The sequence below is a fragment of the Sceloporus occidentalis genome, unplaced genomic scaffold, assembly GCF_023333645.1.
Source record: "Sceloporus occidentalis isolate IW3139 unplaced genomic scaffold, rSceOcc1.0.p SCAF_2, whole genome shotgun sequence".
Classification (NCBI taxonomy): Eukaryota; Metazoa; Chordata; class Lepidosauria; order Squamata; family Phrynosomatidae; genus Sceloporus; species Sceloporus occidentalis.
The window spans coordinates 124,896-194,752 of NW_028316982.1; the positions used below are offsets into that span (position 1 = coordinate 124,896).

The window sequence follows — 69,857 nt, forward strand, 5'->3', positions numbered from 1 at the left end:
CCCCAAAATGAGGAGCCAGGAAGGGTTCTGTCCGGAAGCCCCGCGGGAGGGGCTCTCATTGAAAGCAACCAGATGTGAAAATGTATCAGCGTTATGACGTGAATCCGCACCGCTCACTCCGCTCTCACTCCGGTTCTGAGCGGGAGAACCCCGTTTGACAAACGCCATCGAAGCCCGGAGGCTCGCCGCGAACGCGCCGCTCTTTGCTTTCCTAGCTCTACGGGGCCGGAAGGCGCTCTGCGGCGGTGCGTCGCTGAACGCGGCCCGGCAGAATCACTTCCGGCGGAACCTTTGCGCCGCCTTTGAGGGCGAGGAGGAGGCGGGGCCGGGGCGTTTCGGACACGGACGGACGGGGCCCGGACCGGAAGCGGCGGAGGGCGGCAGGCGGAGGAGGATGTGGCGGACGGCGTCGGTGGCGCTGGGCCCCTGGTGAGCGAAGGAGGCTCCCTGGGCAGCTGCGCGGCTGAGCCCGGCTCCCCTCGGCGCCGCCGCCTTCGCTGCTCTGGGACCTGCGGCTCCTTGGGAGACTTCGCCGCCCGGCTCCCAGGATTCCGCGCGGGCGGAGCATGCAGCCCCTGGCGGGGTCTGCCTCGGAGGAGGCTGAGAGGGGGGCCGGGGCTCTCTGCCAGGCCTTCCTTCCTTCTTCCGGCTCCCGGGACTCTCTGGGGCTGCTCCTGCGGCGGCGCAGGACACCGGCCCCGGGGACCCCGCTGCTCTCCCTGCTGCAGGCAAGGCCCTCCGGGGTCCTCCTGGCCAGGCTCCCTGGAGAGGCTCCGCCTTTTGCCGGAGGAGGCGGCCGAGGGAGGGAGCCTGGCCCAGGGGACTCGGGCCCTGGTCCCCGGAGGAGCCCTGCTCTGGCACCGGCAGCCCTTCCTCCCCTCTTTGGCGGAGGGGGTCCCACGGAGGGTGCCTCTGCCCCTTCCTCTGGCCCTACACGGCCCTTGCAGGCGGAGGAGCCTGGCCAAGGCTGGCAATGGCGGCAGACGTCCCAGAGGACTCTTGGCAGGAGCCCAAGGGCGGCGCCTGGGTCCCTCCTGGGCAGAGCCAGAGGAGCCTCTGCCTGGGCCCCTGGCCGCCATTCTTCCCCAGAGGCCTTGCCTGGCCAGCAGTCAGGGCAAGGGAGCTGGCCTCTTGGCAAAGGGATGCCTGCCAGAGAGCTGCAGGAATAGCCATCCAGCTTGAGACCGCTTTGACTGCCCTGGCTCAGTCCTAGGGCAGTCAAAGGATCCCATAGCATTGAGCCAAGGGGTTCTTTCTGCAAAGTGGATGGAGCCTCAGTCTCTTTCAGCATAAAATGGAGGGGGAGAAGGGCTCTGCTCAAATAGGTCTTCCTTCCTTCCTTCAGCCTCGTCTGCCGAAGCCTGACGAATGGGGCCCAGAGAGCAAGAGGGAAGCCACTGCTGCTGCTGCGGCAGAAGCTGCACCTCGTCTCCCAGAGCGTCCATCTTTCCCGCCATTCCGTTTCCAAAGCCCAGAGGCCTCCGCTATGGACCTCGACGCAGCCCTTCTCCACCCTCCGCCGCCGCCTTCCCTCGCACGGCCCCCACCTCCTTATAAAGAATGGGTCCCAGCCGCGCAGGAACTTTTGGCTGGCCAGAGTGGCCTCCCGGCTCCTGAGGCTCCGGTACATCGTCTTGGGGTCTGCGGTGGGCGGCGGATACACGGCCAAAAAGGTACCGAGGCAAGCCGAGGCTGCTCTCCTGTGCCCCTGTCCCGGCCTTTGGCTCTTTCTGGAATCGGGAGAAGGGTCTGGGGTGGTCCTCTGAGGAGTTAAAAGATTTGATGCTGGAGAGGGCACAGCAGTTCCATCAGCGGCTGGCAGGGTTTTCTCTTTACAAGGAACATAAGGGAGAATGATCAGAGCTGCTTAAACCAATAGGACATGTTCTAGCTAATGTACAGGCGGTGGGTGTTTTTGTGGGAGGGAAAGTCCGAGTGTGGAACCGTAGAACAGCCAGAAGGCACCCCAAGGGCCAGGCAGTCTGACCTGCTGCCACCGCTGGACATCCACCTGAGCTGGGGCCCCTGGCAGACCAAAGGCTTCCAAGGAAGGAGGGCCCTCCACTCCCCAAGGTAGTAGTCTCTTCCACCATCCAGCAGCCCGTGCCCCCGAGACCTTCTTCCTGGCGTTTAGGTGGAATTTCCTTCCTGGCCATTTGATTCCTTTGGCTTGCCCTCTGGAGCAGCAGAAGGCAAGGTGGCTCTATCTTCCAGGTAGTCAGAGGCAGCTGTTCCATTTCACCCCTCAGTTCTCCTTAGGCTAAACCCACCCACTTCCTTCAGCAGTTCCCCATAAGGTTGTGCTTTTGCCTTCAGTCTTTTGCACACACACTGCACCTTTCCTCTTCCTTCTGCAGCCTTCTGTGCCACCGTCTCCTCGCCCTGCCACTGGGAAAAGGGGTTTTCATTGCAGCGCTGGATGCCTAGAAGGCCTGTTTTCAGCGTCTGTAGGCATCTTAGTCTTTCTCCCCTTCTTGAGTTGTAGATCTTAGAGGGGAGGGAAGTGAGCTGTGGCAAGAGGAATCTCTCTGGAGCAACGCTGCCATTTCCTTGGAAGGGGAAGCTTCCTTTACCTCTTGTTCTTCGTAGTAGCGATGGCTCCCACTTGAGTCATGGGGAAGAGCAGCTTCTGCTCTTGGATTGCTCTCAGTGTGGCAGCAGAGGAGTCAGGAGGGATGAGGGGAGAGGAGAGGCTGCCGTTTTGTCCCCTCGGGGAACTGGGGCAGCCTCTGCTGCCGGTCTCCGGTCCGTATCGGTTGTACTGCGGTCTGGCCACGGTTGGTGAATTTTAGCCTTTAATGGGCTGTCAGTGCCACTTGGCCATAAGTATTCTTATATACTGAATCCTTAACGATGTCTCTCTGCTTTTGGTGATAGACGTATGACCAGTGGAAGGACATGCTGCCTGACCTTGGCGAGTACAAGTGGATTGTACCTGACTTCATCTGGGAGCTGGATGAATATGTAGACTTTGGTGGGTACTTGATTTCAATTATTTCTTCCTCTTCTCCTCCTTGAATACTCAGTTCAATTAGAACTTGGATATTAGATGCACAGATGAGTATGTCTCTCTGAAAACAGTTTTTTGTTCTGGAAAAGTTTTCAAGCATTTTTCCGGAGCAGAGAAGGTTTATTTTAGTTGCTTAATATCCCCTGGATCTTTTTCTCCTAGTCTTCCTGGTCAAAACGAGGACTTTGTGTGCCGTGGGTTTTCATGATAGAGCCCTAGCACTCATAACAGCAGCAGCAGCAGCATCTGCTGCCTTCTTAAAGAAGAAGCCACTCACTTTCCCAAGGCACTAAGGCAACCTGTGTTAGCAGAACACTTGAAAAACATGCAGCCGGAGTGGGGATCATTTGACCAGAGACAAAGAGAGAAATCGATTTTGTGTGGAATGCAGTTTGTAAAAGGCTGTAACAAGATAAGCTAAACACCTGATCATAAAAACAAAATACAGTTAAAGAACTGTAGCACCTTTGAGACAAACTGGACAAAAGAGGTCGGTAGCATGCGCTTTCGCATATGTGAGCCTACATGCATCTGAGGAAGTTGGCTCAAGTCTAGGAAAGCTCAGGCTACCAGCTTCTTTCTTTCAGTTTCTCTCAAAGGTGCTACATTTCTTTAACTGTATTTTAAGTTTTTTTATGACCACAAGATCCCTTTGCATGCTGATATTTTCCAGAGTAACATGGCATTGTCTTTGAGTTAAATAAATTATCATATTGCAAACATACATTGGATAATGGAACACACCAAGGAATTTCAAAAGGCAACCAGCCTGTGCTTTATAGACTGTAACAGCGGCATACGGAAAGTAATCTAAGGCCTGTTACAGACTGCCAAAATAAAGCTGCTTCGGGTCTCTTTGGAGGTATGCTATTTAAAGGATGCATGGGTCCTAAGAGTCCGGAGGTCGCACCAAAGCCACACTCAGTTCCTAAGCACTTGGAGTGCAGCTTTGGTGCCGCTTCCGGATTCTTAGGGTGCATGCATAATTTAAATAGCATACCTCCAAAGAGACCCGAAGCAGCTTTATTTTGGCAGTCTATAACAGGCCTTAAGTCTCCGTTTTTTATTTGTAAAAAGAGTTGCAGTGATGAACTTTACATTTTGTTAAATAATTATAAGGTATACATGCATAAATTATTCTGTTTATTCTGCTGGAGGTCTTTTAAATTCAGATTTTTTTTATTTTTTAAAAAACTGCATATTTGGAGGAGTTTCAGTTTTACAAAGACTCTCAAAATCCTCTGTTGTGCCGTCACATTTGTTTCCCCTAAAAGCTTAACCTTTCATCTTGACTCCCTCAAAACCCAGAAGTAACTGATCCTCTCTTTCCATTGCCCCCCTCTAGAAAAACTCAAAAATGCTCTTCCTGATTCAGAAGACCTTGCTAAGCTGATGCCTGACTTTGACAAGATTGGAGAGAGCATCAGTTCGCTGACAGGGCTTTTCACACCAGGTAGGGAAACGTTTCACAACAGAAAACCTGAGCAATGAAAGCTGGAGAGGAAGAACTTCCTAATTCCTCACCCCTCTGAGCTTTCTTGGTTTGGTCCTGCAGCCCTTGCCACTTTGCCCATCTTTGTCAAGGGGGAAGTGACGACATTAACATCTGAGCATATTCCAGCCCAGGAGCAAAGGGAGGGTCTCTTGGTTTGCTGGGGGCTTTCCAGCGACTGCCTCTGCTCCCCACATTCCAGAATCCTGTCAGGAGTCCTGATCGGATTGAGCCAGTGCAGCTTTTCCAGGGCCTTGTCTTCTTTGGGCCCTTGAAGGCTGCCTCTAGCATAGCAGGCTGCCTCTCCCTGACCTCTGTCCGTGCTTTTTGGCTTTGCCTTTCCCAAGTCCTCCCTTCAGAGGAAAGCTGCTCTGTGCAACGGAGGACTGGTGGCTGGGGAGTCCTGTGTGGATGGTATGCACAAGGAAACGGACAGCAAGTAGATGAGACCCTCCTATGCACTTTTGTGGGTTTTTAAAAAAACAGAACCAGACAGATCCTGGAATGTTGATTTCTGCTTCATTGTGAATTATTATTTTTGACTGCCCTGTGGTCCACTCTCTGTCTGTTGGCATCCCAAGTGTGCTTAAGTGTGCCATTACACCTGCCTGGCTCTTGCAGAGTGCAAGACCATAGCGTCTCTCATTTGCTTTGCCATTTGTTTGTATTTATAATTTTTATTTCCCCTTTTTTTGCTGGTTTTCTACAGGTTACAATTTGGTTAGTGAAGTCATAGGAGCTTCTGATCTACTTCTGTTGTTGGGTGTGTAAAAAGCACTTTTTCTCTACTGTCCCTTAACAGTCCCCAAGCCCTTTAAAAACAAGATAAAACTGGCAAGAGTCATTGAATATGTAATAATTCTTTAATTTTTTGGGACAGTCTTGGGTCACATGTTGGCAGAGAGGCAGAATATACAAATCAATGAATAGTTTATATGATTTGGGACTCTGGTGGATTTGGTCTTGGAAGACCCTCGTTTGCTTTTTCTTTCCATTACAAAACAGAAAGGCGCAAGGGAAAATGGAAGGTCAATGTCCTCCCCCCCCCTTTTTTTTTTTTTTTTGTTTTTACAAAAAGCATCATTTTGCTGAAAAGCTCCTGACTCTGTTCAGAGCGACTGGAGGCAGCCCCTGTCCCTCCTGCCGTCTCCAGGCATATGGCACCCATCTTCTGCACCTGGCCGCCTTCCTCCTTCGCGATGGGCCTTCCTCTGGTTTGGCAATCAGTGCTTGTTCCATCAGCCAGACAGCTCCTTGAGGCAGCTGAAGATGGCTGTGGGGCTCTATGTCTGCATGATCACAGCAAACGTGCAAGACTTCTGGTCAATCCGGTTGCATTTCTGTTCAGAAAAGGGAGATTATTTTGCACAAATTCAGTATCCCAGAGAGGAAACTCATTTTAAAGAGAGCATCATGAGAAAATGGGACACCTTGTTGCTTGGTTCACGCAGTTTGTCTCTTTTCTGTGCAAAATGGGGACCACACTGTCTGAGTCCTTCTGCCTTCCTTTGCAGGATCTTCTGGGGATACAGCTTTCAGGGCGACAGACCAAGGAAGCGATCATGAAAAACAGTACAAGAAGGTAAGCTTTCAAGGAGAAACCCTGAAGAATGCAGGAGGTGAAAGGCAGAGTCCAGCAGGCTGAAGTGCAGGATCTGGGGAGCCAGGAAGGGGCCAGCCCTGCAGGCCCCAGGGCACCCCAACAGTCTCTGGACAACTGGGGAGATGCTCATGGCCAGTTTTTGGGGGTGGTGCTCATGGGGGGGGGGGTTCAGGAGGGAGAGGTGTTCCAAAACCTTTGCCAGCAGAAAGTTGACTTTAACCCACACGGGAGGAGCATAGGCTGAAGTTTGGGGGCATTTCTTCTCCATCCCAGAAAAGTCTTCCTGACAAAACTCAGGCGTGTGTGACGTTGGGACACAATTTCAGTTTCAGAAGCTCAGTGTCAATATCAGAGTGACTCTCCCAGAGTCATAAAAATATTGCTTAGTTTCCTGAGGTTTAAGTTTGCCTCACAGTCACAAATAGTGCACTCAGTGTAGTCCAGTTTCAAACATGCCTCATTCTTAAGTGAGGTTACTGTGTTTTAAAACACACAGCAGCAAAGTTAAGAAGATAACATGCCCAATTAAAGGGGATTTCTGTGGCTTCCCACCTGCTGCAGCCATGTTGCTAGATGTCCCCTGTCTGTGGGATGGACCTTCCAGAAGATGCCAAGGCTCACTCTTTGGAAAACCTCCAGAAGGAGGGAGGGCAAGCGGACTCCAGTCAGTAACAACGGGGGGCTGGTTGTCCATCCTGGGGGTCTGAGTGGCTTTAAGGGGCTCTCCAAGGCCCCACATTCTTCAGCCCTCCAAATGGCTCCAGGAGTGAGAAGCCCTTGAGCAGCAGAGGGCTTGTTTTTTCCTATTTTCCAGATGGACTTACAAATTGGGAGATAGCTACACAATGATGGGTGCAGCTGCACCATTTGAGAGAAGGGTTGACTGGGGCAGGAGGGAAAGGCGGCCCTGTATCCTTGCTGGTAGACTTCAGAAGGAGTTGGTTTTGAGTAAGGCCATGCTTAAAAGCCAGGGATTTGCCATATGGCCTTGTGCCCAGAAAGATACAGTTCAGCAGAATTAAAGCACAGAAACTGAACTGAATACTGCCGTCTCCTTTGGCTGATAATTGGTTTGGCTTGGGGTCGGTGTGTGGATGACTGGGGCCCTTACAATACAGTCCTAAGGGTGACCTCCTGTCACGGCTTAGCCTTCTGGTTCAGTAAGCTGGGCATTGGATTTCCATGCCTCATACAGCTGTGACGCCCAGTGTGGGGCACCATAGATTGCATTTGTGGTTTTTAACGCATACTTGCACACCTCCTCTGTGTGTAAGCTCCAGGGTTTGTTTGTTATTTTTACGTACAAAGTGGAAACTGGGCTTGCATCTCATCTAGATACTCTGGAGCCAAACTATGCTGTGCTGTTTCCATTCTGCAAGAGAGCTCTCAGGCCATTGAACAGCCTGTGAAATTTCTATAACTCGTTTCTGAATTATCCTTTTTCTTCTTGTTTTCTTAAATCAGGCCCAAATGGTTTACTCAGTTCTTGTTTTTGGGATCTCCTTGGGCCTTTCACCTTTGTTCTGCGGGCAGAGTAGGAGCCTCATGGGGCCAGATTGTGCTGTGCTGGCAGCACTTCCTCAGCCATCGGAATAGGCCATTGCGGCCCATGTGCCAAACAGGTGCCTCCGGCCCCTGAGTCATAGGAAAGCATAGCGGCTGAGCCTGTTCCCTCGAGGGAGCCGCTGGTAAGGGTTTAAGGCAAAGCAGGGTAGGCTCTTCTGCTTAAGACCCACTATAATCAGTCTGGGTGGGGGGGGGGGAAGGACCTCGCACCTCTCAGCAACCACAGAGGTGAAAAGCTCTACTAAAAGCAAAAACCATGGGGATGGGGATGTTTAGCCTGGAGAAGAGATGGTTAAGGAGTGATATGATTGTCCTGTTCGAAGGGATGTCATATTGAGGAGGGAGCAAGCTTGTTTTCTACTGCTCCAGAGACTAGAACATGGGACAATGGATGCAAGGTACAGGAAAAGAGATTCCAGCTCAACGTTAGGAGAAACTTCCTGTCAGTGAGAGCTTTTCAACAGTTGAACACACTGCCTCAATGCAGAATGATGGAGTCTCCTTCTTTGGAGGTCTTTAAACAAAGGCTGGATGGCCATCTGTCAATGGGGATGCTTTGATTGAGAGTTCCTGCGTGGCAGAAGTGGGTTGGACTGGATGGCCCTTGTGGTCTCTTCCAACTCTATGGTTCTCTGGTTCTATGATTGGGCTTCTGAAGCAGAGTGGTGGTCGTGAATGGCAGGAGAGTATGAGCTGTTTGAGGTGCCCTTTGATTTGACATGAGTAACTGGGACATAGTGTTTAGGCTGCTGTACTCTTTGCCCCTCGCATGAGAGAGGAAGTGGGCAAACTTAGTGGGACTGTTGGTTCCCCCTCAGTTTCTAAGCAGTGAGAGAACAGGGAGGTTTCCCTGTTGCTTTCGTATCCGTCCGGCTGTTTCTGGAAGGGTCAGGAAAACCTTGCAGCCCTCCAGCTGTGCTGCTTTGCCCCAGCTTTCCCTCAGGGCAGCTGGTGCTCATGCGCCTGGCAATGTTGAGAGGCCTCTGGAGTCACTGAGCCTGGACTAGAAGCTTCCAGAGAAGAGGGAAGGCAATGGTAATAAGCCTTTCCCTGCTGTATCCCATCATTTGCTTCTGTAAGTCACTGCTACGCTCAGTAAGGTCATACATGTCTTTCATGTAAGTGGCTTAATCTCCCTTGATGGTCTGAGAATCTGGCTGGTGAACACTAAGTGGGCCAGGCCCCAGATGAAGACTGAAAGGTCGGTGGCTGTGTCAAACCGGCTGCAGTTTCTGACTGGTCTGAAAGAATAAGAGGAATCCTCATCTGGCTCTCTCTTGACATGTTCTCCCCATATTCTTCCCTAAATGAGTGCTACTCATCTGAAGGGCAAAGCGGGAGATATAAATAAAACATTATTATTATTATTATTATTATTAGAGAGGTCGCCTTAAGTTATTAGCTGCCCTCTTGTTTGGAGAGATACCCGAGGTTCCCTCCACCCAGAAGCATTACTGGAAGAATCCCTTCCTTGAGAAGGCCAGACTTAACTGAAATCACTTGTGGCCCTTTGATTCAACATATATGTGCCATTCCCATTGGAGACGTGAGGCACATGTGGGGCGCCCTGTTTTCGTCAGTCAGCCCCATCCCTTTGTGCTTCCTGACCCACTTGGCCCTTGCTTTTGCCTTTTCTACGTCGTATTTATTTATTTTACCCATTAAAACATTTAGACCCATCCTGTATCCAAAGATCCCATAGGAAAACATTCCAAGATCCTCTTACAATGCAAGATATCAGCAGTGGATTTCTAATGAAGTTTTTTGCAAATGACTTTTTAAAAACAATTATAATGCCAGAGCAGACGCCACTGAAACAAAACAGCAGCGCATGAAGACTGTTGATGACAGATTTGAGCCTCCAGCTCACTTGTTTATCAAGCGGCCACTTCCTTTCTTTTTAAAAACATACTTGTACATTTGAATTTCACGTGTTCCTTGTTCTGTTCATTTTTGGGTCATGTTCTTCAGCCTGCCAGTTCTAAAGTTTTCTACACATACTATTGTTTAAGAGCATTCAGATAAATTAAAATTGTTTGCATTTAGGCAGATTGGGCCGGCTGTATAGATGCTTTTTCTACATCTGACAAATGATTGAATTGGTATGAAAATGTACATTTCTTCATCTAAGGCAGTGATGGTGAACCTTTTTGAGGCCGAGTGCCCAAACTACAACCCAAAACCCACTTATTTATTGCAAAGTGCCATGTCCCTCTGGCTTTCTAGTAACAAACTCTGTGCTGGGGCGATGGCACATGTGCCCACAGAGAGGGCTCTGAGTGCCACTTCTGGCATGCGTGCCATAGGTTTGCCATCATTGATCTAAGGGATAGTTGCAGTGTTGCCATGTCAGAGAGGAGACTCTTGGCTTTCTCTGTCAAACAGATATTTTTGGTTTATGGGGATGTTGTGTGTTTTGAAACCAAGTGATACCTGTCTGGAAAGAAAGGTATGAAGCCAGTTGTGTTTTTTTTCTTTATGTGTCCCATTTCTGGAGGCAGAATCTGAGAGCTGCAGAGGGAACATTAGTCCCTTTAACGAACTTCTTCCTTGACAAAGCCATTGTAACATCTCTCCATTTTTAATTCCAAAGAAGCAGAAGCTTTGCCTGCTGAGGGTTCTGTTCCTCTCTTTTGTTTTTATCTGCTGGACCCCCCCCCCCCCCCGTTTGCCCCCTTTCGCCCACCTTGCCCTGCGTGTGTCCATCCGTGTGTCCAGTCCTTTGGTTTAACATTATTGCTCCCCTCACCTCCATTTTCTTTTTCCTCCTCCTCCTCCTCCTCCTTCCCTTTGTAAACTGGCGGCAGGGTCTCCTGGGCGAACTCATTCTCTTGCAGCAGCAAATCCAGCAGCATGAAGAGGAGACGCGGAGTGCCGCCGCCGACCAGTTTGGCCCAGGCTCCTCCCAACAGAAGCGAAAGGTGATGGCTTTTGGAAAAGCAAACCCCAAATGGACCGGGCCCCGGGGACTGTGTGATCTTCCTCCTCCCCTCCCCATCTGATCAACCCTTGTGATTTATTACCCATCGGGGAATCCTTAACTTTGGTTGGGGGTCTTAGCAGTGATCTTGCAGTTGACCTCTTTTTTTCAAAAAAACCACAAGACTATAATTGATTGTGATTCTTTATAGCCCTCTTTTCCAGCACAGTGGTTTCTGTGATTTTAATTGTGAGGTCAAAAATGAGGCTTTTGGAAGTGTTACACTTGACTTTGCTTTCAGCAGATCTGCAGAGTCACTCGAGTGTTTGCTTGCTCAGGGCTTGCAAAGGTCTGCCTTTGAAGACCCAGGAGAGAGGGAGGCCCACAGAGTTTGGGGGGGGGGAGAGGCTGTCCCTGGGTCAGTCCCTGGGTCGGTGGGCTTCTTTGCAGATCCCTGGATAGTAAGCGTTGCTGCTTGGGACTGAGGCAGACCCTCCATCTGATCAAGCAGGGCTCTTCTTGCATCCTTATAGATTTGAATTTTGAGAGAATAGAAGATTTGGAGCATCATTTTAATGGAAACTGACTAGCTTTCCAGTTTGTCTGGCCTGTGCAGAACGTTGAGCAGGTATGCGCCTGTTCTTGGCACAGTGACTTCTGCCCCAAGCAGCGCCATGGCTCCACAAAACCACCACCACCCCACAGACTGGACAGATGACCTCTCAGCTTAAGGCAGCTCATGCATTGCTTTCTTCATTATATTGGCAGTTCCCAGCCAGCCCCATCAACAAGTTTGGGGCATCATTGCACCCACAACAAAGGAAGATAGGGGCAACTCCCCTCAGGCTTCTCATCATGGGCACATAATTTCCATTGCATATCTGTAAATGAATTGTGCATCTTTACTTTTTACCTCTATGAAACCATACCTTTCTACCTTCCTTAGTGCAGTATCTAAAAGCCTTGCTCTCTTCAGGGTTATTTGGTCTTATCCTAAGAATAGCGCAGGAGGTGCCCAGTTTACACAGCCATGGGTGCCACCGGAAGACTCAGTGGCAAAGGGCTTGCTGTCTTGTCTGCCCAAGGCGATTTTATGCTATCTGGCTGCCCTTCCCTGTCTTTTGGAGCTCAGTGGTGTTCTCTCCTCAGCCAGTTAGATAAGACTTGTTTTAATCTGTCTGTTCAGGCTCACCCTTCATCCAGTTGGAAACAAGATTTTACTGAGCTGAAGAAGAGTCTTTCTGGACCAGACCAAAGCAGGCCTCTCTGGTCCAGCCAATGGCCAGCCAGTTGCCCCAATGGGAAGCCCAGGCAAGGGGCACAAGTGTAAGTGTACTCTCTTCCTCATGTTTCCTGGCACTGGCTGCCATGAGACTGGATGTGACATACCTATCCTGAGTAGCCATTTTTGAGCCCTCTAAAGATAATGGCAACCAACGCTATGCTATGAGTTCCACAGCTTAAGTAGGCACCTTCCCTAAATCTCCCGTCTCATTCCACACCACTGGGTTACTTTTGCTTTGAGCATTAAGAGAAAGGATGAGGGGAACCTTCTCCCAGTCTGCATTCTCCACACCAGGCATTGCTTTGCCTATTACTGCCCTGTTGCCCCTTACTCACCTTTTTGCTAAGTTGGACCACCTGTTCTCCCACAGGAGCAGCTCCATTCCTTTGGTTATTGTGGCTGCCTCTGCAATATCCTTCTTTCAGTCACTGTGGCCAGAAAATTGCACAGTATCCCAGATACAGATTTGGGTAAGGGGAGTGTGAGGTTGGCACTTTGAGCTTTGATTTCTGTTTTAACTATGTCCTATATGGAATTTCTCTCTCATTCCTATCTATCTATCTATCTATCTATCTATCTATCTATCTATCCATCCATCCATCCATCCATCCATCCATCTATGAGAGAGAGAGAGAGATTGAGTTGACACTTTAACTGAGGAGTCCACTGCCACCCCACCATCATCCAAAAACCTCTTTCACGCTGAGTGACTGCCAACCTTTCCATGTTATGATTTACCCTCCCTTATATATCACTTCATGCTTGTTTTCTTTTCATTTGCTGGTTCAGTGTCCATCCTCCCCTGTTTGGAAAGGCCCCTTTGCACTTCTTCACAATGTATATTTCTTCTCACCACTCTATAATTTAGCATCATCATCATCATCATCGCCACCAAACTAAGCTTCCATCCTACTCACCCCTAACTCCTGTTTGTTTATGAACCCATTGAAACCTGAAGATCTTAGGGTGCTAGCAGGTTCACATGGGAGATGTGGCCTCTCAAATAGCTTGGACCTAATCTGTGTAGGGCTTTATACTTCATGACCAGTGCTTTGAATTGTGCTCAGAAACGAACCAGTAGCAGTGATGCTGTTTCAACAAGGGAGTTATATTCTCCTTGTAATGCTGGCTCCAGCCAGCATTCTGGTAGCAACCTGATGATGTTTCTGGACCGTTTCCAAAGGCAGCCCCATGTAGAGTGTGTTTCAGTCGTCCAAATGGAATGTAAACAAGGACTTTTCAGTAGATCTTTCCCCTTTCTCAGCTTTGCATTTTCGTTCTTAGTAACACTTTCTGCCAGTTTACCAGGAGTACATGTTAAATGGCCTGGCCTGTAGTTTCCCAGCTTTTCCCTGGGTCTCACTCTTAAAAATAGACTGACACTAGCCACTCTATCTGCAATACTCCAACACAAAAGCTGAGTATCAGGGATAGAGAACTGTTGAGCCTCATTAGGGTCAGAAGGAGTGGTCCCAAGGGCCACCTGGCGCAAGCCCTGGAGCCTCCCTGGCAGTTGGCCACCCAGCCTCTCCGTGGGGCAAGCCCAGCTTCTGACAGGCCGCAGATTTTAATTAGAGGACCAGCAATTAAACACTTTCTCTCTCATCAAGAACAATTTCCTTAATTCTCTCTTTCTGGAAACATCTGTTCAGGCACAGGCATCTGCCTAACATCTTCATTGTTGAAGGCAGCTGGAAATACTTCATTCAGCATCTCCCTATAGCAGTCCCTATATCCTCCTTTGGAATGCCTTTAATTCCATTGTCATTCAGTGGGCCCACTGCCACCCCAACCCCATTTTGTTGTTGTTGTAGTTGTTGCTGTTGGTTTTGATACTCTTTGCAGGCTGATGTGCACTTGTTCCATGGGACACAGCAGGGTCTAAGAGCTCACCCTGAGAGGAGAGGCAGGCAGGCAAGCAGTGTGCTTTACTAGTTTATCATAGAATCCTAGAGTTGGAAGAGACCCCAAGAAGGGCCCTGATCCAGTCCAACCCCCTTCTTCTGCCATGCAGGAACTCTCAGTCCCCATTGACAGATGGCCATCCAGCCTCTGTTGAAAGACCTCCAAAGAAGGAGACCCCACCACAGTCTCCAAGGGAGCCTCTTCCACCGTTGAACCGCTCTTACTGTCAGGAAGTTCTTCCTAATGTTTAACGTTTCTTTTCCATTATTTCATTCGTCTTCCACCTCTCTCCCAGAGTGGAACCCAAGGCGGCTGCCAAAAAGAATGATTTAAAAAACCTTAACCATAAAAATGTAAAATCAATTAAAAATTCCTGCATTAAAGAGTGTAAAATCACTTAAAAAGACATGCAAATGCTTTTTTACAAAGAAACCCCCGCACATCCCAGCAAGAAGCCTCCCTGCCAGTGCCACCGCATGAAAAGCCTGTTTAAGCAGGAAGGGCTTTGCCTGCCGACGGAAGGAGAGCAAGAGAGGGTCCAGAGCCTGGGAGCAGCCGCCGAGAAGGAAGGCTTCCTCTCTCTTTCGCTCGCTCTCTCTCTGAGCCGAGAGAAAGCCTTCCCCTGAGAGCTCTGGCAGGTCCCTGTCAGGAGATATAGGGTCTTTCCTACAGTCTGGGCCTAAGCCACGTAGGGTAGGAGCATTACTTTATACTTCATAGGTTATGAGCAGAACCTTCATTTGTGCCGGGACAGTAGTTTCTGTTGAAATGCCTTCCAAAATCCTCCCTCAGTTGAAAAATAACTAGAAATCACTGCACTAATATGGGAGTATTGCAAGCTCTTGCTTGCAGCTTCTGCCTTTGTTCCCCAAAGAGTACCTAGTCATGGGTAACTGAACTACTTGTAACTCATTGCTGCCAAGCTGTGGCCTCCACCTCCTCAGGACAAGAGAGATGTCCATTCTGTTTCCTTGTCTGGGATGGAGAGGAGTTGGGAACTGGCAAATGGGGGGTCATGGGGAGCCTCTTACTCCAGAAAGATGGTTCTCGCGTAGCGGAGCATCAGTGGGCTTGGCTACCTTTTCCAGAGTAGATTTTTCTTTAATATCTCAGGTGCCACAAGTCTCACTTTTTCTCTTGGTGCTCTGTTTTTGTCTTGGAGCGTGACAAAACCTGCTGATCCCAAAAGGACTGGGGATTGCATAAGTGTTCAGAGTAACTTCTGGAATTATGGGTCCCTGTTTAAAGCAGCTTTTCAGTTTAAAAATATTTTGCTCATGAGGTGACCTTGGCAAGTAATATTCTGGAGGTGCAACTTAATTCATGCCGGTTGAGTCTTCTTTATCCGGAATGCTTGGGACCAGAAATGTTTTGGATATTTTGGGAATACCTGTATTTGCATATATGTACATAATGAGATACTTGGAGCTGGGACCCGAGTCTAAATACAACATCCATTTATGTATTGTATACACCTTCTATATAAAGAAGGTAATTTTATACAATATCTTTTGATCATCTTGCACATGAAACAAAGTTTGTGTACATCAAACCGTCAGAAAGCAAAGATGTTACTGTCTCAGCCACCCATGAAAAAACCTTTTGGTTTGGGGAATAGCTTGGATTTTGGAATCCTGGAAAGGGGAGACTCAACCTCTATGGACTGTGACTTTTTAGTATTAAAAAGAATAGGCTGTAGTTTTTTAAAAAGCAAGAAGAGCACGGAAACTCTCTCGGTAAAGACATTCTCTGTCCCTAGTTTGCTTTTGGTCTCAAGCCGTCAGTTTGACTGGATGCTCCTTGGGAAACGGATGCCTTCTGTTAGTTGGTTGTATTCTGAACAGAAAACAAAGCCTGCTTGTTTATGCCCTTGTCTTTTGCTGCCTTAGGTTTCCGACAAAGAAAAGGTTGACCAGCTACAAGAAGAACTGCTGCGCACTCAGGTAGGAATCTCACCTGATGCCAGATGGGCTGGGAAAAGACAAAGCACAAAGGCTCATGTGAACTCCTCATCCTCCACAGCAGGGGTAGGCAACCCTTTTGAGCGGGGGGCCGGCTTGCTGTCCCTCAGACAACTGGGGGGCCAAAGCCAAAAAACAAATAATTGAATAATTTTTTAAAAAAATTAAATAAATAAATAAATAAACCGGGACAAATGTAGGACAAAATTTTCAAATGGAGGGCACTTTTTAAATAAAAAATGGAGGACAAGTGAAAAAAATGCTGATTTTTTAAAAAATGTTAAGATAAATGCATGTTTTTGAGGCTTCTATAGACAATTGCCCCACCATGCCCCTCGTGCGAGACGCCAAAGGCCCGGCAGCAATCGGCGGCGGGTCCGGGCTGGGGCCGGGCCCAAGGCCTCGCCGGGCCGCAGGTTGCCTACCCCTGCTCCACAGTTTTAAATAGCAATATGGGTTACAACAGCCCCCTACAATAGTCTCAGGCGTCCCAAGGGGCATGGGCCATGCTTGGCTGAAGGCTCTTTGCCTCCGAAAATGCAGTGAGGACACTTTGAAAATGTATGAAGAACCAGACTGGGCCAGAAGAAGTCAGGAACGACTCAAAGTGGCAATTCTATAATAAATACATTTTTCCCTACTGAAGGAAATATGTCAGAGGGTCTTAACCTGTGCTTGTATTTCATTACGCTGATCACTCCTCCTTCCATTCCTCCCTGGACTCCCTCTAATGCCTCTCTCTTTGTGTCAAAAGGTTGTATGTTTCTTGCATCAGGGACACACACAAATTTGTAATTTTTATCCAGTTTGGAAGATGTCATAATTTGAAAATGGAAACAATTAACAACAGCCAAAATGATTTGGCTTATACAACAACATATTTGATTACTGATGGTCCTTCTATTATTATTATTATTATTATTATTATTATCGTATTTATACCCCGCCCTTCAGCCCCAAAGGCTATCAGAGCGGCTTACAATTATTATTATTATAGTTGTATTATAGTATTATATATAAAATATATTCTATCAAAAAGCTGGTTTGGTTTCTTACCTTTCCAAACAAATAAAGTGGGCTATTTCTCTGAAGATGCCAGCCACAGATGCTGGCGAAATGTCAGGAGTAAGCCTTTCTGGAACACGACCACAGAGCCAGAACACCCCCCCCCCCAAAAAAAAAAAACAGCTATAGAGTGGGCTCTGCTGGGAGACCATGATTCTAAGCAAGTGAGGAGCCATGGCTGTCTTTTAGTAGCAGAGAGCTTTCCCTCCCCTTCTTCCTCTCCATCCTCAACCTCCCCAGGCCCCCTTCCTGCCCTCTGGCTTTTAACGTTTACGCTTTTGCAGTTGAAGTACCAGCGGATGCTCGAGCGTTTAGAGAAGGAGAATAAAGAGCTGAGGAAGATCGTTTTGCAGAAAGACGACAAGGGCATTCACCAGAGAAAGCTGAAGGTACAGCCAGCAAACTTTGTGCGTTCCTTGCTTGCCTCCCTCCCGATCATCCCTGCTGCCCTTGAATACCTTTGCTCCCTGCTTTTCACAGCAACTCTGATGGATAAAAATATTCCCTGTGGGATTCGTATTCCCTTTCATTCCAGGGCGATGTTATAGCTTGATATAGTAGTAATGCCTCCTGGGCATTTTACCTTGGAAGTGACAATTGGCTCTTACAGACAGGATCCCTTATTCACAAAAGGGCCAGCTTCCGTTGGTGGCCTCTGAGATTAAAGCACAATGGTCAGCAGGGAAACAGTGGCCTGCTTTTACAACTAGGTTGAAATTAGCCTTTCTCAGACTGGCTTTGGCTTGGTTCACTTGAGTTAGCTTTTCCCCTTCCTTCCTCAGAAGTCCCTGATCGACATGTATTCAGAAGTCCTGGACACTTTGTCGGATTACGACGCCAGCTATAACACCCACGATCACTTGCCTCGGGTAAGCAAGCAAAGAGTATCCAGCAGCTTTGGCATTGCCTGCAGGCTGGCATAGCGTCAGGTTTTTCATTTCAGCCATGAAGAAGAGGAAACGATGCTCAGGGAATTCTGTTGAAAATACCCACTTAATTTTTAGAACATGGGCAGCAATATTTGATCTAGGCCAGGGGCATGACAGAAACTTGGGCCTGTTACAGACAGCCAAAATAAAGCTGCTTCGAGTCACAGTGGAGGTATGGTGTTTCAATGATGCATGAGTCCTAAGAGTCCAGAAGTCGCACCAAAGCCACGCTCCAATCATTGAAACATCATACCTCCACTGTGACTCGAAGCAGCTTTATTTTGGCTGTCTGTAACAGGCCATAGAGACATGAGGAGGAGAACCGAGCTGGATCACACGAAGCAGTTCTGCTCCCCATTAGTCTGTCCCCACAGTTAGTCTTAAAGGTGCTACTGATTTTCTAGACTAACACAGCTATGTCTTTAAATTCTGCTGTTATTAACTCTATTTATACCCCACCTATTCCCAAAACTGGGACTCAGGAGGCTTACAAATTAAACCAAATATAGTATAGGTAAAACATACAGAAGATCTGCACTGAAGTGAGACTAAATTATTAAATATGTTAGTAAAAATGTTAAAAAGCAATTGGAAAAACAGTGCAGTTAAAATATGTGCAGCAGGCTTTTTAAAGTCCTTTGGTTCTCTGAAGCCTGTCAGGGTAAAGGAAGGCTTTGCTTGCCAAAAGACTTCAAGGGCGGGGGTTCCAGTACGAAGGCCTCTCCTGGGTCGCTGCTTCTCAGGACAGAGAATTTCAGAGCTTTAATTACGTTTTCTGTAGAGACATGCTTTTGTTTGTTGTCCTGAGCCTCCTAACTCCATTGTGTGCCATGGATTGCTTTAAACAGCTCGGCTTTCATATTTTTCTCTAACTACAATTGGAGCTCTGAAAAGCTTTGTTTCCCTTCAGAATATCACTGAAGAATCCATTTGTCCTGATAAGATTTATGGGGTGATTGGGGAAAAGCTGTAGTTCTCTGAAAACAGAAAGTCGTGTTTTAGTATGTGTTTAAAAGACAGTGACTGTATATTTTTGCTTAAGGTTGTGGTGGTTGGAGACCAGAGTGCTGGCAAAACCAGCGTCCTCGAAATGATCGCTCAAGCCCGGATCTTTCCGCGCGGCTCTGGAGAAATGATGACCCGTTCCCCTGTGAAGGTATGGAGGTTGCAGGACAGCGGAAACTGGAAGTATTAGACGATTACCATTTGGAAGGCAACCCTTGGTTTTTCCTTCTACGGTTCCCACAAAAGCTGCTCAGAGGTCCTTGCTCTTTTCTCCTTTGGTCATTAGGTCACCCTGAGCGAAGGCCCGCACCACGTGGCTATGTTCAAGGACAGTTCCCGGGAGTTTGACCTGACCAAGGAGGAAGACGTGAGTCAGAAGCGGTCATTTACTGTCTGGCTTTGTGGGAACACGTCCATGACTTGGAAAGTGCCCTGTCCACACAGGGGCAGTGTGAGAAAACACCCCTCTGTGGTAAAAGGGCCCTGAGGTCTGGAGCATGGGTCCGAGTTTAAGCTTGACCATGGAGACGACTGGCTAGCCTGGGCGCCTGAGAAAAGGGCTGCCTGCCCACACATAACTCATGGGAATGGCTCTGAGCCTTTGGGGGACCCAGGGGGGTCAACAGGGTGAGGGGGGGTAAAAGACGCACGGTTACCTGGCAGCAAAGAGCCCTCCACACCAAGCGCACCTCCTGCGCAGCCTCCATTTGTGTCTCCTGTGTCTCTCTCTGGAGGACCCTCGGAGGGCGTTCGCCTTTGAGCTCAGAGGATTATAGTCTTGCATGGCAACTGCCTGGCAGCAAGTTTACCTCGTTGGTAAAATTTCTTCAAAACTGAGGCAGAAATCACGTGGCCCTCCAGATGTTGTTGGACTGCAACTCCCATGTGTACCTTAGCCTAACTGGTGGGTGAGGCATGCTGGGAGTTGGAGTCCAACAACATTAGGGCTTTGTGGGCCTTTATGAGCACTTCAAATTGGGTTTGCAACTCAAATGAGCAGCCACCGGAGATAAAATAAAACTGGGGTTACGTGTTCCAGTCACTGGGTCCCCAGCAGCAAGCAGGCTGCCATGTTTTAAACTAGTAGCTTTTCCCAAATATCTGTGTTTCTTTAAAGATTGCACAGTGTGGGCGGTGGCAGCAAAGCATGTCAGTTCCATTAAAGTGAGCATTTCTTGCTTGTTTCAAAAGTTGTTTTTTGGACAGAGGTGATTTGGAGGTTCCTGTGGACTAAAAGTGGCCTTCAGGAATATCCCAAAATGGCCACGTGTTTCCCATCCTTGCTGCCGGAGCCTTGTTTATGGGGTTGGAGGGAGAAGATATGCTCTGTGCGTCTGGAAGTTGTTTCTGTTCTGTTGTTCTGGTTTTCTTGGGACATAGAACAGACATGTCCCTTGAAGAGTTCCTTTCCATTTTCCATAAAATGAATCCAGCCAGTGTCTGATGTGAGCATCCTGAGTCTAATTCCAAATTTTTGGCTGTTTTCTCTCTCTGTTGGCAGCTGGCAGCCTTGAGGAATGAAATTGAGATCCGGATGAGGAAGAGTGTGAGTGAAGGCTGCACAGTCAGCTCAGAGGTAAGGGCTGGGGCCACAAATGCCCTCCGTTTCCTCAGGGGCCTCGTCCTGCCCTCCTTCCCAAAATCACTTGCATGGAGGAGAGCAAGGTAGCCCTGAGCCCTGTCCCGCTGCTGCTCTTCCTCCCGTCAAGGAAGCTCTCTAGCCTCCCTGCTTTGCTTTCTCTTGCAGACCATCTCCCTGAGTGTGAAAGGGCCAGGCCTGCAGAGGATGGTGCTGGTTGACCTGCCCGGCGTCATCAGCGTAAGTGTCCGGGGCTTGTGAGCTGGCGCTTGGCACAACTGGTGCAGTCCCCTCCTGACTGCCGGGGAGGACGGCGCCCCTGGCCCACAGTGTCCATGGGCCTCAGGGCTGGCTCTGGAGCCAGGGAGGGGAGAAAAAACCGGGACTTCTATATTCTGCCCAATATCTAAAGAGCTCCGGTAGCATAAAATAGAATAAATTTAACCAATTTGGAACAGTTCCAGAACAGTAAAAAAACAAGCAAACCTTAAGCAGACTCAAAGCATACTGAACAATTTGACAGAAGAAGATAGTATAAAAACAATTAACATTTTAAGACACTTTGAAACAATGCGCATGTGTGGATTTGGATGAAGTCAGTTTCAGAGGCAGTGTTTTTGGCAGCCATTGGCCTCCATGTTCCGCATATGGAGTGCCGCGGCAGAAAAGACCCTGCTCCCACATCCTCCCAGGCGATGATGTTGTTTTTGTTCTGCTGGGATGCAAAGGAAAGACTTCCTGCAGGTGTATATAGGGAGAGTGCTGTGGAATATAGCATGGGGGTCCCAAGCCATTTGCCCTCCTCAAGCTCAGAGCAGGCACATACCTAGAAAGTTTGGGGACATGTACCTGTCGGTGGCAAGGTGGCTGCACCAAGTCCTTCCTTATGTCCTCCTTGAATTCCCTGCCATTCTGCTTCATTGGATGACAATAGGGTTCAAGAAGGGTGCGTTAAAAAAATAGATCCCCTTTTCTTTCCCATTATACCAGTTGCTACTGTCCCTGCATCCTCCCCTGTCTATTTTCGCAGACGATGACTTCGGGAATGGCTCCCGACACAAAGGAAACCATCTTCAGCATCAGCAAAGCCTACATGCAGAACCCAAACGCCATCATTCTTTGCATCCAAGGTAAAGAAGGAGGCTGTTTCAGGGCTGGAATTGCCTTGGCTCTTGCTGAGTGAGAACCTCTTTCACTTGAATTCCCAGCCTCTGTTTGTGGGTCTGGAATGAGAGGGATGGCTCTGTCTCTGAATGGCTGGCCTCTTCTTCTTGCTCTCTGGTGGATGCCTGCAAGTGGCTCACATTCTGGGCTTTTCTCTAATTTGGGCAGGTATTCTTGTCTTTTCTTTGCGTAATCTGTGAGTCGGACATGGGCTTTCCTTTTCTATCCAGATGGGTCTGTGGACGCAGAGCGCAGCATCGTCACGGACTTAGTCAGCCAGATGGACCCTCTGGGCAAGAGGACCATCTTTGTCTTGACCAAAGTGGACCTTGCTGAGAAGAACGTGGCCAGTCCCAGCCGGGTGAGGAGGGGAAAGCAACAGGTTTTCTCTCGCAGGGGCTCTTTGAATCGCCTGGAAAGGCAGGAAACGTGAAGGAGGAGCCCCAAGGGAGTCCTTGTTGTGGCAGCTTCATTTAGCCGATTGCCAGCCACAGCAGAAGGATAATAGTTCTCCTAGAAGCCATATTTGCTGTGCTGAAATTGGGCAGCTGTTCTTTTCCTTCCAGGCATCGGAGAGATCCATATATTTAGTCCAGCACCTTCTTTAGCAGTGTTGGCACAGCTCATGCCGCTTGGGAAGTGAAAAGTATCAAAGGTTGTGCCGCCTTTCTTCCCCCTCAGTGTGGGCTTGTGAAACGGTCAAATGTGGGTTGTTCCTTGGCTTGTGAGGGAAAACTATGCTGCCTAGGGTCAAGCGGTCTTGAGCTGGCTGGTAGTGAAGAGGGTTGTCCTGTGTGGGGCCGAACACATACACACTGCTCCCAAGTTCAGACTAAAACCCAGAACGGACTCACCATCTCATAGAATCATAGGATCCTAGAGTTGGAAGAGACCGCAAGGGCCCTGATCCAGTCCAACCCCCTTCTTCTGTCATGCAGGAAATCCAAATCAGAGCATCCCCATTGACAGATGGCCATCCAGCCTCTGTTTAAAGGCCTCCAAAGAAGGAGACTCCACCAAAATCTCCAAGGAAGGAGTGTGTTCCTCTGTCAAATGGCCCTTACTCTCAGGAAGATCCTCCTAATGTTGAACTGGAATCTCTTTTCTTGGAGCTTGCAACCATTGCTCCATTGGGTCCTATTCTCTGGAGCAGCAGAAAACCAGCTTGCTCCATCCTCAGTATGACTTCTCTTCAAGTGCTTAAACATGGCTATCATCATTTCATCTCTTAACCTTCTCTTCTCCAGGCTAAACATCCCCAGATCCCTCAGTCCTTCCTCATAGGGCTTCATGGTTTCCATGTCAGTGTTCAAATGCTTGAATATTTATCAGGTTTTATAACCACTGGCAGGTTTTATTATTCTTATTGATTTTATCCATTCTAAGTACAGCATTGTGCAAATTTACAGTGCTTTATAAATATCTCATTTACAGAACCAGCTGGCTGACTTTGCTGTGGGTACTAATGTTAATGGAATACAAATGGCAATTAGTGCCATAAACTGAATATGAAGCGGCCCTAAACTGGAAACAGCAAAAAGTGTTCCATCAGGATGTCATGTCCTGCTGCCAGGCTCTATTCTATGATGAAGTGAAACTAAACAGTGGTTGGGTCAAAAAAGCATCCCTTAGCCCAGGGGTAGGCAACCTGCGGCCCGTGGGCCGGATGCGGCCCGGCGAGGCCTTGGGACTAGCCCCAGCCTGGTCCTGCCGCCGATTGCCGTCGGGGCCTTTGGGCTCTCGCACGCAGGGGCAAGGGGGGCAATTGTCTATAGATGCCTCAGAAACATGCATTTATATTAACATTTTTTTTAAAAATCAGCAAATTTTTTTGTGTGTCCTCCACTTTTTTTAAAAAAGTGTTCACCATTTGAAAATGTTGTCCTACATTTTCCCGGTTTATTTATTTATTTAATTTTTTAAATTTTTAAATTATTTAATTTTTGGCTTCAGCCCCCCAGTTGTCTGAGGGACAGCAACTCGGCCCGCAGCTCAAAACGGTTGCCTACCCCTGCCTTAGCCCTAAGCCATGTCTTGGCAAATCACTTCGAAGACAGGAATTGCTGAAACCTATTCCTTATTTTTAAAGTACCAAGCAGGTAGTGAGATACAGTTGTTTGCTGGTTTCATGCAACTGGTGAAGTGGGTTCTGAAAACGTATCTGGGAATACATTTCTTAGGTCTAAATTCTCTCTTTGGTACTAACTAGAGTTGATCTGTTGAGTCAGCTGAACTTAGGTTGCTGTCCCTTGAAGTGTGGGGTCAGGGTCTGCTCTGTTTGGGGCTGGCAACGGGGTTGAATCTTTAAGATGGCATTTCTGTACTTTCTTATGCTGTTTTATGTCCCAAGTAAAAGGAGTTGAAGACAGACTGTGAGAGGAACTGGGTTTCTTTCCTGTTTTTACAGATCCAGCAGATAATTGAAGGCAAACTCTTCCCGATGAAGGCTCTTGGATATTTTGCGGTCGTTACTGGAAAAGGTAAGGGAACTTTCCCCTTTCAACCAGTAGCAGGGGCTCCTTGCGCTTGTTGGATGATTTTAAGCACTCTCCCCTCTCTTTTGTTTTCTTCCTTTCTCTAGGAAGTAGCGCTGAAAGTATTGAATCTATTAGAGAATATGAAGAAGAATTTTTCCAAAACTCCAAACTTCTGAAGTATGCCAATGTTGGTGGTTGCTTTTAAAAGTCTTGGTCTTGGTAGCGTAATGCCGTTGCAGAATTCCTGGCGGACCAGAATCCATTTTGGTCTCTCTAGGCGTTTGTAGCGTGGTTCGCAACGGACTGCCAGTACCAGATTTCCGATTCTGTCTGGCGGTCCTTTGAATGGAGGGGGCCTCCTTTAATGAAACAAGCGAAAGGACCTTTGGGACAATCAGACTGTAGAGCTACAGAGTTCTATGAATTCTGTGTTTCTGAATCTGCCCCTGAACTCCTAGTGTTTGCTCTGGAGGCAAGCAAGAGCTTGTGCGTTGGTGCATTGCATGTCTGGAAAGGAACATCCGCAGGGGAATGTGAGATGGCATGGGCTATTTTTCCTCTTCCACTAGAAGCCTCTGCGGGGAGTAAGTGCCGCTGCGTCCAATGGGCCTGACTCCCTAGTAGGCCCTTCTTGGCTGCGGATCTGCATCCTCCAAGTGGGAAGAAGGCAGAATGAGAACATTTATGCAGAGCAGTGCCTTCAGACACTTCTGAGCATGGCTCTCAGGCTCACTTTGGCCATTGTGAATCTCTCTCCCTCTCTCTGGGTTAGACCTGAGTTCCTGCCCCCCATCCCTCCCTTGGAGCTTGTGTGCTTGGGGTGCTTTAGCCTGGGCTTTGCAGTCAGGTTTTGAGGGATGGCTGTGAGGATGATTCCAGTGCCATTTTGTTTCCCCATGGCTGCCCTCCTTCCCGTCTACATTTTAGGGACTTCTCTTTATGGAAGTGGTGGGGAAAGTGCGGCCCATGAACCACTTTGTGATTCCCAGGACTTAAATGTTTTACCAAATTTTAGTTGTAGTTCTTGGGGTTGTGTTACATTTACATTGTTACATGGAGAGCCATTTTGGAAAAAAGGCAAGATATTATTAATGATAACAATAATAGTAGTAATATTAATGGTATGTGTAGGAACATCACGATGTCTTTGGCTCCCCTGAGACATTTTAATTCTGCGGGAAGGCAACATGGTAAAATTGCCGTACACCTCCTATTTGTGGGAGCATTTGGAACAAAAAAAATCACACAGAGACCCGAAAACAAGAGCCGGCTGCAGCACTCCCAGGTCCCTGGGAGGGCTGGAGGGGGGTCCAGTCCAGCCCTCTGGCCCCTGGCAGTTGCCCGCCCCGGTCAACTTGACTCCAGTAAGAGGTCCTGTCCTTCCGTGTCCCTTGCAGGAACTGCATGCTAAAGGCCCACCAAGTGACCACGCGCAACCTGAGCCTCGCCGTCTCGGACTGCTTTTGGAAGATGGTCCGAGAGTCTGTCGAGCAGCAGGCCGACGCTTTCAAAGGTAATGGGGCTCAATGAGAAACCATTGGAGGAAAGGTGCCCCTATCCTTAGGAGCTGAACAGATCTCACTCTGATTTCCTTTCCACGGCTCCCCTAGTTCAACAAACTGAACATGAGTCAACAGTGCTATGCAGCAGCTGAAAAGGCCAATGTGATTCTAGGCTGCATCAACAGAAGTATAGTGTCTAGATCAAGAGAAGTAATAGTGCCACTATATTCTGCTCTGGTCAGGCCCCACCTGAAATATTGTGTCCAATTCTGGGCTCCACAATTCAAAAGGGACGTTGAGAAACTGGAGCCATGTGTCCAAAGGAAGGCAACTAAAATGGGGAAGGGTCTGGAAACCATGGAGCCCTATGAGGAAAGACTTAGGGATATGCTGGGTCTGTTTAGCCTGGAGAAGAGATGGTTAAGAGGTGATATGGTAGCCCTGTTTAGATATTTGAAGGGAAGGCATATTGAGGAGGGAACAAGCATAGAGTGTCACCTCTGGTCCCTCTGTCTTCTCCCCACAGCGACCCGTTTCAATCTAGAGACAGAATGGAAGAACAACTATCCCCGCTTGCGGGAGCTGGACCGGGTGAGTGTGGGTCCTGAGGGGGAGGGATCCGGGGGTCAGGGCAGGCCGGCAGGTGCCCCTCTCGGCAGCCATTGTGTTGTCGTGCCGCTGCCCTTTCCCCAGAAAGAGCAGCCAGACCTGCCCCTCCGTAGCTTTTGACACCAGGCCGCCTCTTCATTTTCACAGATCTTTCCTTAGGTAGTTGGCCTGAGATGGCTGGTTCCCCACTCAGCCATAAAAACAGATGTATGGGGTGACTCTCGGCCTGGCCTGGCCTGCCTCACAGGGCCGTTGTGAAGAGAAAGTGGAGAAGAGTAGTACACAGCCTTCAGCTCAGTTCAGGAACAGTGGGACAGAAATGTAGCAGATGAATAAACTGGGGGAAATTGGTTGTTTGGATGGCCAGTTTCCCACGCTGTTTTTGCAATACTTGGAATGCACCAGTTTGGCCCTTCAGAAAGACAAGCGAAGGACTGCAGTGGCTTCTTATCTGTTGGGTCTGTTTGCTGACAGCGCCAGGCCTCTCAGGTGTGGCTCGATCCAGCCTTGTTTAGAGAAGTTACTGGGTCTGTAGCAACAAATCCCATTTTTCATTTTCTGTTCAGAATGAATTGTTCGAAAAAGCCAAGAACGAAATCCTTGACGAAGTCATAAGCTTGAGCCAGGTGACGCCAAAGCACTGGTACAGTAATGGATTGGTTTTCCTCCCCCTTCTGTTTTCTTAACCTTTTCCTTGTGGATTGTGGTAGGTTCTGCTGTGAAGGAAATGGCCAGGGGTCCCCAAACTCATTCAGACACACAAACATTGTACAGAGAGAAAGATGTGTTCCAGGCGGATTGTGAGAAAGACACAGCATTATCAGAGAATCCCAGGGAATATATAGCAATCTTATTCTGTGAATGCCTGGCTGCTTTTCTTACCCTCTTTAGAGAAATAGCAGCCTGTGTTGACTGTTCTGGTTCCAAGTGTTTGGGGCATTTTCTAGGCCGAAGCGGGTCAGTGCTGGAGGCTGTGAATACTCTGGGAAGAGTCCATTCACATCCCTCTGCTGATGGGGCAACATCCACGCTCCCACTGCAGCCCCCAAGTCTGCTCCGGAGGTTGAGAGGAACAAATTCAGAAATGATGGTGATGGTGATAATGTAGAAATGGGTGATAGTCCACAGAAGCTTATGCTAAAAATCCCCCCCCCTCGACCTTGTTAAGCTCAAAGGTGCTTCTTATTGTCATTGTGTGATTTCAGGCCTTTTCCAACTTATTGTGATCCCAAGGCAAACCTGTCACCAGCTTTTCTTAGCAAGGGCTGATCAGAGCGAGGCTACCATGGCCTTCCTCTGGGAGAGTGGGCTGAGAGAGTGGACTTGCCCATGGTCATCCGGTGGGAGCTCCTGAGACCCAGACGGGGAAGTGACCCATGGCGAGGGCTGCCCTGGTCATCCAACTCCCTGGCAGTCATTGCAGGAGGGGGCTGTTGCCAAGCCCCCCAGGTCTGAGACCCTTCTTGGCAGCTGGGCTTCTCAGATCTGGGGGAGGCCCGGACCTTCTCCTGGGGAGATGGACCCTTGGGCAGCTTTGCTGACCGTGTCCCTTGCTTCCTTGCCTGGCAAGGCCAAAAGGCTGTCATGGGTGGATTGGGATTGGTGCCTTTTCACAGTGGGCCCTTGCATGAAGTTTGGTTCCAGGGATCCCTGGTGCATAGCAGAATCCGAGGATGCTCAGGTCCCACTGAATACAATGGCATAGTAAAGCTCAGGGTTGCAAGGCCGCCCTGCCTGCCTCCCTGTGGCCTCTCCCCAGGGCAGCCCCTTCCTCCTGCCTATCTCTGGGCCCTCCATGGCAAAGACACACACTGAACTCTTCCCTTCTTCCTCTTTCTCAGGGAGGAGATGCTGCAGAAGTCCTTGTGGGAGAGGGTTTCGACGCATGTGATAGAAAACATCTACCTTCCCGCAGCGCAGACCATGAACTCGGGGACCTTCAACACCACAGTGGACATCAAGCTCAAGCAGTGGACAGACAAGCAGCTCCCAAACAAAGCTGTGGAGGTAAGGCTTCTGGGAGGCAGCCGCAGAGGGGAGGCCAGGGCTGGGGCTGCTCCACTGGATCCATGGGGCCCTGTTCCATCTTGGCACACAGACTGCCAAAAACACAGCCAGATGCAGTCAAGCGAGAGGAGGCTGATAATGCCATTTCTGCTCATCAATGTATATTTTTAATCAGTGGTTTTCAGTCTTTGGTCCTCCATATGTTTTGGACTCCAGCTCCCAGTATCCCTGGCCATTGGCCAGAGTGGCAGCAGGAGCTTCTGGGAGCTGAAGCCCAAAACGGGTCACAAAAGCAATCTTAAAGGGCTCCATATGGCCCCAGGGCTCCTTTTTGGACACCTTGATAAAGAGAATCCTCTGCAGTGGAATCTCCTGCGTTATTCCAAGCTTTCTCTGCAAGTCACTTACAAGGCGACAGTGGGATAAATGCGCTCACTCTCTTTTTCATGCTCAATGCTTTATGTATCCCCTTGCAAGAGAGTGTGTTGGAAATGCTCCCACCTGATGGTGGTGTCTTTGATGTGCGCCACTCACATCAACCTTTTGCTCTCCCAGTATTTCAGTGGGACTGTTTGGACACCTTCCGCCTTAGGCAGTTAGAAGGTCCTTGAGCACTTGAAGCCAGCAGCATAAATTCAACCCAGTTAACCAATTGTGGTGGTCCATTGCCCTGTTACGCTGCAATGTGCTCCATGCCTAGAATCCTAGAGTTGGAAGAGAGCACAAGGGCCATTGAGCCCAGCCCCATTCTGCCATGCAGGAACTCTCCATCAAAGCATCCCCTCTGGACCCTGTCTCCCCGCTTGCAGGTCGCCTGGGAGACCCTTCAGGAGGAGTTTGCCCGCTTCATGACTGAAGAAAAGGGCAAAGAGCACGACGACATCTTTGACAAACTGAAGCAAGCGGTCAAGGAGGAGAGCATCAAGCGGCACAAATGGAACGAGGGGGCAGAAGACAGCCTGGTCAGCTTAAAACTTAACCATTTCTCTTAAACATGGTCATGCCAGTCTAGGAGGCAGAAAAGAGGAAGGATGCACTGATGTTTTGATTTGTCTTTTTGGTACCTTTGGGTTGTTTGGTTTGAAACTGTAGCTAAAGAGTCATTAGGGATGTGATAGCAATGCAGCTGAATAATCTGCTGCTGACGCATCCTGTAAAAACCTTTGCAACAGTACAGAGGCTAAAACTTTAAAAGCAAATCGAAATACAGCGGGCCCTTGTTTATCCTCTGGGGTTTGGTTGCAGGACCCCCTGTGGATACTTAAATTCATGGATGCTGAAGTCCCGTTATTTACAACAACATAGAAAGGAAGGTTTGCCTTTTGTAATTTCAAAAAATATTTTCAGGCCATGGATGATTGAATCTGTGGGGAAAGAATTGTGGATATGGAGGGCTAACTGTACCCTTCAAGAATGTACTTAAAAGACAAAATACTCTTTTAAGAGTTGCATATGCAAAGGGATCTTGCAGCACCTTTGAAACTAACTGGCTGAAAGAAGCTACAGCATGAGCTTCATGGACTTGGTCTGCTTCTTTAGACGCCAAGGATTCCTCAGACCAAGTCTTCAAAAGCTGATGCTACAACTTCTTCTGCCCAGTTAGTCTCAAAGGTGTCCCAGTATCCCTTTCCATATTGATAGTCCAGACTAACACAGCGAGGTCTCTGAATTCTACCCACTTTAAGAATTGAAATACTCTTTAAATACTAATCTAAAAACAATCCTTAAAGGTAATTTAGAAACTAAATTAAGAGAGACAGAGCAGTGAGGGACAATGCCACTGCCAGCCTAGTTTCCCTTGGCAGGAGTTCCACAAGTGAAGGCCCTGTTGCATGCGCATGCCAGCCTGGCCTTCTGAGGCGTTGGTATGCGCAACTGGGCCTCCCTTGGAGAGCTTACATTTTGGGACGAGGCTGCCTTTCAGAAATCTGTACCTTAAGTGGTTTAATTAAAAGCAATTCCTTCATAGAATCATAGAGTTGGAAGATTGGAAGAGACTGCAAGGGCCATCCAGTCCAACCCCCTGCCATGCAGGAACTCTCAGTCAAAGCATCCCCGACAGATGGCCATCCAGCCTCTGCTTAAAGACCTCCAAGGAAGGAGACTCCACTACACTCCTTGCCCAAAGGGCCTTGTCCAAAGTACTTCCTTGAGGTGTTGATTCCATCGCCTGCTGCAGCCTTTATGAGCTTGGCATTCCTCCACCGGAACCACGGCCTATTTAGCTCCTTGATTTCTTTGGGGGGAAGCCTGACCAGCTGGGCCTGGACTCAGACCCCATTGTGGCCATTCTTCAGAATGCTTGAGAGTTCTTTGGGGGAAATGTTCTGAATTACCCAGGGCTTTTACCGCAGCGTGTGCAGAACCTTCCCTGTGCATTGGGCTGTGCATTGGGCTGAGTGGAAGGAGATAGTCCCTTTGGTGGGTGACGGGGCCTGGAAAGCCCTGGAAAGGATCCTAACCTTCGGGCTGTGCTTCAACAGAGGGTGATCCAGCACAATGCCTTGGAGGACCGCTCCATCTCAGACAAGCAGCAGTGGGACGCGGCCATCCAGTTCATGGAGGAGACGCTGCAGAGTCGCCTGAAGGACAGTGAGTGCCTTCCCTCCTTTAGCCCCCTCCATTCTGCCCCACACCCTTGAAAGCCCCTCTGCCACTGAGCTGCCTCTGGTGAGCTCCACACTGGCCGCCTTCCCTTGCGCTCGGTCCAGGAGCATTCTGCAATGGTTCTCTGTCTTCCATCGCTGGGGAGAGGGAGAGGGACAGAGAGAGCAAACCCCTTTGCTGTGTTGCGTTGCTGTCGTGGAGGTTTCCTTTCTGGCTTGTCTCAGCTTTTCCTCTCTGTCTCTCCAGCTGAATCCGTCATTGAGGACATGGTGGGCCCAGACTGGAAGAAAAGGTGGCTCTACTGGGTGAGGCGCACCAAAGAGCAGGTAAAAGAGACGCAGGGATGTATTGCTGGAAACTGACCCCCCTCCTCCTCCATGGGTCCGTCCAGACTTTGCTTTAGCAGCCAATGACAGTAGGGAACAAAGCAAACCAGGAATTGCACCTCTTTTGTCTCAGACCATCCGCAACGAGACCAAGAATGAGCTTGAGAAGATGATGAAGTGCAACGAGGAGCACCCGGCCTACCTGGCCAACGACGAGGTCACCACCGTCCGGAAGAACCTGGAGGCCAGAGGAGTGGCGGTCGACCCGTGCCTGGTAAGCGGCCACCGGCAGGACGCCTGCCGAGCCTGGCTTTGGAGTGGTAGGCCATGATCCAGACCGTTCATCCAGTCATGTGTTTGCAGGCTACCAAGTTGTTGTGGTTGTTGTTGGAGGATGGTTTAAAGCTGGAGGGGGGCAGGGTGAGGTTTTGGGGGGCGAGGGAGGGGTTAGTCGTCCCTGAGCACCGGGATCGCCATTCAAGAAATCCCCTTGAAGTCTCTTCCTCCCGCCTGCAAGTGGCCAGCAGAGGCTTTAAAAATAAATTGGGTTGAGGAAGAGTGTGTGTGTGTAAGTGTAAGGGGGGGCACAGTATGAAAAGGGTTGTGTGTGGAAAAGACTGTTACCACAAAACGAGGAAGAGAAGGAGGAGGTTAACTTTATTTACATCCCACCTTTTCCCCAAAAGCAGGACTTGGCAGCTTGCACATGAAAACAAATACAAAACAAGAGTACATCACCCTCTTTGCTGGCCTTTCTCGAAAAACATCCCATTCTCTGTCAGAATAATAATAATAATAATAATAATAATAATAATAATAATAATAATAATACACTTTGGGCCTGTCAGTGGAGGATTGCCAAAGGAAGTGTGTTCCAAGTCCTGCCTGTGCTGAGTTGCTGTGTGCTACTTTGGCGAAATTTGTGGCTGCAGCGCTGTGTGCGAGTGAGTGAATCATAGAATCGTAGAGTTGGAAGAGACCACTAGGGCCATCCAGTCCAACCCCCTGCCATGCAGGAAATCCAAATCAAAGCATCCCTGACAGATGGCCATCCAGCCTCTGTTTAAAGACCTCCAAGGAAGGAGACTCTATCACCTTCCGAGGAAGTGCATTCCACTGTCGAACAGCCCTTACTGTCAGGAAGTTCCTCCTAATGTTGAGGTGGAATCTCTTTTCCTGTAGCTTGCATCCATTGTTCCGGGTCCTGTTCTCTGGAGCAGCAGAAAACAAGCTTGCTCCCTCTTCAATATGACATCCTTTCAAATATTTAAACAGGGCTATCATATCACCTCTTAACCTTCTTTTCTCCAGGCTAAACATCCCCAGCTCCCTAAGTCCTTCCTCATAGGGCATGGTTTCCAGACCCTTCACCATTTTTGTCGCCCTCCTTTGGACACGCTCCAGTTTCTCAATGTCCTTTTTGAATTGTGGCGCCCAGAACTGGACACAATATTCCAGGTGGGGCCTGACCAGAGCAGAATACAGTGGCACTATTACTTCTCTTGATCTAGACACTATACTTCTATTGATGCAGCCTAAAATAGCATTGGCCTTTTTAGCTGCCGCATCACACTGTTCACTCATGTTCAACTTGTGGTCTACTTGGACTCCTAGATCCCTTTCACACGTAGTTTCATTCAGCCAGGTGTCCCCCATAATCCTATATCTGTGCATTTTATTTTTCCGCCGTAAGTGCAATACCTTACATTTCTCTGTGTTGAATTTCATTTTGTTAGCTTTGGCCCAGCTTTCTAGTCTATTCAGGTCATTTTGAATCTTGATCCTGTCCTCTGGGGTATTAGCTATTCCTCCTAACTTGGTGTCATCTGCAAATTTGATAAGTATGTTCCCAATTCTGTCATCCAGGTCATTGATAAAGATGTTGAATAGCCCTGGGCCCAGGACAGAGCCCTGTGGGACCCCACTGGTCACTTCTCTCCAGGATGAAAAGGAGCCATTGTTGAGCACCCTTTGGCTTCGGCCGGTCAACCAATTACAGATCCATGTAACAGTTCCTTTGTCTAGCCCACATTTTACAAGCTTGTTTGCAAGAATGTCATGGGAAACCTTGTCAAAGGCCTTACTGAAATCAAGATATACTATATCCACAGCATTCCCTTCATCTAACAAGATGGTCATTTTATCAAAGAAAGAGATTAGATTTGTCTGGCATGACTTGTTTCTCTGAAACCCATGTTGACTTTTTGTGATTATGGCATTGCCTTCTAGATGTTCACAGACTCTCTGTTTAATGATCTGCTCCAGAATCTTTCCTAGAACTGATGTCAGACTAACTGGACGATCATTGTTGGGATCCTCTTTCTTCCCCTTTTTGAAGATGGGGACAACGTTTGCCCTCCTCCAGTCGGCTGGGATCTCTCCTGTTCTCCAGGAGTTTTCAAATATGATTGCCAATGGCTCCGATATTACTTTTGCCAGTTCTTTTAATACCCTTGGATGGAGTTCATCTGGTCCCGGAGACTTAAATTCATTTAGATTAACAAGGTGTTCCTCTACTATCTCTTTACTTATTCTGTGCTGAAATTCCCCTATTCTGTCCTCTGCTCCATTATCCTCAGGTTGAGCCCCTTTGCCTTTTCTGAGAAGACTGAGGCAAAGAAGGTCTTGAGTAATTCTGCCTTTTCTCTATCTCCTGTTAGCATTTTGCCATCTTCTCCACGCAGTGGCCCTACCGTTTCCTCCTTCTTACTTTTGCTGCGGACATATCCAAAAAAGCCCTTTTTATTGTTCTTAACCTCTCTAGCAAGCCTGAGTTCATTCTGCGCTTTAGCTTTTCTGACTTTACCCTACAAATGCCTGCTATTTCTTTGAATTCCTTTTTCGTGATTTCCCCCTTTTTCCATTTCTTATACATGTTCCGTTTCAAACTCATCTCCGTTGAAAGTTCCTTAGTCATCCATCCTGGTTTCTTGAGACACCTCCCGTTTTTCTTTCTCACTGGAACTGTTTGAAATTGTGCCTTCAGTATCTCCCTTTTGAGAAAGTCCCATCCATCCTGAACTCCTTTATCTTTTAGTATTTCTGACCAGGGATCACCCTCAATACTTCTCTAGGTTTACTGAAATCCGTTCTCCTAAAGTCTAGGATGCGTGTCTGACTCTGCCTGGCTTCTCCTCTCCATTGTATAACAAACTCCAGGAGAACATGGTCGCTTCCACCTAAGGATCCCACCACTTGCATCCCATTAACCAAGTCATCCTTGTTGGTTAGGATCAGATCTAAAATAGCTGACCCCCTTGTTGCCTCTTCCACCTTTTGGACCATGAAATAGTCTTCCAGGCAAGTGAGGAATTTGCTAGACCTTGAGGATTTTGCTGAGTTTGACTTCCAGCAAATATCAGGATAGTTGAAGTCGCCCATCACTACTACATCTCTCCTTTCTGAGTGTGTGGTCATCTGTTCTAGAAAGGCATCATCCAATTCCTCAGTCTGACTTGGGGGTCTGTAGTAGACTCCCACTGTAACATCCTTGTTGTTTCCCTCCCCTTTGATTCTTATCCAGATGCTCTCCACCTGGCTTCCATGATTGATGTCCAGGATCTCTTCACTGGTGTAAATATCTCTGACATATAGTGCTATTCCTCCTCCTTTCCTGTTTGGCCTATTTCTCTTAATAAGGTTATACCCCTCTATTTCCACATTCCAATCATGAGACTCATCCCACCAGGTTTCAGTGATGCCTATTATATCATATTTGCTTTGTTGTACTAGGAGTTCGAGTTCATCTTGCTTATTTCCCATGCTCTGTGCATTAGTGTAGAGACATCGCAGACCATGGTTCCCTTTTACTTGCTGCCTGTGCAAGTTTTTTTGCCTCCCACTGTTGGGTCCTTGCACTGTTTGCCTTGTTTCCTCTATGTCAGTTTGACTATTTTCGCCATCCCTTTCGCCTTGCTTAATATTGTCTCCCTTCCCCTCGGAACTCAGTTTAAAGCTCTCCTGATCAAGTTCTTGAGACTGTTGGCAAAAACATTTCTTCCAACTGGCGTGAGATGCAACCCGTCTGTTGCAAGAAGTCCCTCCTCATGGAACCGCAGCCCATGATCGAAGAATCCAAATCCTTCTCGGCGGCACCATCTGCGAAGCCAGTTGTTCACATCCGCTATTTTCCTCTCCCTTCCTGGACCCTTCAACTGGCAGAAGAGACAAGATGACAACCTGTACATCCATTCCTTTCAGCTTCCTACCAAGCGCCTCGTAATCCCTTTTGATGTTCTGAATGCTGTGTCTTGCAGTATCATTAGTTCCCACGTGGACCAAAAGGAAGGGGTATTGGTCAGTAGGCTTGACCAGTCTTGTCAGCCTCTCTGTCACATCACGGATCTTTGCACCTGGAAGACAACACACCTCTCGAGACATCTTGTCAGGCCTACAAATCACTGCTTCTGTACCCCTCAGCAAGGAGTCCCCCACTACGACCACACGCCTCCTCCGAGGCTTAGCAGCGACTGTTCCCTCGGGTGGGACTCTCAGGCTCCCCTGCTCTGTCCCGGAAGTCTGTCCATGCTGCTCTTCTTCATCCTCCTTGATAAGGGAAAGAGCTTCGAATCGATTCTCTAGCTGCAAGCTCCCCGAACAATTCCTTCTTGGCTTACTTCTCTTTGTGACATTCCTCCAGCTGTCTGCCTCCTCTGTTTGGCAAGTGACCTCTTCCACCCGAGCATCTTCCTCTGCGTGGTACTCATCCAAGATGGTTAGTTCTATTGAGTCCAGGAAATCCTCTTGTTCCCTAATATGCTGAAGTGTAGCTACTCTGCACTCCAGCTGCTGCACTTTCTCCTCCAAGAGTGCTACCAACTGTGGTTTGACTGTGTCTTCCTGCGTGGCAGGAGCTTGGGCTGGGTGCCCTTGGGATCTCTTCCATCTCTGAGATCCAGTGATTCCTCTTTCCAGCATGAAGCGTTTGAGCAGGCTGGCCAGGGGCCCTCTTTTTCCATGATATGTCCTACATTTCGACCTTCTGTCCAGCAGAAACTCCAAACTGTCCCCCTTTTTGAGTGCGACTAAGAAGCACAAATTTACATTTTTATGAGTGTATATTTAGCTTTTATTTGCTAATGTCCTACATTCTTCTTGGAATGCCCTCCATTTTGTAGTGCCTTATCCTCCTTGGTGTTTGTCTCCCTGGGTTCGAGGCAACTTGCCTTGGAATGGATTGTGTTGGCATTGTTACCACCTGATGCTCACAACAGACCCAGCACTATGAAGGCACAGAGTATTTTTGTTGCCCAGCCTCCCTGACTGTCCTCCGTGGGGCAGCTTTTGCCTTTGCCTGTCCTCATGGGGTGCCTGCCGGTGTGGGTCCTGTGGGATAAGAATAATAATATGGGAGGACCTCCTGTCGGTTCAGGGGATGCAATGTAGGACACAACCTCAGGCCCTGGCTTTTGGGGCTTCCCTAACCCTCCCTGCAGATCCCTGCTGTGGTTTCCCTGGTGCCTGGTTGCCCACCCTCAGGCCTGACCCTGCTTAGGCTCTGTGGAAGGAGGAGAGCGTGCCGGTTTGTGGCTGTCAGGTGGCAACTGTTAGGTAGACCTTTTGGGGCCAAAAGAAAAAGAGCACCGGTGACCATTGAGTCTCTTTTCTTGTAGCTTGCATCCATTGCTTCAATGTGTCTTACTCTCCAGAGCAGCAGAAAACAAGCTTGCTCCATCCTGAATGTGACATCCGTTCACATATTAAAACTGTCTCTTCTCTAGGCTAAACATCCCCAGCTCTCTCCGTCTCTCCTCATAGGGCTTCATAGGGTTTCCAGACATTGCTGCTGTGGAAGCCTTGGTCCGTAGGAGCAAAGGGCACTGCTGCCCTTATTCCCAGCCAGCCTTCTGCAACCTGGGAAGACAGAATGGCTGGTTCTTCTGGGCCAAGCCCAACATGGATCCTCTTTGGCAGTGGAGCCCTCTGGACTCAGGCCAACAGCAACCAGGCGTTTCTCTTTCCCTCTCTCCCAGATTAAAGACACCTGGCACCAGGTTTACAGGCGGCATTTCTTGAAGGTGGCCCTGGGCCACTGCAACCTCTGCCGGCGGGGCTTTTATTACTACCAGAGGCATTTCGTGGACGCCGAGGTGAGTGAATGAGTTGGGAGGAGCGCTTGGCAATGGCTGGGTCCCTGTCTGGGCAGAAGAGGGGCTGTGCTCTCTGTGCATAGCAACCAAGGCGAGTATGCACACTGTGCGCGGGCAAGGGAGAGTGGCGTGGCCATGCGCTGCCACCAGGGGGCACTCTTGGGATGAGCCTGGCCTCTTCCTTAGTGGATTTTGGGGGGGCAGGTAGGGCTCTTTGTTCCTAAGAGCAACTCCTCTCAACAAAAACTGGTGCGTCTCCAGCTTCCCACTTGCTCTGCCCTGAAAGAACAGGGACTCCAAGAAGCAGGCAGTTACACAAAGCGTTGTTAATTTCAAAAGATATTAAAAGACATATTTACAGTTTCCAGTAAAGTGTGATGCCAGGAGCTGTGGGCTCTAATTCAGAGGAAGGGACTGACAAAACTACCCTTGAAGATTCCTGGCTTAAGAAATCTCTCTGTAATTCATAGGGCCACCATAAACTGACAGGCAACTTGGAGGCACAGACACACACACCCCAGATCTTGGGAGCAGGGACAGCCCTGGCTAGTACCTGGATGGGAGACCGCCAAGAAATCCCAGGCGCTGGAGGCTGTATTTCAGAGAAAGGAACTGGCAAAACCACCTCTGGACATTCCTACCAAATTCATGGGTCACCATAAACCTTAAGGAACACACATACACAAGGTAGCATGGGGCCTAAATACACTGAAGGCACCAGATCTTGTCTGAAGCTAAGCAGGGTCAGCCCTGGTTGGTACTTGGAAGGAAGACCACCAAAGAGTCTCAGGTGCCATAGGCTGCTTTTCAGAGGAAGGAACTGGCAAAGCCACCTCTGTGGTTTCCTTGCCTGAGAACCCCTGGGAAATCAACGGGGCCGCCTTGAGTCAACAAGAGATTAGAAAGCACATACAGTACATACGAGGCCTCTCCTGCGCAGCCAGCCAGATGCTGGGAAGGCCTTCCTGACCGAAAAGCTCACAGCGAAGTCCGTTAAGGGATAGACATTAAGGGATGCGGATCTGTCTTGGCCCTCGCCGTGCCTTCAGCCCTTTATGGCCAGCCTCTCTGCTCCCACCGTAGCCTTTCCTGGCGGCCAACCGAGTGGAAGCGAGGGCTCCAGGCGTTTCTGGTTTAGGCGTTCCTCGCGACAGCCACAGGCGCATCGAGTGCTCTGCGTGTTAGGCTTTGCTGACCCTTTGGTAAAACAACTGAATTTCCAGACAGCTTGCTGTCATTGTGGGTGAAACAGGATCTGTTGCATTTAATGCCATTTCAGAATGGTAAATAGTATGTTGCATTTTGCAATGGATACTGCTAGTTTCAAGCACTTTGGCTGGTGACAAATGGGAAGCCCATTCTCTCTCCTAGTTGAAAGCAAAAGGGCCACAGGATTTGGGGGCCCTGGCAGACGTTGCCAGCTGTTGCACCTCAAACCTGAGACTGCCTGCCCTCTGGTTGCAAGGGGCCAGGCACATCAGGGCACCCACCGCTCTGGACCCTTTGCAGGGCGACAGGACGCTGCTTGGAGACAGAGGAGGAGGAGGCCATCCATGGCTGTTGCCCATAAGGGCCAAAAGACTTGTTTATTGTGGCTGGGATCTGATAGTTGCAAAGGCTTTTTTCACTCTTCAGTTGGAGGCTTTTGTTTAAAACTGAATGTGTTTATGGAGTATTACTTGTTGCTTGAAGCATTGAGAGACTGAAGAAAGGCATTTTAAAGCATCTTGAGTTGCATGTGAAAAATGGACCTCACTGTGTGTTCAGTCCTGACTTACTATTATTTATTGGTTTCAGCTGGAATGCAACGATGTGGTCCTCTTCTGGCGTATTCAGCGCATGCTGTCCATCACGGCCAACACGCTGAGGCAGCAGCTGACCAACACGGAAGGTGAGGGCCACCGTCCCTTGGGGGCCCTGGGCCCCATCCCTGCCCCTCAGACCTCTCCTTCCTTAGACTCTGGGGCCAGAAGTGGTCACCCTCCATTGACTTTGCTGCATCTTGGCTTTGCATTTGCGTTCTTACCACACAACACACTCAGCGTTGCGAAGGCACAAAATATTTTTGTTGTGGTACAAAAGTAAAGACAAAGCGGGACTTGGTGGTGTGGACATTCACACACACACACACACACACACACACACACACACACACGAGTCAGCGTCTGGCAAAAGCACCTTCCTCCGCCATAATGGGTTTTTTCCTCCTGCAGAATGTAGAAATAGTTCTGTCTCTTTCCTTCAGTGCGGCGCCTAGAAAAGAATGTGAAAGAAGTGCTGGAAGATTTTGCGGAGGACTGTGAGAAGAAAATGAAGTTACTAACGGGAAAAAGAGTTCAGCTTGCTGAGGACCTCAGTGAGTCTTTTTCTTGATCAGTCTCTTTCTCTATCCATCTTGTCTGTCTGTCTGTCTAGTAAAAACCACTTGGCCTGCAAGACCTGGCCTCTCACTTCTGAGGATTCTGCCCATAGAGTTGGAAGAGGCCCCAAGAAGGGCCCTGGTCCAGTCCAACCCCCTTCTTCTGCCATTCAGGAACGCTCCATCAAAGCACCTCCATTGACAGATGGCCATCCAGCCTCTGCTTAAAGACAGCCTCCAAGGAAGGAGACTCCACCAAAATCTCCAAGGAAGGAGTGTGTTCCTCTGTCAAACAGCCCTTACTCTCAGGAGGTTCCTCCTAATGTTCAGGTGGAACCTCTTTTCCTGGATCTTGCATCCATTGCTCCGGGTCCTAGTTTCTGGAGCAGCAGAAAACAAGCTTGCTCTCTCCTCAATATGACATCCCTTCAAGTACTTAAACGGCTATTATGTCATCCCTTAACCTTCTCTTCTCCAGGCTAAACATCCCCAGCAATTCCCTAAGTCTCTCCTCGTAGGTTGTGTGTGTGTTTATTTTATTTCTTTAATGGTGCTTGTTTTATTAGACGTAGGCTTTAAAAACCAAGTGGGTGTTGAGTATTAACTTAATCCATCTTGGTTAGGTTGCTTTCCTGTGTTTGGCCCAGGGAATTGATTTGGCTACCACTTTGAGGAAAGCTTTAGGAATTGTGACCCTTTTGCTGTTTCTTCATGAATACACTAGAGTGGTGCTCCCCAGACGTTTCTGGGGCATCATGGCTCCACTGACGGAGCCAGCCTTTTGGGCAGCTTTTACGCAGCAGGCCTTTGGGTTGCCCAGCGTCCCTCTTCAGGCTGGAAAGAGGGTCGGAGCATTCTTCCGTGTGTCCCAGGCCTTCTGTTGACAGCGCAGAAATGGCCATCTTGGGGCCGGCTTGTATTCCGGCTGCCGGGCTTCGGAGCGTTTCTGCTCTGGGCTTCTCCCTCAATGGAAGGGCTGTTCATGCATGGCAGTCAGTCTTGGCTTTCCATGCAGTGAACAGAGACCAGGCGCGCAGGGGCTGCTGCCCCTTTCCTGGCTGAGTCCCAGGTGCCTCTATCCATGAGCCTTTCCTTTGGGCGAAGGTGTGGCGCACACAGCTGGCCGCCATTGGCGATCCTCCTCCCTTCCTCCTCCAATATTTGTGTTTTAATCTTCTGTAAGCATTTCCCGGTCAACAAAGCCTCTCTCTTGCCAGGGCTTGCCTGCGGCCGGATGCAGCGGCTTACCCTGTTGCTAAGGGGACTTCGATGTTTAATGCCGAGGCCGACCGACTGACCGCTGTGTGGCTGAAAGGGCTTCTCCGCCTTCCCTTGCGCCCTGTATGCGCTCTCTCCTCATGAGAGGCTGCCCTGGAGCCGCCAAGCGCGCCGTTCTAGCGTACTGTGATCCTTTGTCCCCGGCTTCTTCCTTCTTCCTCTGGAGATTTATTTTGGGGGGTTGGTTCAGGAGGTGCGTTCTTTTGAGTTGATTTCCCCCTTTTGCTGCTATTGCAGTTAATGAAGCCTTGCGACACCTGCTTGTAAAGGGATTCCCAGAAAAAGCAAAGGAACAGAAATTGCCTTGCTTTAAAAAAACAAATCCATCATATGTTTTATGAACACATGAAAACAGAAAATATGATTCTGTTAGAAATATAGTTTGGAACTAAATAGCTTCAGTATTAATATTGTTGGTCTGGGATCAAGTATGACATTTTATGGCCCCAGAACGTCTGAAAAAGGCATGGGCCAAGAGGTTGCGTGCCAAAATATTTGTCTGTAATACTTGCAGCTGGTGATGTTTGTCCAGGAATTGGTTTTAATGCGTCCCTCCTGCTGAGCTCTGACAGCCCTCCCAGCTTCAGAAAGGTGCTTGGTTCGAGACGTGCTGCCTGTCCTTTCCTGGAACTACTGCCATCTTTGCTGGGGAGTGAATTCGAAAATGCATCTCTCCATGACTGAGGAACAAACTAAAGTTGCAATTGCATTCAACATGCAGTTTAAGAATAACAACACTTTATTGGCAGCTGTTCATTGTTAGACCAGCATCCAGCAGCAGTGGCTTCTTTCTAGTCACTGTATTTTATAATGTAAGACATGCCATCCAGAAACAAATCCATCCATTAACGTAAGTTCTGCCAAAACAGCTTGCTCTTAAAGAACAATTATTATTTAAGCTAGTGGCAATAACGTATGAGCTGCATTTTGCTACTTAATTTTCTAATTAGTCCTGTATTAGTGCACACCTTCATATTAATACAAAAATGCCGGGTTCAAATTAAAAGGCTTTATTTCCTGGGAGCAAGTACCGTTTTCAAAGGGGAGAGAAGAAGGGAAGAGACCAGCTTCTGCTGATCCCAGCCTGAAGCAGCCCCTCTCCATGGAAAAATAATTCCCAAAGTACATTGTGTTTGTAAGGAGACCCTTGCTGCCCAGTCTTGCATACATCTCCACTTTGGGAGGCAGTCGGGGCTGTTCTGCACACTCTTGGAAGTCTTAAAAACTAGCCTCTCTGAACCCCCCCCCCAAAAAAAAAAAAAAAAAAACACAACAACCCTGGAACCTGTTGAAATTGTCCTGGTTTTGTCTGGGGTCCTGAGATGTTTCCAGTCCTGGGGATTCTGACTAAGCGGAAGGAAAAAGGTTGGCAGCATGAGCTTTGTAGATTTCAGCCTTCTTCCTCAGATGCATGTTTTGCATCTAAAAACGTGTTTTGCATCTAAAAACATGCATCTGAGGAAGTAGGCTGAAGCCTACAAAAGCTCATGCTGCCAACTTCTTTCTTTCACTTATTCTCAAAAGTGCTACAAGAGGCCTTTGCATTCTGATTTGTCAAAGTTATATTAAAAACACAAAGTTAAAAGAGTCTGAAACGCATTTAAAACGTAATAAAAGAGATGAAAGTGGAGCACACTCCTTCCTTAAAAGGCAGAGGAAGGCCTTCTGCAGCAACCAGCAATTCTGTGGGAAGGAGAGGTGAATTCTGGCAGTAGCTTTCTGCATTTTCTAGTCTTTCTATAAGCATTTCCCTGTACAGTCGGCCCTTCTTATACACGGATTTTTTATACATGCTTTGAAAATGTTCCAAAAAAGTATAAATTTACCTTGATTTTCCATTTTTTTATAAGGGACACCATTTTGCTCTGTCATTATACTTAATGGGACTTGAGCATCCACAGATTTTGTTATCCACGGGGGATCTTGGAACCAAACCCCAGCGTATAACAAGGGTCCACTGTATTTGTTCTTAATTTTTGTGAGCCGCCTTGAGTCTTAGTTTTGGGGAAAAGTGATTTATTTATATAAGAACAAATTGATAAAACTGCTGGATAATGAGATTATTGTGGATTCATGGAATCTGAATCGCTGAGAGTCCAAAATTCCTCTGGTAGACCCTGAAACAGAGAGACCGTTTTCAGCAGCCAAACCATCCTCTTCACCCTCATCTGCTCCACCACCCTTCCTCCTCCGCTGCATTGCATACTTTGTGGGTGACTGCAAGACTCGAACTCAGTCCAGACTGTGCTGCCCTTCAAGGCTGTCGCGTGGGGGAATCAGGAGCGTGGCACGAGAGCCTTTTGCAAGTGGACCAAACAAGGGCCGGAGTCGGGACGCTGCCCAGGTGGCCAGCGCCACGCTCAGGCCAGACTCTGGCTGACCTTGCATTCGCTCCAGCCGCAAGGCAGATCTCTCCTTGTCCCCCGGCTGCTCACTCTGTTGCAGGGGCTTTGTGAAGGCATTTCCTTCTTTTCATTGCCAGCCTATTCTCCATGGCCCTGAGACTCTTTGCTGGAGGTGGTTTGTCAATAGTTGTTGCTGCTGCTGCTGCTGCTGCTGTGTGCCTTCAGGTCGTTTCCAGCCAAGCTTTCTTGGCAAGATGTGTCCAGAGGAAGTTTGCCATGGCCTTCTTCCCCTGATGAGGCCGAGAGAGTGTGACTTCTTGCCCAGAGTCACTCAGTGGGTTTCATGGCTGAGCAGGGAATCAAACCTTAGCATTCGGATTTGGAGTCAAAGCCACTATGCCATACTGGCTCATATCATTAATTACCCAAATAAAACTAGGGATGCCGTGGCCAAAATACCAGCCTGGCAATTTACAGTTGGCACAGTGTTTTGTGGGATTTTTGGGGCTCTGTGGCCATGTTCTAGAAGAGCTTATTCCTGACGTTTTGCCGGGATCTGTGGCTTTGGCATCTTGGCGTGGAAGGGAGTGGAGTATATATCGTTGGTTGGGAGGAGTGATCTCCATGTTAGTCCTTGTTGAATGGCAAAGCCTCAGGCTGGGAGGAGATGCAAGGAGGGTTGTGTCTGTTTTAGGAGATCCATTGTCTGCTGGGAACCCCCCAGGACCCTCACTGGTTTTCATTTGCATTTTGCTGGGTCTTGATTTTGGTGTTTTTCAGGGCTGGGAGCCACACTTTGTTCACTTTCCTGTTGAAGTTGCCCAGGTGTTTGTGGATGTCAGTGGCTTCCCAGTGCATTCTGACCTGATAGTTGTTGGCACGGTCCAGGATTTCAGTGTTTTCCAATAGCATTTTGAAATAGACCCAAATCCTCTTTGCCCACCTTTGAGACTCACTGTGAAAAAGAAGTTGCAGCATACGCTTTTGTAGACTTGGTCCACTTCCACAGGTGCATGCTTATGCTATAAGTTAGTCTCAAAGGTACTACAAGATTTCTTTGTATGCGATGCCCACAAGTTTTGCATTTCTATGGCGAGTGGTACAGTCTGATTATAAAGGTCCTTCTTGGGCACCAGTTCACTCCATGCATCTGAGGAAGAAGACCAAGTCTATGAAAGCTTTTGCTGCAACTTCTTTTGCTCAGTTAGTCTCAAAGGTGTTCCAGATCCCTTTGCACACTGGTTTTCCAGACTAACTCGGTGATGTCTCTGAATTCCCATCAAAAGTGTGTGTTTGCAAGCCTTTCCGCTTCCGAGGAGAGCTGCTCGTAATCCGAACTCGCCAGACGTTCAGGAATTCCCGCCTAGACCCACTTCGTCTGACCGCAGCAGTTTGGGGTTTGGAAGAAGCTGGAGGCGGACCAAGCGGTCCCCAAACCCTCTTCCCTGCGGCCTTTCCTTTTCCAAGGGCTTCTTGACCAGGAGGCAGGCAGGCAGGGAAGGAAGGAAGGAGCCTCTCCTTTGCTCTTCCCTTCCCTTCAGAAGGGAGTTTCTGGGGACTGGGAGGCTTCTTTTGGACAGGCTAATGTGCTTTATTTAACATCTTATGGCTCTTTATATATCATAGGTCTTTTTGGATGGTGTACTAGCAAAATCAGTATAAGCCAGTATAAAATCATTTAGAACCATAAAAATAATAATTTAAACAATTTGCAGAATAAAATGCAGTTTAAATCTGTGTATACTTCTAGGAAAAAATAAACCAGGTTCCAGGTTCTTATACACGGATTTTTTATACACAGTTTGAAAATGTTCCCAAGAAGTATAAATTCCAAATATCAAACCTTGACTTTCCATTTTTTAATAAGGGACACCATTTTGCTGTGTCATTATATTTAACGGGACTTGATTTTGTGATCCACGGAGGGGGGATCTTGGGACCAAACCCCAGCGGATAACAAGGGCCCACCGTGTGTGTGTGTATAGGGAAAGGGGCTACTTCAGGTGTGGGGGTCCCAAACCATTTGTGATTTTGAAAATCCTCCATCAACGCTGTGAATTTAAGTGAGGCATGTATTGGCAGCCAGGTTCTTGGGCTTGGGTTCAGATGGTTCCTCTCTGAATCTGGCCTTGGGGTTAGCTCAGTTCCCCAGATAGCCAGGTTTGGGCAGTGGTTCCCAACCTTTGGTCCTCCAGATGTTTTGGACTCCAACTGCCATAATTCCTGACTATTGACCAAGTTGTCTGGAGTTTCTGGGATCTGAAGTCCAAAATGAATGGAGGACCAAAGATTGGGGACCCCTGGCCAGACGCCCTCGCAAGCGGCAGCAAGAAGGCTGGAGCCATTGTTTCCCACACACTTAGTAGCCTTCTCCCTGATGCTCCGTGGAAGGGCAGGCCTGTGCTTTGCAGGCCAGAGGTCCGTTCCATGGCTTCTCCGCTGAAGCCATGCTGGTATAACCCTCTGGAAGAAGCAGCCATCAAAAGTTGGAGATAGACTTGCACAGTGGTGTGATACACACCTATTGTAAAATGCGATATCTTTTTGTGGGTTCTCAGAGCTGTTTGCCACAGTAAAATAACCTTTGCAAAAGGTGGTGTGTCCAGTGCACAGCCCTGGGCCTGGATGGCCTGCTGCTGCTGCTGTCGATGGTGCTGTGCAGGCCCTGGCTTTACTCCGTATGAAGCGGATTGGGAGGGGTTTTTCCTGCTCCTGCAGCTGCCCTTCTCTGCTTTAACTGGGGTCTGAATAGACCTCAGTTAAGCCTGCGCCAGGAGTGGGATGGGCGGCCAGAAGGGCCAGTGCAGTTCCATCAACAGGAGCGTAGCGCCAAGCATTCATGCCAGTCTTTCCTGCTTTGGCTGGAATCACCTGGACTCCTGTGTCCATTTCTGGGCACCTCAGTTCAAGAAGGCTATTGGCAAGCAGGACTGTGTCCAGAGGAGGGGAACCAAGGTAGTCAAAAGTTGGGAGCCCAAGGCTTATGCAGAATGATTTAGGAAGCTGGGTCTGTTTAGCTTGGAGAAAAGAAGACGGAGAGGTGACAGGATAGAGCCATCTTTAAATTCCTGAAAGGATGGCATGCAGGTTGTCTTCTGCTGCTCCAGAGACCAGGACAAATTACAAGACAGAAGTAAATACCTAAATATTAGGAGGAACTTCTTAAAAGTGAGCCCTGTTTGGCAGTGGAAGAGACTGTCTGGTGGACCCTCCTCCTTTGGAGGCTCTTCAGCGGCGTCCGGATGGGCATCTCTTGGAAGAGCTTTACTTGTGGAGTCTTGCTAGTTGGGGGCTTGGACTCTGTGGCCCTTGGGGTCCCTTCTAACTCCATGGCTCTTACTTATTTATTTATTTAGGTATTTCTATCCCGCCCTTCATCCCTAAAGGCTCTCAGGACGGCTTACAATTGTTGTTTATAATCAGACAGTTCCCTGCCCTCAGGCTTACAATCTAAAAGACACGAAACAAAAGGAGAAGGGAATGGTGGAGGGAAAGCAGATGAGGTCCAGTGGTTCTTCTCTCCCTCTGAGGCCTGGACCAAGGCAGATGGATTGGAGGGAGGGCTCTTCCTTCTTCCAGGCTAGTCCTGATGGAGCTGGACCTGCCTGGTGAACTCCCTCTCAGGCCAGTGGATGGCAGTTATGGAGGGCGGAGTCTCCTTGAGGTACTTGAGCTACTGCCCTTCCATATTGCCCTTCATCTGTCTTTGCTCAGGAGTCTCTTCCTTCACTTTTTCCCCACTCAAGACCTTGACGCCCCAAAAGTTACCCGTGTTCTCTGCGAATGATATGTAAACATCTGGTGCAGATTAAAACCTAATGGCTTTCCAGTCGCAGCAGGGCCTTGGGACCCTTCAGTGCCTAGAAGCCCTGGCCAGCAGGACCAGTGAAAGAGGATGCTGGATGCTGTGATCCCAGACACCCAGAGAACCCAATTTTGAGGCTGGCTGGGTCTAGAAACGTGGGGCCTCAGCTAATGGTTGTTCCCCAGTTCTTTGGGCACAGTTTTCCACACCTTGGAAAGCCTAGCTTTGGTCTTTAGGGTCGAAACTGGCTCCATCACGTGCCGTGGGACTCCCAGGGATGCGCTCAGTCCTTGGTGGGAAGTGAGAGGCGTACGGCAAGATGCTTCTCGCTGCTTCAGCTTTTCTTCTCGAGGCTCCCGTAATAGCCTTCCTGGTGATTCATGGGCCCAACTCTCTTGCTGAACTGTTAGAAATCCCATTCAAATGCTTTTCCCCTTTGGCAGCCCTTTGTCCCTCCTGTTCTCCTTGCACTAATGAGCTAATTGTTTAAGAATCCCCTCCAGATTCGTTTGTCTGGCCTTTTGACAGGCCCATCTTTCTGCCCGCTTGAGGCTGGGGATGCTGAGGAACAGCGCCAGCCTTTGTCCCCCGGAAGAAAGGGCCTTTCCCAGCCGCCAGCCCAGCCGTTTCCGTCTTGACCCCCTTTTCTCTCCTGGCTGCCGAAACGCGGGAAACAAGCGGAACCTCCCCAGTGTTTTCTTGACCCACGGACTGTCCTTTCACTTCCCATCTGGTTTTGGGGTCTTAGAGAAACCGAGGGGGCGGCAGGAGACTTATTATGCCTCTGTCTTTGCAAGTGATCGATGGAGATCGCTCTCTTTAAGAGGCAGCCTGGGTGGTTTCCCTCTTTAGATAAAGCTTCACTGATGCTCTCCTCCTCCTCCTCCTCCTCCTCGAGTGGAAAGGAATGTGGTCAAGAAGAAGCTGGCTTAAAAATGTGAAGCATTAATGTAAAATGATGGTTTTTTTAAAAGAAAAGAAAATGGCCCGGGTACCATTTACTTGGATCATGGCCCTTGGTACATGTTAGATAGCCAGGCAGTCTGGAAATTAGCTGAAATAGTGGCTGGCATTGTTATTTCCAAGGACATAGCCATGTTAGTCTGGAAAATCAGTATCAAAGAGATCTTGCAGCATCTTTGAGGCTAACCTTCAGGCCTCACCATTGCCTTCAGGCTCACTGGAAATAACATACAAAGGGCACCTCTGAGACTAACTGAAAGAAAGAAGTTGGTAACATGAGCTTTCATAGACTTGAACCTCCTCCTTTCTTTCAAAGATGCTACAAGATCCCTGTGCATGTTATTTTCAGTGGGCCTGAAGCGCCTGCAGGTTGCAAGAGTGGAGTTTCCCAGGACTTATAAAATGGAGAAGGGGTCAGTAGGAAACATGTGTGAGAGCAGAGGGTCACAGTGACCGCGGTGGAGCAATGAAACCATGGGCCATGAAGATGTTGGAGGAGTCTGGATTGATGTCAAGAGAAGGGGAATCTTTGATTAAGGGGAAGGCACTCCGCACCGCAGGAGACAAAACTGTCCCTTTCCTGGGATTCGAACTAGTTGAGGCATCCCTGGGATGGTGGAGTCCCTGCGCTGGGCATCCAGACTTTGCAGGAGGAAGGAAGGGCAGTATGCCAAGGAAACGGTGGTGGTTATTATTATTATTATTAACCCTTATTTATAAAGCGCTGTAAATTTACACAGCGCTGTACATACAATCTTTTTAATTAGACGGTTCCCTGCCCTCAAGCTTACAATCTAAAAAGACACGACACAAAGGGAGAAGGGAAAGGTGGAGGGGAAGGGGCCTTTCTAGTAGGATAATACATATAAAATACATAGCAATACAGGAAATGGTTCGATAAAACAGGCATCAAAAGAACATCAAATAGCAAGTGACAGTTATGCAATGCCTGGGAAGGCTTCTCTGAACAGGATGGTCTTCAACTCTGTTTTGAAGCTGGTTAAAGAAGTGATCAGGGCCCTTGTGTCTCGCGGGGGAAGAAGGTTCCAGGAGTGAGGGGCAGCGAGTGAAAAGGGGCGAATCCGAGATGGGGCAGAGGAAATCCTGGGTTGGGACAGCAGGCCTTGACTACCAGAACGGAGGGCCTTGGTGGGAAGGTGAGGAGAAAGAAGGTCTGATAAGTAAGGAGGGGCAGCCCATGGAGGGCTTTAAATGTTGACAGCAGGAGCTTATACTGAATGCAGAAAGGGAGGGGGAGCTAGTGAAGGGATGCCAAGACAGGAGAGATGTGGTCAGAGCGGTGGGTGGATGTGATAATGCGTGCAGCTGAATGCTGGACAGAGATTAAAGGATGGAGGTGAGAGAGAGGAAGCCCAGCCAGGAGGACGTTACAGTAATCTAGTCGTGAGATCACTAGGGCATGGACCAGGATCTTGGCAGAAGAGGCGGAGAGATATGGTCGGATTTTGGCAATCTACAAGCCTTGGCTGTGGTCTGGATCTGAGGGATACACGACAGAAGAGTCAAAGATAAAACCAAGACTGTGGGCTTGCTGGACTGGTTGAATGGAAATGTTGTCCACAGAGACAGAAAAGGAGTGTTGAAGGGTGGGCTTAGGAGGAAAGACAAGAAGCTCCATCTTGGACATGTTGAGCTTCAAACGCCGAAAGCGCATCCACTGTGAGACAGCTGTGAGGCAGGACGAGACTTGCTGTTGAAGCCTTGGAGAAAGGTCAGGGGTGGAAAGATACAACTGGGTGTCATCAGCATATAGATGGTAGGAGAAATGAGTTTTCCTAAGGACAGTGTGTAGAGAGAAAATAGAAGGGGACCCAGAACAGAGCTCTGGGGAACTCCAACAGATAAGGGAACAGGAGAAGAAGTCTGACCCCTGCAAGACAAGTAAGATCTAAACCAGTCGAGAACAGAGTCTGAGAACCTAAGGTCAGAGAGTATGTCAATTAGGAGACAGTGATCAACAGTGTCAAAGGCTGCAGACAAATCAAGAAGGATGAGAACAGAGTAAAGGCCATTAGCCTTGGCCTGTAAAAGGTCATTGGAGATCTTAGTGAGGGCTGTCTCTGTGGAATGCCTTGGGTGGAAGCCAGACTGAAAGGGATCGAGAATGGAGTTGGCTTCAAGAAACTCAAGACAGCGAGAATAAACAACCCGTTCCAAAACCTTAGAAAGAAAGGGAAATCAGATGATAGCTAGACAAAGAGGAGGGGTCAAGAGAAGGTTTTTTCAGAATAGGGGAAATGAGAGCATATTTGAAGTCCGAAGGGAAGGAGCCTGTAGAGAGAGAGAGATTGGAGATATGGAGAAGTGAGGGCAAAAAAGAAGGAGCTATAGAGATTAGAAGACGAGTAGGAATTGGGTCAAGAGAACAAGTTGCAGGTTTGCAAGAGTTCAGAAGTGTAGAGAGTTCATCCAAAGAAGCAGGAGGAAACACAGAAAATTTGTTAGGCGAGGGCAATAGAAGATTATGAGCAGAAGAAGAATCGGGAGGGAGTATCTCAGAGCGAATAGTGGTGATCTTGAGGCCTGTCCCTCCTGGTGTGCCTGTCCAGGCCTAGCCCAGGAGTCAGGGAAGTTGCCCTTGGAGGGAGCCAGGCTTTGGTGGTCCATTGAGCCCAGTGTTGTCAGTGCTGTCTGGCCACAGCAGTGGTCCTCTGGAGATTCCTTCCCAGCCCAAAATGGAGGTCTCCGGTGATTGTCCCTTCTGATGGTTTTCCATATGGGTATTAACCAGGCCTGACCCGTCTTGGTTTGTGAAATCAGGCGAGATCAGAGGTGTTCAGGATGGGGTGCGGGTTATGTCTAGCATCCTGGCCCTGGCTTACAGTAGTGTGGAGCAGCTGTTCTCAGTCGTTTTCTGCAAAGTCTTTGGGGAGAAATGGCTTCCTGCTCCTGTTCTGCAGGATGTTTGCCAGCTAGTCTGGGAGCCAAGGGACCTAACTGGGGGAACTTGGCGCCTTGAGCTGGGGGTGGATTTCTTTATGGCAGCTGGCGCTGCTACCGCTGCAGAGCTCCTCAAAGGAAGGTGGTGCTGACTCCCTTTACAGTGATCCAGTGGTTTCTTCCCAGGTGGGATGCCTGCCTTTGGCTGTTCTGCCTGGTTTAGGACCAGTTCCCTTTGCACCTGTAACTCACTTCCTCACTTGGGAGAGGCCCCTCTCTAGACATGCGCCTGCCTGTGGGCCCTACATTTTCCATGGCCAAGTGTGAAACCACATGGGTTGTTATTATGGGGAGCCTGCTGGTCAGTCTCTGGGAGCGCTGGCTGCTGTAATGGCAGTAGCCAAGAGGCTGTCTCCTGGGAGCAAGCAAGGAGGAAGCATTGCTCTGGGAAGGGGGGCATAGGAAGGTTCTCCTCTTTATTTCCCCCGCCTTGCATCCAGCGCCTCAGTCCTGTTCCTGGCATGGCTCTCCTCTGAGACCCACTCTCCCCGAAAACTGGGCAAAAGTCTTCCATCTTGTCGTCTTGCGGTGGCATTACCAGCCAAAGCCCCCCTCCCCTTCCACTTTGTTTTGCTGTGTTCCTGGTGTGTATTCAAACCCTAATTACAGATCAATTAGTCTGTTTTTGAGCCCCCTTAGAGCTGGTTATCAGGAGATTAATGAAAAGAGAATGAGTGGGCTGTAGGTTTTGTTTCATGTGGGGACAAAGAGCCTCAGGGGCCTGAATGGGTCTCTTCAGACCTTTGAATAGCAGATTTCTTAGCCCCCGTTGTCAGCCACTGGGGTTTATGGGATATTGGAGAGAGGGGATTATGGGAATATTCATGACCAGATCAGGGCCCAGGATGAATTGCGGCATGGAACAGCTCATCTTTTGAGTAAACACTGAGTAAATGGGGAGGAGAAAGGCCATTCACTGCAGAAGCCTCCCCCATCGCCTTTCATTGTGGCAAAGCTGGAAACGAGGGCTTTGTGCCTCTGGCTGCTGCTCCCTCCAATGGCTCTGAGGCCGCTGTTCAACAAGTGCTGCCCAGCATTCGGCGTCCGCGTCTTTTGCGCTGCACAGAAAGCTATCCAAGGGGACCTTGCTTTCTTGCGCAGGAGCCATCCAGAGCGATGGCCAGAGCACTGGTGGGAAATGCGGACAAGTGGAAAGATGCTGGGGTGGGCTTGGGGCAGGGATGTTCTCAAGGAGCTATAGGTAGCTGTGCCAGAGAGACCGCCGGCCAGGAAGGCACTTGGACCAAGAGAGAGAGCGAAGGGCCTCCTTTGGAGGTCCTGGAGTCTCTGTGAATGAATCCATACCAATTCACACGGTGCCTTACGTATTGAGGGAATACTTATCAAATGTGCAAATGACACCAAATTAGGAGGAATAGCTAATACTCCAGAGGACAGGATCAAAATTCAAAATGACCTGAATAGACTAGAAAGCTGGGCCAAAGCTAACAAAATGAAATTCAACACGGAGAAACGTAAGGTACTGCACTTAGTGCATTTAGCACAAGCATCTGTATGATGACACAGACATAAATAACTAAGTCAGCTAAGTCGAAATCCTAGCGGTGGACAGCAAACGTGGTCTGTGAGCGAGACGCAGTGGGGCACGTGCCGCCTTCTGCGGCGGTCAGCGAGAAAGCCCCTGTTAGAAGAGGTTTTAGTAGAAGTATAAAAGAATAATAGAATCAAAGAGCTGGAAGAGACTGGAATAAAAACCCTCCAAATGAGAGACCCAGTGTTCTCCCTCCTTTTATGCGATGGCTAAAGCTTTGCGCACTGGACATGCAGGGTTTCCCCATCGTAGTAGGTGTCGGGGAGTTCAAGTTTCCTGAGGCTTCAGCCCTTGGCAAGGAAACAAAAATATCAAAGCTATCAAAGCCAAGGCTGTGAGGGTCTTGCTTGTAAATCAGCAGAGCAGCAGAAATGGTCTTTTGCCTTAAGATGCTTCTATAAGAACTGAGGCTGACACAAATAGCTTGTAGTTTAAAAAACAAAACTTTACTAATGGCTTAAATCTACATATCCATGGAAGCTACATCCTAACCTATCTAGCGAATAGTTCAGGCAAAAAAAGGAGTCTGTATCTCACCATCTTTCGGAGAGCAATGCATGGGCATGGAGAGACTGAAGGGAAAGCAGGAGAGATCTATTGTGTGAGAGGACTTCCTAAGGAAGTTAGCTAGATCCCATGATCTGTTTACCAACTTACAAAGGTATTTATTGCCCCTGGAATTTAGCAGGATCAAATGGCATGCAGATAGAGATAGAAGACAGTAGAGATGCATGCAGGGAAATCCCATCTATCTGAGGAGGGGAATGCAATGATTTTCCAACAAAGGGGACTGACTTCATTGGAGTCAGTCCCCTTTCTCTCCCCGATGGGCCCAATCCCCAGCCTTTCTCTCTCTCTCATTCTGGCTCTGAGTTTCACCTGTCTGCCTTTCCTCCCTTCCTTCTCCAGGAGGGATATCTCTTTGGAGCTCAGCCATTTTCACAGCAATGTCTTAATCTTTCCAGAAAAAGTTCGGGAGATCCAAGAGAAACTTGAAGCCTTCATTGAAGCTCTCCATCAAGAAGAGAAGTAGATGGTTCACAAAGGTAGGCTGCTTTTTGACAGTAACAGCAAGTTGCCAAAGTGTTACTCTGCCAAGACCCCATATTTGCTGCACACCCTTCTCTCCCAGGGCAGACATCCTGAGAGAGCCGGGAGGAGGCCCTGAGTGTCCCATCTCACTCCATCTTGCCAGACATTTGTCCTCCATGGGCTGGACAGAGAGAGGCTACCTGGTTGGGAGACTTGAACCTGGGACTCCTCACCTGGACAGAATTGCGCCCCGCATGCCAATAGACAGATCCTCTCCCTCTTGCTGCTTTAGCCTTTGGGCCTTTCGGGTCCCGTTTCCAAAATCTTAGCCACTTGCAGGGGAATGCTGCCATCGTCTCTTGGGATGGGAAAGTGTTTGGGATCGTGGGATGGCAAAAAGGTGAGGGGGCTGCTTTGGTGTTTTCTCTGGGCAGCCAAGGGTCTGGTCCCCCTTGTCCTCTTTTTGCAGGAGGACTCCACCTCATGAGTGTTGAGTCCATGCCTCAGACCAATGGACCTCCCAGTTGTAAGGCTTGCAGCAACGGAGCTGGGCTCTCTTTGCAAATTCAGTTTGTTTTTGTCTTACGTTTCAGCAGAACCCTTGTAGTGAGGACTAAGCCCCAGTCCGGATCGCGCACGGCCCCAAACTGCGCAAGTGGAATCATCCCCATCCTCTTCCTCCCTCCACTGTCACCTTACTGAAGGGTCTTTGTCACAAACCCAGTGCCACCATTCTTCACAGTACTGGGATGTCTGGAATCTGTATCTCATTGGTTGAGCGACAAGAGAGAAGCAGTCATGGCGCCAAACCTCTGGGCGTCCTTCCTGTGAAGGGATGATGCGCTGGAGAGGCGTTCAGATTCGCCATCATTCATGTTCCTTTCTTTTCTCCCCTGGAAACAGACAAAGGAGGGTCAGGCTCTTCCAGGCTCCTCTCAAGCATTTTTAGGTGGACCTGTTGTGTAATAAAATGTTTAAAAAGACCCTCGGGAGCATAAAATAAAAGTTCAACCTTTGTACATAGACTGATGACATCTAAGTACTGCTTGTTTGAATGTGCAAAGCAGTGTCCATGTGTCCTTCCAAGTGGCAGAAACAAGTGGTTTCCTGTTGAGAAACAACGTTTTGGAGAGTAAACGATGGACTTGGTTGAAGCATTTCAGAGAAATTCAGCCATGGCAGTCGGTGAATGGCTCCAGTGGGCTTCCAGATTTGTGGCCCTCTTGCTCTGAAGCTGGTGGCTCCTGCTGTTTGTTTGACTGCGTTTTTTGTCAGGCAGGGAGAAGGGGTTCCAGTCACCAGACGCGCCTCATTTGTTAAGATTGCTAAGTAGTCCCTTGCTGATTCCATGCCTGACAAAAGGGTTGGCTTCACAGATAAGCAATGTTAGGTCTCCATCTTTGGATGCTCTTGCTTCAGCATCTCCAAGAGAGAAGGGTTGAAGACATTTGTTCCTCTTCTTTTTCTAGGGAAAGCTCACTTTGTTAAGACTTCTCCCCTTTGTTCAATGGCCTTGCAAGAGGGAGGCTGGCACACCTCCAAGGCCCTTGTCTGAGTCCCTTTGTGTGTTGTGTTGGCATGGAGGAGGTGCCCTCGCCCGACGAGGGTCCTGGACCCAGAGAGGAGGCCCATGGCCTGCCCTCCAGGGAATTCTTGGGGACACTAGTTGCTTGACCTGGGAGAGGTGCTCTCTCTCTCTCTCTCGCCACTAACGCTTCCCTCTTGACCTTTCAGGTGTAGTAAGGAGTGGTCATTCTCTGTGTTTCCAAAATGTATAAGACCCCCATAGTAACCACTCTGGTCCTCAAAGCCCCTTTCTCCCCTTCCTCAGTTGCTGGGTTGAGACGTCTCTCTGTGTTGCTCTTTGGCTCCAAAATGCTTGCGTCTCTTGGTCTCCGGTTGCCCTTCACATGGAGGAGGATGCCCACATGCCGCGGCTGCAGCCCTTATGGTAGCCTTGGCTGTGCCTTCTGCCCTCCGAAATGCAGGGCCAGGTTGACGGAGGAGCCCTGTGCTGCTCTTCCAGGAGGAAAACAGTAAAAATGGAGGGGCCAAGACTGGTTGGCTGCCCTCTCCTCTCGCCACTCATCAGCTGGCATTACATGGAAGACCATCTCCTTGCCCCCTGGCCCTCTTGGAGGCTTCCACTGAGCTGGGGGTGGCCTAAAACGCCATCGGAGAAGTTCCTGGCCAGAGCCCCCTGCCCCGAATGAGGAGACCCCTGTTGAGGGCAGAGGGGTGTCCTTGGCCACCTTCGCTGGACAAATGGGGCTGTCTTTGGCCAGAGATGCCACATGCCCACTGACCCTGATGCTCTTCCCCTTTCTGCCGCCTGGTGCACTTTTGGGGTCTCAGTCTCTGCTGCCGACCTGAGATTTTGCATGATGTATCCCCTGGAAGTTTATTTATTGAATGCAGATGTCATTGAAGAGAAGCTCAATAAATGCAGGTTTTGAACACTTAAGCAGCTCAAGCCTTGCAAGTGTGTCTTTGTGTCTGTGCGCATGTGTCACAGGTCTGCTCTCTGCCATTCCTTTTAGATGAGAAATTTCTTGCACAAAGAACAGTCAGGGTTCAGTGGGCCTCTCTTAGCAAGGCAGGTAAACCTTGGGTTTTATTCCGTCCTTGCACGCAAAAGCAAATATTTACAGACGTTTTTCTACCTGCGAGGTTGAGGTGAGGGAGCCAGCATGGCATACTGGTTTGAGCGTTGGACCCAGACCAAATGCCCATTTAACCCTGGGAATCAATTGGGGGTCTTGGGGAAGTCACACTCTCTCAGCCTCAGGAGGAGGGCAGCTGTGGCAAACCTGCTCCGGAGACACTTTGCCAGGAAAACCTTTAAATGCAAAGGCGTGCAGCAACAGAAACAAGTTGGAGGCTATGAGAGAGCACTTCCCAGTATCATTTTACTTTTCATATTGTCCATGATTAACCAGGTATCCCTGTGCTATCCCCCCGCTCCCGGTTCTGTCCTCTGCTCCATTTTCCTCAGGGAGACGCTCAGGCTCTATGGCCAAGCGTTAAACAGGCTTCTTCCCCTTGGAGGATGGGGACCGGTGTGGGTCAAGAGGGGCTGGTCAGCAAGCAGGACTGAGCACATGCCTGGAGTTTCCTTGCCATTGGCTTCCCCTGAGAACATGTGACAGCGATTGAACCTTGGTCTCTAGATTCATAGCCCAACACACAAAGCACTACTACTTCACTACGCTGGCACTCCACGGCCTCCTGTTTTCCAAAACTCCACAGTTGCTACCATTGTGTGTGAAAGAAGACGGCATGAGCAGCGGATGGAGTCCATCAAGGAAGCCACCATGACTACTGCCCTGACTTTGCAAGACCTGAGCAGGGAATGGCCAGGGGATCTTGCATCCCAGAGGTCCCTCATTGAGAGAGGTGCCATGGGTCGAAGCTGACTTGACGTAGAGGACAGCAGCTGCCCCTTGAGTTCTCTTTTGGGGGGGGTCTGGGTTCTGGTCTTGACCCCAAAGGCTTTCGCTGGCTGTCCAAACAAATGCCCTGCAAAGGGTTGAATCATAGAATCCTAGAGTTGGAAGAGACCGCAAGGGCCATTCAGTCCAACCCCATTCTGCCATGCAGGAAATCTATATCAAAGCATTGTGTTGGCTCTTCTCGGCTGCGTGGATTCCTTTGAGTGGCGAAGGGAGCGGGGTGCCATCGGACTCAGAGGGGCAAACGCTGGCCGTGTCCAATATACAGTAGCAAAGTGGACGCTCTCTCGCTTGACCCTTTCCCCCTGTTTGTCTTCAGGGGTCACTTGGCCCCACTTCTTTGGCCTGGCTCTTCTTCTCCCCCTTTTTTCTGTTTTCTTTTTAAAGGGAAGCGGAGGAGAGACGTGCGCTGCATTTGTTCCTTTCTTGAAATGCTAATCCTTCAGCTCCTTAATTAACCAAGACAGATCGCCTTTGGTAAAACACCAAGTGCCCGGGATTTTATGGCCATCGCTGAGTGTCAGGGAAATGGGTTTTCCTTTTAATTAGCTGGAACCTGGGCCTTGAGCAGCGGCTGGCTGGCTGCACTTTCCTTGAAACTGTATTAAAACAAAATTACCCTAATTATCTGATGATTGGTTGGAACAAAGGAATTGCAGTGCATTACCCAGAAGTTTGCCCATCAATCCTTCCCACGGAGCCCCAGTTCGGTTGATGGGAGGAAGAGTCGGAGGAGCAAATTGGAGAGATATTTGGGGGGGTCCTCCCTCATGTCATCGAAATTTCATCAAAACGGGGGTAGAGCTCCTTGGATGAATGCCCTGCTGCGAACGAGGACTACAGCTCCCAGCACCCCTCTCCATTGGCATTCTTGGCCGAGGGGACAAGGGGAGTTGCTGTCCAGCAACATGTAAAGGGCTACTTCCATTCTCCATTTGGGTTTCTGAGGCGCGTTACAGACAGGCCCATGAGGTGCTGTCATCACGCGCGAGGGGCGGCACATCCTGACACGCCTTGCCCCTTGTGCGTAAGTATGTCAAAATGGTGGCGGCCGTTCCACATGGCCACTGCCATTTTGATGTAGCGGACGTTCTGCGTCCGCATGTCGTGCGGCGGGAGTGACGCCGCGAGTGCATGACTAGCGCCTCGCGGCATCTCTTCCAGGGCCGAGGAAGGAGCGAGATTTTCATGCTCCTTCTTTGCTGTGTCCGGGAACTGCGCGGTTTGGATGCTGCGGTTCCCGGACGCAGCAACCAGCAGCAGCGCAAGACTGCCCCTTCTGGGCCGTCTGTAACGCACCTGTATATTCTGCAGTGAGAAAATGGCTGGCTACCTGCAGCTGATGCAAGGCTCTTTGCTCATAGAAGCCTATCTCCCTTGTCAGTGAAAACGGAGTGGCAGTGCCTTCATAATCCAACTTTTGTGGATTTGGGGGGGGGGGGGGAGAGATCATCCCTACCCACATAGTTTAGGATTTCTGTGTATGGCTTTGAAAGCTGGACAGTGAAGAGAGCAAACAGGAAGAAAACCAATGCCTTTGTGAAGCGGAGGGAGATTCTACAGACCCCACCAACTGCCAAAAAGGGAGGGAAACGGATGGCCCCCAGAGAAAACCAGGCCTGAGTTCCCCTGGAAGTTGACTCAGTGACCCAAGAGGCCACAGAAAAGAGGAGGAAAGTGTGGAAGGAGACGTGGCTGGACTCCGTTGAGGAAGCCTTGGCAGCTGTGCATTTGCCACCCTTGCAACCTCATCCGGAGGGTCATCCCCAGCCCAAGATGGCAGAGAACAAAAAGGAGAGGTTGGCAGCATGGGCTTTGGTAGACGTGAGCCTCCTTCCTCAGAGGCATGTTTTTGGGTGGAGGATCCAGAGACAGACAGACATAAGTCGTTTGTGTGTGAGAATGTCAATTCGGGTTCAAAATCTTGTGGGTCTGGAGAAGAGGCGGCAAGTTTAAAAGGTCTGTCTGATATATAGGTCTGCCTCTGGATTCTGTGCTCTGCCAAATGCATCTGAGGAAGGAGGCTCAAGTCCACAAAAGCTCCTGCTCCTCTTCTCTCTTTCAGTGAGTCTCAAAGGTGCTGCAAGACCTCTTTGCAGACCAATGTTTCCCAGACTTTGAACAATAATAATAATAATAAAATTTTATTTATATACCGCTTTTCCGGAGATCAAGGCGGTTAACAGCATATTAAAACACAACAATGTAACATCAAACAACCATAAAAACCATCATAAAATTAACTCATACATCTAGATTACTACAGTCTAAAAAATCTCAAGCTAGCGACAAATGCTGCTGAGAGGGGAGGGGGGAGTACTTCAGGGGTTAGGGGTAAGCCTGCTGGAACAGGTATGTCTTTAACCCCTTTTTGAATTTGTCCAGCGAGGTGGCCGAGCGGAGCTTGTCAGGAAGGGAGTTCCAGAGCTTGGGGGCCGAGGTAGAAAAGGCCCTCGGAGTGGTGGTAGTATATCTAGCTTCTGGAACCCTTAACAATTGCTTCCCGGCTGACCTGAGTGTGCGAGGCAGATTGTATGGAGAGAGGCGGTCCTCCAAGTACCCTGGGCCCAAGCCATTTAGGGCTTTATAGGTGATAACCAACACTTTGTATTGCGCCCGGAAGCGAATAGGCAGCCAATGAAGGTCTTTAAGGACCGGTGTTATGTGACTGGCCCTGGAAGTATCAGTGACCAACCTTGCCGCCATATTCTGCACCAATTGCAGCTTCCGGGTATGGTACAAGGGTTGCCCCATGTAGAGCGCATTGCAGAAATCCAAACGAGAGGTTACCAGAGCATGTACCACCGTTTCAAGGTCCCCCCAGCCCAGATAGGGATGCAGCTGGCGTATCAACCGAAGCTGATAACAGGTGCTCCTGACCGTCGCATCCACCTGCGATGTAAGGTGGAGCGACGAGTCAAGGAGCACCCCCAGACTGCGAACAGAGTCCTTCACAGGAAGCGTGATCCCGTTCAGGACAGGTGGAAACACCACCATCCCCGAGCCCAGAGAACCTATCACGAGCACTTCCGTTTTCTCTGGATTCAAACTGTTTTCCCTCATCCAGCCCATTAATGATTCCAGGCAGTCCACGAGAGGAGAGATGCCAACCTTGGTCATTGCATCAGTCAGAGACACAGAGAAACATATTTGGGTGTCATCAGCGTACTGATAACACCGCGCCCCATGCCTCCGGATGATCTCTCCCAGTGGTTTCATGTAAATGTTAAAGAGCATGGGGGACAGAATGGCTCCTTGAGGGACACCAGATGTAAGGGCCCTCTTATCGGAGCACACGTCCCCCAGCTGCACCATCTGGAACCTCCCAGAGAGGTAGGATCGGAACCACTGGAGCGCAGTGCCCCCGATTCCCACCTCTGCTAGGCGCTCCAGAAGGATACCATGGTATATGGTATCGAAAGCCGCTGAGATGTCCAGAATCACTAATAGGGACACACTACCCCTGTCCATGCCTAGACGAAGATCATCGACCAAGGAGACCATGGCGGTCTCAACCCCGTAACCCACCCGAAAGCCGGTTTGAAATGAGTCTAGATAATCCGTCTCATCCAAGATCGATTGAAGCTGGATTGCAACCGCCTTCTCGATCACCTTCCCTAAAAATGGCAATAGCGATACTGGCCAATAATTATTATGCATCAGGGGGTCGAGGGAGGGCTTTTTTAGCAATGGTTTTACAATGGCCAATTTTAAGCTAGCTGGAAATTGCCCATCCCTCAATGATGTATTAATTATACGGTGTAACATGGAAGTTACTACCGTTCCCCCCTGAGCCACTAGCCACGAGGGACAGGGATCGAGGAGTAGGTTGTCTTCCTAACGCTTCTAAGGATCTTGTCCACATCCTCGGTACTTACAGACTCAAAGTGATCCAGTATAACCGAGTCCACGGAAGCTCTGGATGCCTCTACTCCGGGTTCTGCACCAATGCTAGCGTCAAGACCTTCCCTTATCCGAGAGGTTTTATCCGCGAAGAAGTTGTTAAATTGGTCACAGCAGGCCTTAGATGGTTCAAGGATAGGGTTCAGAGCAGGAGGGAGCTGAGTTAGCTCCCTCACCACCCTGAACAGCTCTCCTGGACGCGACTCTGCGGACACGATACGTGCAGCAAAGAACAAGTTCTTTGTTGCATCTATTGCCTCTCCATAGTCCTCCAAAAGTCGGTCTAGGAGAGCCTTGTCGGATAAGCGCTGATTTCTCCGCCAGGCACGCTCTAGCTGTCGCAGCACCCGCTTCCTTGCCCGGAGATCTTCCGTATACCAGGGCTTCTTTTTGGAAGCAGGCCTGAGAGGGCGCTTGGGAGCGATACTGTGTATAGCCCTGGAGAGATCAGTGTCCCAGATGGTAGTCAGGGCATCAACAGAATCGCCGTCATTTCCAACCATAAACCCCTCTAGGGCTTCTTGGAACCTTTTGGGTTCCATCAGCCTTCGAGGGTGGACCATTCTAATAGGTCCGCCGCCTCCGGGAGGGATCTGGGTAGATGCCTTGATTTTTGCCTCCACCAGGAAATGATCCGTCCATGACAGGGTGGAAATATTAGTTATTTCCGCCCACGGAATCTCCATGTCCGTACAAAAGACCATATCCAGTGTATTGCCTGCAGAATGCGTAGGCCCCATGACCAGTTGTGACAGGCCCATGGCTGTCATGGTATCCATGAATTCCCGAGCCGCACCTGATGGAATATGGTTGGCCGCGAAGGGGATGTTGAGGTCCCCCAGGACCAAGAGCCTGGGGACTCCAACACCAGCTCCGAGACCAACTGTGTCAGCTCGGTAAGGGAGTCTGTTAGCGCACGGGGTGGCTGGTAGACCAACAGAATCCCTAAACTGTCTCTGGCCTTCAGGGTAAAGTAAATACACTCAATAAAGGAAGTTTGACGAACGTGGTTCCTGGATAGAGACAAGGTGTTCTTATGAACCAAGGCAACACCCCCCCCCCCCCCGCCCACCTAACCTGGTCTGATCCTTCACTAAGTACCCGGCAGGTAGGGCCTGAGCCCACACAGCTTCCCCTTCAGGCCCAAGCCAGGTCTCAGTAATGCAAGCCAGGTCACAGTTGTTATCCTCCAGCAAGTCATGAATGATGTGGGTCTTGTTCTTAATGGATCTCAGGAGCAGAGACAGGGTTTGTGGTACGGTTGGAATGACCCTCAGATCTCTTTGGATAGAAGAGGGATAGGAAGGGGAGATAGATATTAAGCATCGATTTTGCCTTCCCCTGTAATGCTGGTCCACTCTCCTACCGCCATACCTCCCCCTGCCCCACACTACTCCAATAGGAGCCCCGCTCGTACCGAGAGAACTACCCTCTGCCTCCCCAACCAAAACACTCCCCACATCCATACCCTCCCCCTCCCCCCGCAGTACAGCAATGATGGCAGAGAGGAGATACCCCAATCATCCTCTGCCGTATTGCTAGCATGGGTTAAACAAAAAAGGGGTGAGAGACAAAAACCCAAACCCGAAATGGAGATGCTTAATCTCAATAGGTCCCTAGACCTGCTTCCCAGATGTGGGAATGTAGTAGGGATTTTAGGCTTCGGGGGCTGTGTCATGCGTTGGGGCAGAGCGTGGTCAGTTCCAGCTTAAACAGTGACTTGGAAACGTCCATCCTTATGTACTCAATGGGGTTCTTTGCTTTGGATTCACCTGTCAGGGATGATGGGAGTTGTTGCTCTTCACCTCTGGCTCGAACTCACCACCTTGTTACGCACCAGCGCTGACCAGTTTTGGTCAGTGGTTAAAACTTTGCTCTAAAGCAGCAGAGTTACAGAGAACAGGCTGAAGACCCTGACAAACTCTCCAAGCCTTCTCACTCTTCTTCCACAGAAGTCTTCCCACTTCTTCAGGATCCAGCTGGCTCTTGTATCTTCACTCAAGACACCAGACAACTCAGTAGTCTTATATCAAAGATCTACTTTATTCTACTATATACAGCTCCACAACTATCCAACACAACTCCAGTACTCCTCACTTCTACTACCCACAAAATACATTAGGATTCATAGCCATTATTATAGTCCTTGGATCATACCACCCACTCTTGTCTGTTTCCACCCAGTGGGCGTGTACATCCACTCTCATTGGTTCTCTTGTTTCTACCCAGAATTAATGATTTCATCATCTCAGCCTTGACCACTTAACAATTCTCAGGTGTGTTCAATTATCCACTTTGCATTTCTGTCCTTGGCATTCAGGACTTGTTAATTACATTACCATTTACACCTGTGTGGCTCTTAATTTGCTTCTGCTGAGTCACCCTGACTCTCACATACATGTTTTATTTCATTCACTGTATATCCCATGTTGCTTTTTCCTTAACATCACCATCAGAGGCTGGTTCTTTGCGCTGAGGCTTGAGTCCCATGGCCGTGCCGCTCTCCTGCCTTCTCCCCATCTTTACTCGGCCCTATCCAAGGAGACACAAAGGGGTACAAGGCAGGCAGACGCTTGCCCCATTTTGTCAAGAGGCAGGCGACCCACAAGAGGCCCATTCCCTGGCTCTCCCCCTGAAGGCTCTTTGGGGAGGAAGACGAATTCAGGATGACAGCCTTCCTTTCTGAGGACAACATCCCTGGCACTTTGGTTGCTAATAGTTTACTGTCTGCAGCCCCCCCCCCCCCAAAAGCAAAAAGGTACCAGTTGCAACTCACTGGGGCTTGGGGGGCAGGATCCACCCCCTGCAGAAGGGCCAGGCCAACACAAGGGGGCCGGGGGCCGGGTGGCCAAGGGGAGTGCACCGGTTTTGGGAAGCACCTGTCCTCCAAGATGGAAGGAAAGAGCTGTGGCCCTGAAGATGGAGGGAGCTTTGGGGAAAGTGGTCTGAACGTGGTTATAGAATAATAATAATAATAATAATAATAATAATAATAATAATAATAATAATGTTTATTTATATACACACACACACACACACACACACACACACACACTGCAGCTGATATCACTCAGGGCTGTGTCTTAAAGGTACCTTACATCACAGTCGCTGTTGTGTGCCTTCAAGTTCTTTCCAGCTTGTGGCAACCCCTTCATGGGTTTTTCTTGGCAGGATCTGTCCAGAGGCGGTTGATCATGGCCGTTTTCCCCTGCAGAGGCTGAGAGAGTGTGACTTACAGCCCAAGGCCGCCAGCGGGTTTCATGGCTGAACTGGGAGCTGACCCCTGGCCTCCCAGTGTCCTGGCCCAATGCCCAAGCCACTCTGCCGCCACGCAGGCTCCCTAGGACCAGGGTTCGAATCCCTGCTCGGCCATGGGACCCCACTGGGTGACCCTCGCTCTCAGCCCCTTCTCAGCAAACCTTGCCAAGAGAGCCCTATGATGGGGCTGCCTTAGGGCTGCCATCCATCCGCAACGACTCGAGTACGAAATGCGCCTGAGCGCAAGGCAGGAGTCCTCTTGGGGGAGTCATTTCCTCTCCTTTGGGAGCCCCAAGGGCAGGACTGGCTTGCCTGGGTCTGGCCTGAGCGTCCAGAAAGAGGAAGGCGATGCTTGTTCACTGTTTATTTCCTTGGCTTTATTTATATGCCGCCTCTTTCCCAGCCCAGGACCCAATTGGCGCCCATAACACACGGAAGCGTTGCAACAAGTGCAAGACCCAATTTAAAAACACTACGAAATACTATCAAACTGATTTTAAAACGTATAAAAGTTAAAAACAGAGAAAACGTATGTTTGCATGAGCTGTTTCCCGGCAGAGCGCTGGGATGCGAGAGCCTCAGCCAAAATCATGCTCCTGTCAAACTTCTTGTCAGCTGGAGTAGCCACACCGATTGATTGATTGATTGATTGATTGATTGGGGTTTTTGAGTTTGTCTTTTTCTAACACTGAGAATAGCTCACAAAAGGATCTTCTTGTTGCTGCTGTTTAAATGTGGGTTTAAGTGTACAGCCCCCCCCCCCAAAAAAAACCCCCATTTTTCCATGTTTTGCCTCTCAGGGCTGGGTCCGCCTTCCTCCTTTTCCTGCCTCTGAACGAGGAGTTATTCACACTGTTAAAACAACCCACAATGAATCTGAGTTCAATCTCCATTGTTTGCAAGCATCTCAAATGCACCCAACTAAGTATTTTTGGGGGGAGGCTGCCAAAAAATCCACTTAATCTGGGATAATCGACATTGGGCTTTTCCTTGAGGTTTTTTTAAAGATCTGCATCGTCGGTGGTGTGAATAACTGATGTGAATCGATCCAGGATAAAACTCTGCATGCCTTAAACGTGTTCCCAGTGCATTCACATCATTGGCTCCATCTTCATTCGAATGCTTGCGCCTGTGAGCAACCGAACTCAGATAGTTGCACATCGATGTGGCTCTTTAGTGAGAACAAGAAACCCAGAAAGCGTGAGTGCGATGGCTGAGCTGGGAATCGAACCCTGGTCTCCAGGGATGCGTGGTTCATCTGCACTGTGGAAATAATGCCATTTAACATGACTTTAAGTGCTGTAGCTCCATCCTAGAGAATCCTGGGGTTTGTAGTTTTACAAGGTCTTTAGCCTTCTCTGCCTCTCCAAACTACAAACCCAGGATTCCATAGGATGTCAAAGTGGTGTCAAACTGCATTATTTCTACAGTGTAGGCACTCTCTTGGCATTGGGAAATCACACCCTGGTCTCCAGATTCAAACACTCAGACCACTAGGCCACGCTCCTCTCTCCTAGCCGGGTTCAAATCCCTGGCTCCCTCCATGGAGCACACTGCTGCTTTTGGCCTGAAGTCAGTGGGGCTGCTGAGTCTGCACCAGTTTTTGGTCTGAAGCTTAAAAGCTTTCCATTCTGGAGCTGGGGATTGGCATGTTGGCTGCTCCCAAGTTCAGACTAAAACCCAGAACGGACTCACCATCTCATAGAATCATAGAATCCTAGAATTGGAAGAGACTGCTTGCATCCATTGCTCCATTGGGTCCTGTTCCATCTCCACTGACACAGAGGCCTCTGGCTGCCCTCCGGAGACCCTCTTCCCTCATGTCCTCCAGCTGCGCCTGGCCCTTTGGGTGGGATCCGTGGTGGAAGGGACCCCCAAGGAAGGCTCTCAAAACCCAATCAGGACCAGGTCTCCCATCCATTGCCTCTGCGGGAACCGCGTTCTTGTCCTCTTGCCGGTTCCTTTTGGTTGGGCTGGAGACGCTGGAAGGCAGAGTGAGCCATCCTTGTCAGCCCAAGGCCCCTGCCATCTTGGGGCAAATATTGACCTAACATCTTGAGCCTTGGATGTCCCCTCTTGGACAGGCAGCTAATAGCCTTGTCCCCTTTTGTCCCCGTGGCTCCTGTGCAAACAGGGGCCAGCCGCGGAGGGTCCTGGATGTTTGCTCTGCCCCTAGAAAAGGGCCGCCAGGGCCTCCAAAACAGAGCCAGATGCAAAAGGGCCCTCCGCCTGCCTTCTGCCATGGCTTCTCTCAAGCATGAGAGGGTAAGGAAAGCAGATGCTGATGGGAGGAAGGTGCTTTGCAAGAAGGAGTCTGCGCAAGACCTCAGCCGCACTCCTCCAGCGGATCCGGATGCCTTCGGCCATTGAGCCCAGTCTTCCTCCTGCCCTGGTTCTGTGAGGGATGGCAGGCTGGGCCAAAGCAAGCAAAATGGATTTCCGCAGGGAGAAATGTAAGGCACTGCACTTTGAATGCTGATCCTCTCCTCTGGGGCATTAGCTGCTACTCCTCATTTGGTGTCATCTGCAAATCTGATAAGCATGCACTCTATTCCTTCAAGACATTGATAAAGAGGCTGAATAGCAAACTGGGCCCAGGACCGAAACCCACTGGACACCTCACTGGTCACTTCTCTCCTGGACGAAGAAGATGGCCCCTAGAAGGTTCAAAATGCTTTGGTCTGCTAAGGCAAGGCTTGCCAAACCTGGCTGTTGCATTTCACTCATGCATATATGGTGAGATCTAGGTAAATACTTTTCCTGAAATGTACTGAACTGCTCTTCTTTTCTGTGGCATAGGGACCTGGGTACGGCTGTAATCTTGACCATGACAGCCAGTGGACAGACAGAGAGGGTCTCTCTGTCCCCTTCATTGCCATGGGCCTGGCGTTGTGGTGAAGCACCAAGAGATGCAGGCTGGGCACCGCTGACCCTGTGCCCACCATCATCGCTCTTCTTGAAATGAATGCACCATTGGTCCCCTTCCCTGGCCTCCTGTCTCCTCTTCATTGATGCTGTTGCTTTCTCTGGGGAGTACATTTGGGGCCAAGCGCCTTCCTTGTCTCTCTCTTCCCTTTGAGCCCTAAAGCAGCTGGTGGCCTTCGTCTGCTGTCTTTGGGGAACGCAGGCACATCTCCAATGCTTTTGGGGGGAAACAAGGGCCGCAGTGTGCAGATCCGGAGGTGGCATTGAAGAAGGGGAGGCCCTGCTTGCCCTGTGCTGTTCCCACAACAAAGCCACAGCCCCATTGTTTGCATTTGGGGGGCAGCCAGAAGGGGATGAGTGGGCAACTGAGGAGGCGGTAGGCACAGGGGTCCCTTTCGCTCTCACAAAGGACCAGGTGAAAGTGGCCATGCCTTTGCCCTGCCTTTCTGGGATGTCCAGACATGCAAAGCGCTACTCTTGAGTCACAAGGAGCCAAAGGGGAAGCGGAGCCACAGCCGACAGCCTTTAAAATTCAGCCGAGTTTTCCCAAGTGGCCACTGCTTCCGTCCCATGCACACAAAGCGTGCAAGCCTCCAAGGTTGAGGCACATGGCAGTGGTTGTACTGAGGGACTTCTTTGGGGCATGATGGGGCTGGAACGGGAGAGAAAGAGGCAGGTCCTGCTCGGGTAAGAAAAACCTTATTTGACCCCCATGAAGCCCCCCCTGATGTTCCTGGACCCATATTCATATGTTCGGCTTGACAGATCAGGAGAATGCTGTGGATGTAGTATACCTTGATTTCAGTAAGGCTTTTGACAAGGTCGCCCATGGTATCCAGTCAAGCGGGTCAAATGTGGGCTAGACCATGCGACTGCCAGGTGAGTTTATAGCTGGCCAGCTGGACCCAGAGAGCACCCATCAGTAGCTCCTCTTTGTCCTGGAGAGGCGTGACCAGTGGGGTGCCCAGTATGACTGGCCCAAAGCAGTCGATGGGACGGTCATCCAATCTGCAGGTGGCCCTTCAGCAGCAAAGGCCTCGAAGGCAGAATCAAGGCCCAAGAGGCCTGGGCAGATTGGAGAATTGGGTGGGAGCTGACAGAACCACTTCCTAGAGGGATAAATGCTAGGCACTCATCTAGGCAAGAATTGCCAGATGCACGGATGCAAGATGGACAATGCCTGGGTCCATGTGGGACCCATAGCAAGCGGTCTGAGCTGTGGACTATGGCTCTGGATGCTTGGCCATGGAAACACACTGGGCAGCCTTGGGCAAGTCACACTCTCTCAGCCTCGGGATGGAAATGGCACTCTCCCTCTGAACAAATCTGGCCAAGAAAACCCCAAGATAGGGTGACCTTAGGGTTGCCGTAAGTCCGAAATGACTCGAAGGCGTGCAAGGGCAGCCCAGCTTGGCAGCTGCGTGTGTGGAAAGGTCTGGCGGTCTCTTGGCACTTGGTTCACTTTAACACTCGCAGCGCCTGAGTCCCTAAATAAATCTCAGTGGTTGCGGGGGGGGGGGGGGGATTGTATGCCTGAAACCCCGCTCTGCCTCACCTGAAGGCAATTAGCATCATCCTGAGGGCCTGGCTCTGGGGCTTTCCCTGACAGAGTTCGAAGGCCATTTTTCAGCATTTGCTAACTGCCATAATTGAAAAGCCCAGGACTGCAGGCTCTCTCTTGAGAGAAAGAGAGAAAGAGAGAGAGATGGGGGGGTGAAAGGGACCCTCCAGCTGCATCTTAATATCTGCTGGTTGGTTGGTCGGTCGGATGGCTGCTCCACACACTTGGGCCACTTTCTCCTTCCTCTTCTCCCTCCTCCTCCTCCTCTGATAACCACTTAATTACCAAATAAAACAAGCCATCTTTCAAGGTGATCAGCCAGATTAATGGGCAGCTGGCCACCTCCCTGCCTGCGGCTGTTTATCATGCTGAAGGCTGAGGTCCTCCATGGCTTCCCTGCCTGCTCCAGCCCTGCCTTTAATTGCTCCTCGGAGTCAAAGCCAAGCCACAGCCCTGGCACTGCAGAGGCCATTGCGGACCATGGCGGCCAGTGGGCTACTGGCTGCCCTTGCCAAAAGGCCTCCTCTGCAAAAGGTATGGCCAAGACCCAGGAGGGGTCAGCCCTCCGGCCGGCTGGACAGTTAAGGCCAGGCCACCTCTATGCTCTGTTTCCTTTGGTTCCACCAAATGCAGCCCTGCCTCCTTCCTCTCCATTCTCTGAGGCTCTTAATCGCCTTTTCAAAAGGTGCACTTGTGCAGATGTGTGCCGGTGTGCGTGTGCATAAGCATATGCCTCCCTCTCCCTCCTGAAGGTGTTAATTATAGTCCATTTGCAGCAATCTTGCTGGGAGCTGCTCTCCTCTGCCATTAGCCATGAAAAGCCTTTTTATTAAGCTTGCCAGAATAAAAACTTAAGTGGGGCCTCCAATTAATATTGAAAGGAAACAGGGCTGGCCATTTCCAAGACGCGGCGTGACTGAAAGGAAGGGCCTTTGTGCACCTCTCCTTTATGACCGCTTGACCATCACCACCATGCCCTCCAATGGTCCCAGTCTGGCAGGGACCGTTCTCATTCATCCTCTGCCACTTTCTCAGCTGCTTTGGCAATGCCCCAGTTTCCCTCTCCGGTGTCCACTTTCCCGCTTGGTCCTTTGGTCTCGCTTGGCCACAGTGTCCTGGTTTGCATCTATGAAATGTATGGGACAAGGATGGGAGACCCCCAAGGAATCCCTGGTGCTTTTAGGCCCTTTTTCAGAGGAACTGGCAAAACCACCTCTGGGGATCCCTTGCCTAAGAAATCTCCATGAAATCTCCACGGAGAGGCCATAATTGGACAGGCAACGTACTCATAGAATATATCAGAGTCTAAACACCCCGAAGGCACCAGGTCTTGTCTGGTCTTGGAAGCTAAGCAAGTCAGCT

At 49.4% G+C, this 69,857-nt stretch overlaps 1 protein-coding gene across 5 annotated transcripts; it reads left to right on the forward strand.

Annotated features, from left to right (window-relative positions):
- Window positions 1-325: 325 nt before the first annotated feature.
- On the forward strand, window positions 326-55,860 carry LOC149317814 (dynamin-like GTPase OPA1, mitochondrial). Of its 5 annotated transcripts, none has more exons than XM_089508501.1 (31): window positions 326-429; window positions 1,346-1,673; window positions 2,878-2,974; window positions 4,356-4,463; window positions 5,212-5,265; window positions 6,017-6,084; window positions 10,479-10,592; window positions 15,671-15,724; window positions 17,092-17,196; window positions 17,590-17,676; window positions 18,779-18,892; window positions 19,028-19,108; window positions 20,243-20,317; window positions 20,489-20,560; window positions 21,351-21,450; window positions 21,715-21,845; window positions 23,892-23,964; window positions 24,066-24,138; window positions 25,359-25,474; window positions 25,990-26,054; window positions 26,639-26,715; window positions 27,914-28,079; window positions 28,889-29,041; window positions 30,563-30,671; window positions 30,933-31,012; window positions 31,146-31,286; window positions 36,985-37,101; window positions 38,899-38,992; window positions 39,347-39,457; window positions 53,330-53,410; window positions 53,990-55,860. In XM_089508501.1, exons 1-30 carry the CDS (start codon window positions 395-397, stop codon window positions 53,395-53,397), a joined length of 3,066 nt encoding a protein of 1,021 aa, XP_089364627.1. In that variant the 5' UTR covers window positions 326-394; the 3' UTR covers window positions 53,398-53,410; window positions 53,990-55,860. The 5 variants fall into 5 exon arrangements, with proteins under 5 accessions (XP_089364627.1, XP_089364626.1, XP_089364629.1 ...); XM_089508500.1 differs by having other exon boundaries at window positions 53,993-55,860; XM_089508503.1 differs by lacking the exon at window positions 10,479-10,592 and having other exon boundaries at window positions 53,993-55,860.
- The last annotated feature ends 13,997 nt before the right edge of the window (window positions 55,861-69,857 follow it).

What these genes read in the sequence shown, in the direction of transcription:
- LOC149317814 (XM_089508501.1), top strand. Translation starts at nt 395, where the DNA reads ATGTGGCGGACGGCGTCGGTGGCGCTGGGCCCCTG. An exon ending in CATCATTCTTTGCATCCAAG is followed by an intron (nt 21,451 to 21,714) that starts GTAAAGAAGGAG and finishes TTTTCTATCCAG; the next exon opens with ATGGGTCTGTGGACGCAGAG. An exon ending in TGGCGGTCGACCCGTGCCTG is followed by an intron (nt 31,287 to 36,984) that starts GTAAGCGGCCAC and finishes CCTCTCTCCCAG; the next exon opens with ATTAAAGACACCTGGCACCA.